The sequence below is a fragment of the Mustela nivalis genome (assembly GCF_964662115.1).
Source record: "Mustela nivalis genome assembly, chromosome: 15".
In the NCBI taxonomy this organism is placed as follows: Eukaryota; Metazoa; Chordata; class Mammalia; order Carnivora; family Mustelidae; genus Mustela; species Mustela nivalis.
Genome location: NC_139034.1, coordinates 50,728,960 through 50,801,048, shown reverse-complemented (window position 1 = coordinate 50,801,048; position 72,089 = coordinate 50,728,960).

The following is a 72,089-nucleotide window of genomic DNA, read 5'->3' as shown; positions in this document are numbered from 1 at the left end:
CACCTCAGTGGTACAGTCAGTTAAGTGTCTGCTCAATTTCAGCTCAGGTCATGATCTGTGAGATCTATCCACATCAGGCTCTGTGCTGGGTGCAGAGTCTGCTTAAGATTCTCCCTCTGCCCCTTCTATCTCTCTCTCTTTCTGTCTCTTTCTCTCAAAATGAATAAATGCATACATAAATTTAGAAATGAAGATTGTGACTAGTAAACTTATTTATAAAAATAACAGGAAAAAGATAAAATCTTTTATGTTCCAGATGTCAATATTTCCTTGTATGGGGATTTTAATAAAAGAAATATTACAACAACATCATGGAAAATAAAAATTATTCACATTTATTGGAGTCATCTGACATCCTACACACTTCACATATCTATAATTATATGAATAGTATATACATATATATGTGTGTACATATATACACACACATATGCATGCACACACACAAATATACACATTAGAGTTCAGCAACTTAATGTTCACACCTAGATTAGAGCTAATGCCAAAACTCATGGGTCCATCAACCAGATAAGTCTTGCAAATGATTCTAGTATGTAGAATTCCTTACAGAAATATGATAATAGAAAATGAATTTTCTCCCAAGAATAACTCATCCATTATTTAGAGTGAGAACATAGAAGTAAAAAATGATAGATAAATAGATGATAGATAGATAGATTCATGTGTACATACTTAGATACATAGATCGAGGATAGATAGTGAAATCCATTCTAAAAGTTATAAAAGGAAAGAAGAAAAAGGGTAAGTGAGAATTGTAGAACTATTAACATGTGTCCACAATACAGTGTGCTTAGGTAGGCAGAGTGTGTGCCTTTCTACCACAGTCAAAAATATGAATATAAAATGTGTTTTTGAAAAAAAAAGAAGTTTTCAAATTACATGTTATATAGGAGTTTCAACAAGGTAAAAACAAGATTTGCAAAATTACTAAATTAAATAAATTGTGCTTTGTAAAGCAAAAATTATAAGTAATAGTGGACAATCATATATTGGACTTAATCTGACCAAAAATACAGAAGAGAATAGTGATAAAGAAGTGAAATAAATGCAGCAAGTAATATCATCATAGTCACATCATCATAGAAATTATAATAGTAAAATTAAGAAATCTTCAACAAACAAAATATTCCTCTATTTAACTGAGCACAAGAGCCTTCTAAAGATTCAGATAAAACAAGTCTGATTTTATCTAAGGAGGTTTTTTATTTTTTTTTTAATTTAAAAAGGAAATAAGGTATTTTAAAACACTAATAGCTTACTATAAGTTACAAATGTCCACAGATATAAAATGTGACATGCATGTCATCCTTCAAGTAACATATCCATGTTACTACTCTCAAGACCCTACTCTTATTCTTCATCTCACAAAACAAACTGAGGTTTGCAGCGGCCGGGTGGAATGGGAGGATGAGTAGGTGGGGTTGTTGGGGAGGGTGGTGAGGTTATGGACATTGGGGAAGGTATGTGCTATGGTGAATAGTGTGAAGTGCATAAACCTGGTGATTCACGGACCTGTACCCATGGGGCTAATAATACATTACATGTTAATAAAAAAATAAAAAATTTTAAAAAAAAGACCCTACTCCTAAGACCAAATCTTCTAAAACTGTATGTAAATCACATGATGCACAACAAAACAAAAACAAGCAAACATATAAGTTTACCTATAATAGAACTAGAAAGAATCTTTTGAGGCTTTAATAAACTGTTACATAAAGGAATATCATCTAATTTATAAATATGTATTTTTTATAGAGGAATGATAAGGTTTTGTAACCTCTGGGTGAATGATAAGGTTTTGTAACCTCTGGGTGGATGATAAGGATGATAAGAAGTCTTCCAAGATCTTTACACTGGAAAAAGATTTTCAGATTGTTTGTATGTGCAAAGCCAAACGTACAGCATTTGGAGAATGAAGTTAACCAACATTAATGACACTGATCTAACTTTGAATTAATTCCAGGGATTGTTTAATAGCATTACGCAAGAAATACAATGCATTTTACATTTTCATATGCTGATAGATTTGGTTTGGGGTAGACTCCAACAGACATTTTGAAACAGACAAGAAAGAAAATTAAAAAGCACAATCCTCTTTGCATTACTATAGTGCAACAGAAATTTAAGCACTTAGTAAGTTACTATAAGACATTAAACACTCAAGTCAGATAATTCATCAATCAAGGTGGCTAGCCTGTGGTAACAAGTTTCAAATATGTAAAGGATCAACTCAAGACCACTCTGCTTCTTTTCCCATGTAACAGTGGTGAGCTGATAAACAAGTTCACATGGCAGGTCTTCTCTGTTGTTAGTCAGAGACCCTAGTTTCTGTCATCTTCAACATGTGACATTCAAGGTTTCCATAATCTTCTCCATTCCACAGAACTGATTTTATGGGTCAGAGGAAAACTCCCATTAGTGATTGGGAGCTGAAGACAGGTTCTTGGATACCATGCAGAGATGATGGGGGCTAGAATTTCAATCTTAACAAGGATGAAACAAGCCCCACATATATTGAGGACTAGAGGTAGATACACTCTGGGTAAAACTGGAAGTATTACTACATTTATGCACAAGTGAAAAGAAGCAAAAGAAGATCCAACTTTGTCCTCAGATTTGGGTCTACAATTTGTCTTTAGAAAAGGGAGAAAACAGAATTCATTTCATATGCAGAAGTCTAATGAGTCTGTACTGTTGAAGATTATTATGCAGTCTCCTTGAAGGTATCTACAAAGCAATATTGCCTCTGCAGTGTGGTCTCTAGGAAGTAGCTGGGAGTGAGATAACCGCAAAAATGTTTAAGAAGAATGAATGTAAAGAAAGGAAAATGCATATGAAATGTGGACCTGCAGAACAAAATTACAACATACAAAAAGAAACCCAAAGCCATGGAGAAAAACCTATAACAAAAAGATAAATTTCACAATGTTGAACTGAAAATACCAGAATACTCTAAAGATATTAGAATAATTTTTAATTATTTTTATCTTTAAAATTTTTAATTAAAATTAATTTTAATTAAAAATAATATTATTTTATTTTTTATTTTTAATTATTATTATTTAAGTATTTTTAAAGCTCAGAGTGACTATGAAAAACATAGCACCCATAAAACAAGATCAGAAAATAAGAAAAAGAAAAAAGATTGTTGAAATGGAAAACTACAGATACTGAAATGAGGATAAGAGGAAGGGTACAAATAGTATTCTGAGAACGGGGAAGGAGAGAATTAATGAATCAAAATTTAGAATTGAGATAGTCATCAAAGACATTATGAAATGAAAAATATAAAAGACAGATTGAGTAGTTATGAGTTACATATGATGAAATTTTCAGTGGAAGAGAATGGAACAGTTGAGAGAGCGTCTAAATTCAAATAAACAATTCTTCAGAATTTTCTGTAATTAACAATAATAAAAATACATTAGAATGAAAATATATTCCACTGCTGAATGAGACATACAAACATAAGGATAAAAAACTTAGGAAAATTAGATTATAAAATAAATCTCAAAGAAATGGGAAAATACTAAAAACTACCAGAATTATAAATCTATAATCTGAAGTAGGGCCTTCTACCAGAATGATAGATACAACACATACATACAATAAATACAGTAAGTCACCATAGTTAGAGGAAATAAATCCCAATATTTGCCTCATATCCAGCTAAACTAATATTATTGAGAAAGAAAACAATCAAAACCTTTTTACCAGTAGTGGTTATCATTCTAGACATTTGTTGCAAATTTAGTGAATGATGTACTCAAGCAAGAAAAAATGCAGACCCACTAAAAAGTGAGGGGCAAAAAGTAATAATGAGCAAAAACACAAATAAAATATGTCCATAAATTAGATTAAGTGTTGGGGGCGCCTGGGTGGCTCAGTGGGTTAAAACCTCTGCCTTCGGCTCAGGTCATGATCCCAGGGTCCTGGGATCGAGCCCCGTATCAGCTCTCTGCTCAGCAGGAAGCCTGCTTCCTCCTCTCTTTCTGCCTACTTCTGATCTCTGTCTGTCAAGTAAATAAATAAAATCTTTTAAAAAAAATTTAGATTAAGTGTTGAAAGCCTATAAAATAAATGGCTATTTTCGTTTATTTTGAAATAAAGTAGAAATACATTTTGCAAAACAAAAACTTAACATATTGATGGGGAATATTCAGAGATATTTTATAACATGTTAACCTCGTTAACATGGATGAGTTAGAAAAACACAAAAAAGTGAAGTATGTTTAAAATGTAAGATAAATAGTAAGAGATACACTTGGAGTATATAGTTTTCCAGCATGGTAAAAATGAAAGAAAGGATTAATTAATTTTTAATCCAGCAGGACACAGAAAAAAAGAAGAATAAAAAGTCCTTGGTAGTATTCTGCTTTCTTTGGACAAAAACTATATATATATTTTATCAAACACTTGAGAACTGTTACAATAACAATTATAGAAGAGTTATCAGAAAAATTTCTAAAATCTAAATAGTAAGTATCAAAGGCATATTTGTAAGTTAAAATGAATGTATACAACAAATAATCAGAGCAAAACAGTACACTAGCTTTAAGTTTCAAATATTATTTGAAGAATAGTCTATTTGAAATTAACTGTAATGCATGTGTAAAAAATTCTATGAGTTATTGTTGACCACAAGCTCAATAATCATTCATAAAATTTTTAAAAAAATAACTGTATGAGTAGCAATGTACAATGTAAATTAAGTAACAAAAGATTTATGACATTTATTCAGTTCTAAAAATGCTTCAGGAACTAGACCAAGCACTTCATATATTATACATTAGCTCATTTGTTTCTCACAGAAACCCTATGACACATGTGTTATTAATAATTATTGTTTGAGGGGTCTGGCTGGCTCAGTCAGTGGAGCATGAAACTCTTGATCTACGGGTTGTAAGTTCAAATCCTACATTGGGTGTAGAGATAACTTGAAAAATAAAATCTTTAGAATAAATAAATGAATAACAAATATAATTTCTACTGTACAAAAGAAAAACAGTCACAGATAGTTCAAGTGACCTAAACAAGGCACACAAACGTGAGATGAAGAAACCAAGATTCAAACCTAGATAGGCTGGTTCTGAAGTCTGCAATCTTAACCGCAATGCTCTACGGCCTTATGTATTGTTATCTTTCATTAATTATCAGGCACCATTATCTTCACTTGTAACCACTATACTATCCTTCATTGTATAATGCCATTCTGCTTTGCTAAAAATACAGTGTGCTGATGGAGGAGATTGTGGTGGATTAAAATGTCACTTTACTTTATTTTTTGTTGTTGTTGGTACTTCTACAGGAAGTGAGATCAGCTGCCTTTCCCTTTGAATCTTGGATGGTCCTGAAGCCTTCTTTTATCCATAGGATGTATCCTCTTAGGACCCTGAAACCCTCTTTTTGCAAGTAAACACTGTTTAGCCCCCTTGAAGATGAGAAATCATATAAGGAGAGACATCCCACAGACAAAGAATATCCAGTCACCTCAGCAAAAGCTCCATTAAGTGTTAAGTGAGGCCATCTGGGACAATTCAGCTCCAGATAACTGTAAAAGCATGAGTCACCATAGGCAAGACCAGCAAAAGAATTACCCAGTTGAGCCCAGCTCACCAAACTGTCTACTGATAGACTAGTGAGCAAATGAACGATGGTTGTTTAGAACTACTAAGTTTTGGAATGGTTTGTAATGCAGGAATTTTTTCCTAAAATTTTTATCAAGCCTTCTGTGATTTTGAAAATCAGATACACCTTGAATATTGAGTCTATTTTTGAACTTCACAACTGCAAAATATCTTTGACAAGATACGTCTAAAGGTTGATAATCATAATGATGTATTCAGATGCATATGCAGATAAAAAAAATAATAACTGCTCTAAACTATTAACCTAGACTCAGAAACTCCTGAAAACATGATACAGGGCTGCTGCCTCCAGAAATAAATGTGGAGTAATATCTATGTTTTACCAAGCTGGGCAATTGTACCTAGCTGTCAGGGTTCTTTATTGTGATCTGCTGACTGGTGAATTGCAGCAGCAGTGGGAGGCATGTGCCTTGACCCATACCTTGAAGATTATGTGACATGCAGAGTATAATAAATAGGAAAGAAATGGCAGGGGTAGACTTAATGAACTCAAGTGGACAGAACTATCTTCAACCTTGTCTTTTACAGCAATACACTGAAGAGTCCTGCAAGTTCTCCTTGAGATGTAGCTTCCCCTCCCAAAGGCAATGCAGGTAGTGTACTGTGTTGCCAATTCAGTGTCATTCAATGGAAGTCAGTGGTTGGTGACATAAAATTTCTTGTGAATTTTCATGGATTCTAAACCTAGTATCACTTGAATCAATGGCAGTGTCACAGGCAGATAAGAGGAAGATGTGGAATTGACACAAAGACCCCTAATCAACAGAGCAAAGGACTTACAAAGTAAGTGACAACATGGGAAGAAAGGACTTGATAAGACTATGATCCCTGGGTGGTGGCCATTCCATCTGTGGTCTGACATGGTAAAAATTTTGCCAGAGAAATTATATGACGTAAACTTGTAAAAGATGACTACAATTGAATAGGCAAAAAAAGTCAAACAGTGAAAGTGACCCCCACCCCCTCAAAAAGAAATATATATGAGACTATTAACTAGAGGATAACAGCAAAAAAATTAAGATCAGTATTGAAAAAAAAAAAAAAGTAATGGTTCATACTGATGTTCCAGTACTTTTTTGAAGACTGGAGGAAGATTAAGGTTAATCTGATAATTTGATGCTTAGAGATTATAGAGTAAAGAGATCTATTTGAAATGAATACCTACCTAAAATTAGTTGTGGTTTTGTCATTCAATTCATTAATGACCAAAATGTGGTAGATTTATGCTCTTTGAGGTGATAAAATCTACCTTGTGAGTATTCATCAAAAAAAAAAAAAAAAAAAAGAGTGATAATTGGCCTTGTCTCTTTTTCCATATTAGAATGGATCATGGTTGAACAATTAAAAGCTGATAATGGCCACTCCATTGAATTGGTTATATGGTGAGCAAAATAAAGTTGCCTCTGATGACATGTTTCTTCCCCAAACAAATGTTGGGTATAATAATTCAGGGAAGTTCCAATCTTTCTATTTAGGAGACAGAAGAGCATTATAATATAGTAAAGGATTAACTTCCTCAATTATTTTCTATAAGGTTTGAGAACGTGTCAAAGGTGAGAACAATTTTTAAAAGGGCAAAGAAAGATAAAGGCAAACTAAGCCTAAGGACAATGGTTGAAAAAATAAGGAAGGTTAAGTTAGGTAGAGTTGTTCTGCCATATATCTATATCTATATCATCTATATCTATATCTATATCTATCTATATACTTTTTAAAGGAAAGAATTGAAATAGACAAAAATAGGCACCCACAAAGCATCTACTTTATAAGTCATCTTTCTTAAGGGTCTTGTCATATTAAATCTATCCTTACCTGGATAAATTTAAAATAGGAAAAAATAAAAAAAGAATTAAATAGGAGGGCTGAAATATGGCGCAAAATTAATCTCCCTTGTGAAGTATGATTTAGTCCAGGAATTGTAACTACATTCCCCAGCATGATCTCCAAGGCTATGTTAAATGTCTAGGTTAAGTATCAGGGAACATGGAGCATTTCCTCCTTGGCTTGTTGGGTAAATGTAGCTAATATACCAGCATCCCTACTTATGACAGCGAGGAGACCTTACAGGAACTTCAGTAGGATTGGGTGGTTATGGGGATGCTTTCTTGAAAGCTATCCAATAAATGAAATTATTCATGAATAAAATAAAATTGCAGATCAAAATACTGAAAGCTAAAAGATATTTACCTAAATTAAAATTTGCAATAAATGTGACGTAAATGGCAAACATTGCTGTTATCTTTGTGAGGTCAAATTTCAGCCAAGTTTGTCCTCATTCAGGATAAACTGGACATGTAAAGTGAAACAGGCCTATTTGTCAACAAGTATTAGGCAATACAGAATTCTCAAAGGGCAACATAAAATTTCAACTTTGACTTGAAAAATGATAGAAGTGGGAATAATAATATCAACGTACCCTATAGCAATTTGAATTTGACTAATAAGAAAGGAATAAGGGTTGCAAAGACTGATGGTGGACTAACAAAGAATGAATAACGTAGTGCAGTTGATAGCAGTATCTGATATAAACTATCCAAAAGATGCAGCAGGCTAATGGAGACTGGATACTGTGATTAATTGTGCTAATGCTTCATTTTCATACTTTCAGCAGAAGAAAATAAAAATTCACATTTACCTTTATTTACATGGGTAGAAATTCAACCTATATTTACCATGTTGCAGAAAATCTAAGGTGACCAAGGAAACCCAAATGTCACACGAGAGCAGGGAGAACTTAGCTTTTTCTTTTTTTTTTTTTTAATTTTTTCAATTTATTTATTTTCAGAAAAACAGTATTCATTATTTTTTCACCCACCCAGTGCTCCATGCATTCCGTGCCCTCTATAATGCCCATCACCTGGTACCCCAACCTCCCACCCCCTCGCCACTTCAAACCCCTCAGATTGTTTTTCAGAGTCCATAGTCTCTCGTGATTCACCTCCCCTTCCAATTTACCCCAACTCCCTTCTCCTAACACCCCTTGTCCTCCATGATATTTGTTATGCTCCACAAATAAGTGAAACCATATGATAATTGACTCTCTCTGCTTGACTTATTTCACTCAGCATAATCTCTTCCAGTCCCGTCCATGTTGCTACAAAAGTTGTGTATTCATCCTTTCTGATGGAGGCATAATACTCCATAGTGTATATGGACCACATCTTCCTTATCCATTTGTCCGTTGAAGGGCATCTTGCTTCTTTCCTTAGCTTTTTCAATGCCAGTGGGCTCAGCGGGATTCCTTCCCAAAGACTGAACACCCCACAGTGGTTGGGAATGAATTTTTATGGTTAAGGGCAATGGGGGGTGGTAGCAGGGTGTTTTCAGGTGTTCCCCAAGGCCAAATGGCACTTTCATGTGGAAGTGTAATCTAAGAGTGCAAAATCACCAGGGGTAGGTGCAAAATCACCCTGGGTGGGATTGGCAGGAGGTGGGGGGTTGGGGGGATGTCTCTTTCTTTTCTTATCCAAACAGGACCTGGCCTCTGGTTATTTTTCTTCTGTCTCAGCAGGAGCAATGACTTATTATCTTACTGTAGTCAAACAGGATGGCTATTTGGTCTTTTCTTGGCCTTAGCCAGAGCAAAGGGAGCCAGGGACAGAAAGGGGCTGGACATGGGAGTCTCTGTCCGCCTCATCCACATTGTCAAAAGTTTTAAAATTCTACCATGTACAATTGTAATTTTGTGAGGAGAGATTTTCATGAAGAGGAGACTGAATCATTTGTTTTGGGTATTATAATAATAATAGCAGAATGAGGGAAGGAAGGGAAAAAATTGACAACAAAGATTACATATAAATTTTATAGAGCATGGTTGAAGAATTTCAAAATTTCACCAATTGGCTAAGTCTATAAAATCTTGGGAATCATTTTACTGGTGCCTCAAGAGATCTTTCCAAAAACAGAGATAAATGACTGTTTCTGAAAAATCTGGCTACTAATAAGACACTCCAGCATTTAGTGGCTATGTTTAATTCTGAATTGCACACTTTCTGAATTTTTGGAATCTTATTGCCTATTTAAAATGGACAAAGTGAAAGAAGAACTAAGTGACCAGGAAAAGACAATTGAAATGGACATCTGAACAGAGTTTCACATTGTGGGATATAAAAAGGGCTGTAGGACAGCAATTGTCCTGGGCCATTGGGACCATAAGAACCAAATGAATATACGATGTCAGACATTTTGCCAATGTGTCACCATGCTCATTGAACTTTGTGACAGAAGTCAGATTATGCCTCCTCAACTTCTTGTTGCAGGCTACTATGGTGAAAGACCAAAAAACTATCAAATGCTGATGTATTGCTCTTTTCACTACAAACTATTCACTTGGTATTGGGCTCTAGTAGTGACAGCACCCACAACTAAAGGCATACAAGGTAGCATAACAAGGTAATAATGAATTTGCTTTCTTAATCATCTTACATGGGTTTTGTAGTTGGAAAAAGTTAGAATAATTCAGAGAAAGTGTCAGAAGACAAAAGAGAAACTCTGAACCTATGATGAAAACAGCTGAAACTCTAGCTGGAAGTTTCCAAAGAAAGTTCATTTATCAAGTGAAAAGTGTGTGTGTGTGTGTGTGTGTGTGTGTGTGTGCTGTATAGATATATTAATGTATTTATCCATATATATATATATATACATATATACTGAATACTGTAGCTGAGGTCTCAGGAGAATCGTCACATAATATAGCTATCATTTGCATGATAACCAAAGCTAGGTCCTTCTTTCTCCCATATCCCATTGCTGAATGACCTAACCTCTCTCTCTCTTTTTTTTTTTTAAAGATCTTATTTCTTTATGAGAGAGAGCAGGGGGAGCATCGGATGGGGAGAGATACAAGTGGACTCTGCTCTGAATACAGAGCCCAATGCGGGGCTCAATCCCAGGACCCCAAGATCATGACCTGAGTTTAAACCAAGAGTTGGAGGCTTAACCAAGTAAGCTACCCGGGTGCCCCAACTATATAACTTTTCTTGATAAACAATGCTAACAGCATGGTATACCTGTGGCAACACTGAAAAGAATGGAAATTTCAGCAATTTTGCTGGAGGAGGAAAAAAGTCTTGGAAAAGTAGAAAAGTGCCCTGTGTGAATGGCCGCAATCCCTGTACCAAGGGATTGGAGATTACACCACACTTTGCTGTGAAAGAGAGGAGAAGACAGGCGGGTCAACACTCAGAGACAAAGACCCTTTGCTCTCACTGTTACTGGTCCCCCATGATAATCACAAATCCTTATCATTGTCAAGCACTTAATATGTGAGAAGGGGCCTTACTGAAACTGGGAGGAATTTTTTACAGGAAAGAGACAATATGCTAATCTGTGTGTTCTATGAGTTCTACCAAACATAGCCTAAAGCACAATGCATACATCTCTTAGATCACAGGGTGGGGGTTTGGGCTAAGAAAGCTCAGGGGAAGGCAACTCCACAGGGCATTCCAGGTGCAGAGGGGTCACCCAGGCCTTGGCATTCCAAAGGCCTACGTTCTTCTCTGAACCTTCCCTCACCCCCAGTGGCCTCTGTGTTACATTTTAGCAAGCCAGGCATTACAGGTGATTTCATGCTCTACATTAACTCTCATAGGAAAAGGCAAATCTGTACACTGGGCTAACTTCCTTGCAATAGTACATTTAGCTTTTTGTAAAAGAACTGGAAGTTTATTCTAAGGAAATATGTATTGATTTTTACAAATTCTTGGGGATTGGTGATAACCTGCCTATGTGTTTGGTTAAGTGAGTTATAGAAAGATCATTTAAAATACCCTCATGCCGAGAAACCTAATTTTGGAAGGACTTCTGGAAACCCGATGAATGAAGAAACGGTATATATTGAATGATCCCTAAAAACCTTAGAAAGTTCTGAAGGAACTGGAATGGGATATTTAAAACAATATTTGAGGCAGTAGATTGAGCATAAGAGATGAGTTTCCATGGGGGCTCCCTAGCCACGCAGTTCATCTGAATGAAGATTTTTTTCTTTGTTCTCTGTTGAGGTACCACTAATTGTCTATGACTCTTCAGAATGATAATGAGAAAAGATTGTTTGCTTTTTGTTTGTTTTTAACTTACCACGGAATGAATTCCACAGGGACAGAGTGCAGCTGATTACTATCCGGTAGATAATTTTGTAACATTACTTATAGCTCCTCGAGGATTTCTGAGGATTCTGATAGACATTGCTACATTCTCCACTTTTTTATTGTAAATATCTTTACTGAAGCAACCACCAAGAACATTATAGAAAGATAGGAACAATGTGAATCATTTCAATTTGGGGCACCTATATATATTTCCTCAGCTTAAAGGACTTACTTCACAATGATTATGATATACTGATCTGCTAAAAGCACTGTATTATTTGGAGATATCTCACTCATTATCACCTTCATAGTAGTGTTTTGATAAGAAATTGAAAGGAGCAATTAAAACATTTGCTAAGAAATGGAACATGTGAAAAGGAACAACAAGGCTATCTACATTCAGGTGGCTGGATTCAATGCTTAAATAGGGAGAATATAAAATGGAATATTTTGGGATGCAGAAATGAGAATGCATGTGTAGGAAATGATGCTGTAATACAAATCTTTGTATTTTCCACTTGGCATTGTTCTTGTTTTTCTTTTTTTCTCTTGTAATGTAGGATCCCGTGGTACCAAGGCTGTGCTTCAGTTTGTTCGCTGCTATTAAGAGAAACATTTTGGCACATGACATTAAGACCCAAATCCTATAGCACTTATTCCAAAAGAATTCTTGGTTTGGATAGGCCTTATGTTGACAACTCTGACATTGTTTGGTGTAAGGGATATCTTGATGGCTTACAAATCCAAGAATGTGAATGGATAAGAGAAAGACATTGTGCAATTATACCTTTTGCCAATTTTATGGTTGTGGATTGTGCCTGAACCCCTCAACCTAATCCAAGTAGAAAGAGTCTGGGTAAATCTGGGGATAATGAAAAGTAGGGAAATGGATGCTTAAAGTAAAGGACTTTTGAAGTGAGTGATGACACCAGGAAAATTGCTAATGCTTTGTTCCTTCAAGAGTGTCTTAAGTCAAGAAAATGACCAAAGTTAGTTGTTGTTCCCTGGGGAAGAACACCAGCAGTTTCCTCCTGAAAAAAGTCATTTCACTGAAGAAGAGGTAGGAACTTTGCCAAAAAATTATTCTTGTGTAATCCAGAGGGGAAAAAAGGTGATGCATCATCACTCATTGATGAGCTTACTGAGTCTTAGTCATTTGGAGCCTTCTTTTACTTAAAGATTTATAGACTGTATTCACTAATCAAGTTTTCATGCCGGAAGAGGTATTAATTTACATTGCACAAATCTATGTTTGTACAATATTTGATCACCTGTGCATTAAATAACTGCGCACCGGACTGACACACTGTTGAAGCAGTTGCCAGGATATGAGGAATGCTATATTACTATAGCTGGTTTTGTATACTAGAGCCTCCTGCTGTTCTGAATATACTAAATGTAAATGTAATGAACCTAAGAATGGGAATTGAAAAGAGGCTGATGATAATGAGGGGCCTAATAATAGGAAAGATGTAGATCCATATTCACTTATGTTCTCTTCTAGACTTCAAAACAAACTCTTTTTAGAAAGTTCTTATAACTTATAATAACTTACAATCCTTATACATAAGGTTTGATTAGTTTTTAAAAGTAGAATATATCTGATTATTGATTTCCTAATAACCCCAATACGGGATGGGGAGTGTAAATACATTTTCTCTAGATCATACTCATGCCTAACAGTAGCAATGGCAAGTGTAGCAGTGAAGTCAACACTGACCACAATGGTCTTGAAGGCATTCAAGAACCTTTGATTTGCAGCAAAGTGTTTTGAGCCAAGGATAAATAGCATTTTTGGAAGCATGCCACATGTTGAAAAGTACATACTGTACCATATAGAAATTTTAGAGGGATTATTTTGGCAAGAAACTAGCCATATTTGACAAGACTTGGAAAGATGATGAACAATAGGTATGTAGAACACAAATATCCTAAAACAATGGAGCGATTTTCCCTGGTGACACTTTGGGAGAAAGCATGATCTCTTGTTTAAGATGCATGTCGTATATGTTAATGAACATGGAGTGAAATATGTTGTGAAGAGAATAACTGGGTATCATGGAAGTCCAGGCTAGAGGAGCTCACTCATGGAAACAGTATTATAAGCACAAGTTGTGAAGAATGTAGGAAAGGCTTCCTGGTAACACAATTGGTAGGAACAGGGCAAAATATAGTCTATGTATGTCATCTCCATGGGAAATAGATGGATCATGGTATACAATGAGACTTAAAATATATTTGTCAAAGGTGACTATTTGTTAATGGGCTATGACTAAGAGCAGAGACTTGATAGGCCCCAACATAATTCAGTGAATGGTGACTTTTTAATAATTACTTGTCTTATTAGATGACACCACTGGCACACCACTGTGGATGCAACTGGTATTTTGTAATTTGATGTATTCCTCACCTTCTAGTGAATGAGAAAGTGAGAAAGAGCAAGCCAAACAGAAGTCAAATTCTTTTTGTAACCTAATTTAGAAGTGGCATCCCATAAATTTTGCCATATTCTATTTGTTAGAAGGAAGGCATTGCCAGCCTACAAAGAAAGAAAGAATTATAGATAATAAGGGTGTGAAATTTAAAATTTATTAATAAATAATAAATAAAATAAATAAATAATAAATAAAATTTATTTTATAAGATTTTGTTTATTTATTTGAGAGAGAGAGAGAGCATGGCCAAGGGAGAGGGACAAAGGGGAGGGAGTACAATGTTAAAATGGGGGGTTTGATCCCAGGACCCTGAGATCATGACCTGAGCCCAAGTTAGACACTTAACCAACTAAGCTACCCTGGCTCAAATTTATAGAAATTTATAGGTATTACCATGGATTGTCAATTTTTTTTGTCAAATCTATCTATTTGGTACATTTATTTCTTTAATGTAGTTTTACAAAGCAAGGTAAATATTTTTCATTAATTGATTTCATAATGGTAGGGTTAGTGCAATTTTATAATTATAAAATTTTTATATTCATTTTTATCCATCTGTCATAAACTAAATGTCTTAGTGCAGTTTACAAAGTCTGAATTAAAGCCCTGAGATTCCAGTCTACCTTTTAAATGAATGAGTCACACCGATTCATACCCATTCAAAATAAAGTATTTTTTAAAAATCTATCCTTACTGTATACAATTACAGTACTCTTATTATTTAACCTAGTTAAGGGAATGAAACAAGCATTTCTAATTCTAGGTACCTAGTTTATTTAAACAAAAAACAAAACAACAACAACAAAAAAAACCAGATTTCTTCAAATTGAAATTTTAATTATTTCTACAGTAATACACAAAATTAAGTTGTCTCAGGAATAATACAAACACATAGGAACATTTTTCTTTTAAATAATAAGGAAAATGGATTGAAAAATGTATGAAGTATCAATACGTCTTATTATTTTGAGACTCCAGAAAGATTCAAAGGATATATATATATATATATATATATATTTTTTTTTTTTTTTTTTTTTAATACTCTGAATTGACTTCTTAAAATCCAACCAACACTGATGGCTAAGTTAGAGATACTTGAATAACAGGACAAATATTCTAAGTGTTCCTGTAATGTTAAAGTAAGTAACATACATTATTTCACCTTTATTACTGTAACCGGGATATGAACATGTGAAAGTCACATTTAAAGTGTCTATACCATTATCTTCTCTATATTAATACATCCCAAGCTTAAAAAAAAAAAAAAGCTGTCTGAATTTCTAAGCCTTTTCAGTACAAAGTATACATCTGTGTGATTGGTTGTAGGGTTAAGAGGTTGCATAGATTACTAGATCAAGCCACATTTTACATCCAAATTAATGTCACAACTATAACAAATTGGGATGCTCAGCTATTGTCAAACAATGTAGGGCCAAGGTTGGCAAATTAGTTAGCATTAGCATGTAGACCTTTTGGCAGGAAAGGAAAGCTTTTTACTTGAAGCTGGGCATTCTGCAGGATTTGTCAACTCAAATTTGCCACTGGTCTCATTATCTCATTTGTCTTATTTAGGCTAAATTGGCAGTTATGTCTTCATGGCAAATGTTTGTTTTCACAAATGAGCAATGAAGCAGAATCTGGGAAACACAACACTAAAATAGCTTTACTGCAAGTTTTTAAGATATTTCTAGAGCTGGATCATTGATCTATGACCATAGAAAATTTTCTTTATCCTTTGAATTTGTTTTATACTGTAAATTTGTGGCAACTAGGGCTTTTATCACAGAAATTAGAGTTCTTCAAGTTAATTAGACAAAAGTATATTGAGTACTGAAAATGAGAAAGACTTATGACATTGGATAAATTAAAGAATATGAGATTATTTTCTATTTGGGCTTTTTTTTTAGTGTTGTAAGTTAAAATTTTTATGTGATCTTGAGTGACACAATCATACGCCTTATGCACCTATGTGGATATCTATATGCATGCACAAAACTACACACACACACAAACACAAATACATAAATATGTGTACATACCATACACGCACATGACCTCATTATAACATGATTTGTTCTGATAGATAGTATGTAAAACAAGCTTATTTTATTTAGCTTGTAAACAAAGAAGCTTAGAAAATTAAGTAATAGAAAAACTCTTATATTTTCTTTTCATGGAGACATATTAACAGAGGCATATGCACACACACAGCCTCACAATACTATGGTAAGTGTGTATAGTGTGAAAGTAATATGTTAACAATAATATGTACACAAATGATTTAATACTTTTGTTAAGACTAGATCAGCTGGATTATAATGTGCTTACAAAAATAATGTCATTTCTAGCTAAGAATAATAACAGTAAATATATCCAGGTTAGTGTAGGTAGAAAATCAAATACAGACAAAGAAAACAATAAATGCTACATCATATACATTTTTCATAGGATTAACCAGTTCTATATTCTTACTTTAAGTCACATTCTTAAAATTATAGTTTAAGATCTACTATGCAAAAGCTGCCATTCTTTTCCCCCAAATCATTATGGATCCCAAATTTGCTCAAATTTATAAGCAATTTGTTTATGGTCAATAAAAGAATTTTTTGTAAAAACAAAATAATGAAACCTTATACTAAAATGAGTAACAGAAAAAGCATATTTCCCAGATCTATTGATAAGTAAGCAAAAATAGTCATTCTCTGTTTTTAATTTAAAATGTCACTATTGGGGAGGAGTCAAGATGGCGGAGAAGTAGCAAGCTGAGACTGCTTCAGCTAGCCGGAGATCAGCTAGGTAGCTTATCTAAAGATTGCAAACACCTGAAAATCCATCGGCAGATCGAAGAGAAGAAGAACAGCAATTCTGGAAACAGAAAAACAACCACTTTCTGAAAGGTAGGACCGGCGGAGAAGTGAATCCAAAGCGACGGGAAGATAGACCCCGGGGGGAGGGGCCGGCTCCCGGCAAGCAGCGGAGCAACGGAGCACAAAATCAGGACTTTTAAAAGTCTGTTCCGCTGAGGGACATCGCTCCAGAGGCTAAACCGGGGCGAAGCCCACGCGGGGTCAGCGTGGCCTCAGGTCCCGCAGGGTCACAGAAGGATCGGGGGTGTCTGAGTGTCACAGAGCTTGCGGGTATTGGAACGGGAAAGCCGGCTGCAGAGACAGAGCCGACAGTAAACTCGCAGCTCGGGGTGACCTTGAACCGGTCGCAGGCTCGGTGAGCTTGGAGCGCGGCCGGAGGTCAGACAGACGGGAGTGACGGGGCGCTGTTCTCTGAGGGCGCCCTGAGGAGTGCGGCCCTGGGCTCTCGGCTCCTCCAGCCAGAGACCAGGAGGCCGCCATTTGTATTCCCGTCCTCCGGAACTCTAAGGAAAGCGCTCAGGGAACAAAAGCTCCTGAAAGCAAACCCGAGCGGATTACTCACCCCGGCCCGGGTAAGGGCGGTGTAATTCCGCCTGGGGCAAAGACACTTGAGAATCACTACAACAGGCCCCTCCCCCAGAAGATCAACAAGAAATACAGCCGAGACCAAGTTCACCTACCAAGGAGTGCGGTTTCAATACCAAGGAGAGCAGCAGAATTCCAGAGGAGGAGAAAGCCAAGCACGGAACTCAGGGCTTTTTTCCTGTGATTTTTTTTAGTCTTGCAGTTAATTTAATTTTTTCTTTTTCATTTTTTTTTTTTTTCTTCTCGCCTTCGGGTAAATTTTTTTTTTTTTTAACTGTTACCTTTTTCTTTTTTAACGATTTTTTACTAGTTTATCTAATATATATATTTTTTCTTTTTTACATTTTTCTCAGGTGTTTTCTTTTTTAAAAATTTTTTTCTTTTCTTTTTTTTTTTTCTTTTCTTTGTTCTTTTTTTTTCTTTCTTCCTTTTTGAACCTTTTTTTATCCCCTTTCTCCCCACTCACGATTTTGGATCTCTTCTAATTTGGTTAAAGCATATTTTCCTGGGGTTGTTGCCACCCTTTTAGTGTTTTACTTGCCCCTTCATTTACTCTTATCTGGCCAAAATGACAAGACGTAAAAATTCAACACAAAAAAAAGAACAAGAGGCAGTACCGAAGGCTAGGGACCTAATCAATACAGACATCGGTAATATGTCAGATCTAGAGTTCAGAATGACAATTCTCAAGGTTCTAGCCGGGCTCGAAAAAGGCATGGAAGATATTAGAGAAACCCTCTCGAGAGATATAAAAGCCCTTTCTGGAGAAATAAAAGAACTAAAATCTAACCAAGTTGAAATAAAAAAAGCTATTAATGAGGTGCAATCAAAAATGGAGGCTCTAACTGCTAGGATAAATGAGGCAGAAGAAAGAATCAGTGATATAGAAGACCAAATGACAGAGAATAAAGAAGCTGAGCAAAAGAGGGACAAACAGCTACTGGACCACGAGGGGAGAATTCGAGAGATAAGTGACACCATAAGACGAAACAACATTAGAATAATTGGGATTCCAGAAGAAGAAGAAAGAGAGAGGGGAGCAGAAGGTATACTGGAGAGAATTATTGGGGAGAATTTCCCCAATATGGCAAAGGGAATGAGCATCAAAATTCAGGAGGTTCAGAGAACGCCCCTCAAAATCAATAAGAATAGGCCCACACCCCGTCACCTAATAGTAAAATTTACAAGTCTCAGTGACAAAGAGAAAATCCTGAAAGCAGCCCGGGAAAAGAAGTCTGTAACATACAATGGTAAAAATATGAGATTGGCAGCTGACTTATCCACAGAGACCTGGCAGGCCAGAAAGAGCTGGCATGATATTTTTAGAGCACTAAACGAGAAAAAAATGCAGCCCAGAATACTATATCCAGCTAGGGTATCATTGAAAATAGAAGGAGAGATTAAAAGCTTCCAGGACAAACAACAACTGAAAGAATTTGCAAATACCAAACCAGCTCTACAGGAAATATAGAAAGGGGTCCTCTAAGCAAAGAGAGAGCCTACAAGTGGTAGATCAGAAAGGAACAGAGACCATATACAGTAACAGTCACCTTACAGGCAATACAATGGCACTAAATTCATATCTCTCAATAGTTACCCTGAATGTGAATGGGCTAAATGCCCCTGTCAAAAGACACAGGGTATCAGAATGGATAAAAAAACAAAACCCATCTATATGTTGCCTCCAAGAAACTCATTTTAAGCCCGAAGACACCTCCAGATTTAAAGTGAGGGGGTGGAAAAGAATTCACCATGCTAATGGACATCAGAAGAAAGCAGGAGTGGCAATCCTTATATCAGATCAATTAGATTTTAAGCCAAAGACTATAATAAGAGAAGAGGAAGGACACTATATCATACTCAAAGGGTCTGTCCAACAAGAAGATTTAACAATTTTAAATATCTATGCCCCCAACGTGGGAGCAGCCAACTATATAAACCAATTAATAACAAAATCAAAGAAACACATCAACAATAATACAATAATAGTAGGGGACTTTAACACTCCCCTCACTGAAATGGACAGGTCATCCAAGCAAAAGATCAGCAAGGAAATAAAGGCCTTAAACGACACACTGGACCAGATGGACATCACAGATATATTCAGAATATTTCATCCCAAAGCAACAGAATACACATTCTTCTCTAGTGCACATGGAACATTCTCCAGAATAGATCACATCCTCGGTCCTAAATCAGGACTCAACCGGTATCAAAAGATTGGGATCATTCCCTGCATATTTTCAGACCACAATGCTCTAAAGCTAGAACTCAACCACAAAAGGAAGTTTGGAAAGAACCCAAATACATGGAGACTAAACAGTATCCTTCTAAAGAATGAATGGGTCAACCGGGAAATTAAAGAAGAATTGACAAAAATCATGGAAACAAATGATAATGAAAATACAACGGTTCAAAATCTGTGGGACACAACAAAGGCAGTCCTGAGAGGAAAATATATAGCGGTACAAGCCTTTCTCAAGAAACAAGAAAGGTCTCAGGTACACAACCTAACCCTACACCTAAAGGAGCTGGAGAAAGAACAAGAAAGAAACCCTAAGCCCAGCAGGAGAAGAGAAATCATAAAGATCAGAGCAGAAATCAATGAAATAGAAACCAAAAAAACAATAGAACAAATCAACGAAACTAGGAGCTGGTTCTTTGAAAGAATTAATAAAATTGATAAACCCCTGGCCCGACTTATCAAAAAGAAAAGAGAAAGGACTCAAATAAATAAAATCATGAATGAAAGAGGAGAGATCACAACTAACACCAAAGAAATACAAACTATTATAAGAACATACTATGAGCAACTCTACGCCAATAAATTTGACAATCTGGAAGAAATGGATGCATTCCTAGAAACATATAAACTACCACAACTGACCCAGGAAGAAATAGAAAGCCTGAACAGACCCATAACCAGTAAGGAGATTGAAACAGTCATTAAAAATCTCCAAACAAACAAAAGCCCAGGGCCAGACGGCTTCCCGGGGGAATTCTACCAAACATTTAAAGAAGAACTAATTCCTATTCTCCTGAAACTGTTCCAAAAAATAGAAATGGAAGGAAAACTTCCCAACTCATTTTATGAGGCCAGCATCACCTTGATCCCAAAACCAGACAAGGATCCCACCAAAAAAGAGAGCTATAGACCGATATCCTTGATGAACACAGATGCGAAAATACTCAACAAAATACTAGCCAATAGGATTCAACAGTACATTAAAAAGATTATTCACCACGACCAAGTGGGATTTATTCCAGGGCTGCAAGGTTGGTTCAACATCCGCAAATCAGTCAATGTGATAGAACACATCAATAAAAGAAAGAACAAGAACCATATGATACTCTCAATAGATGCTGAAAAAGCATTTGACAAAGTACAGCATCCCTTCCTGATCAAAACTTTTCAAAGTGTAGGGATAGAGGGCACATACCTCAATATCATCAAAGCCATCTATGAAAAACCCACCGCAAATATCATTCTCAATGGAGAAAAACTGAAAGCTTTTCCACTAAGGTCAGGAACACGGCAGGGATGTCCATTATCACCACTGCTATTCAACATAGTACTAGAGGTCCTAGCCTCAGCAATCAGACAACAAAAGGAAATTAAAGGCATCCAAATCGGCAAAGAAGAAGTCAAATTATCACTCTTCGCAGATGATATGATACTATATGTGGAAAACCCAACAGACTCCACTCCAAAACTGCTAGAACTTATACAGAAATTCAGTAAAGTGTCAGGATATAAAATCAATGCACAGAAATCAGTTGCATTTCTCTACACCAACAGCAAGACAGAAGAAAGAGATATTAAGGAGTCAATCCCATTTACAATTGCATCCAAAACCATAAGATACCTAGGAATAAACCTAACCAAAGAGACACAGAATCTATACTCAGAAAACTATAAAGTACTCATGAAAGAAATTGAGGAAGACACAAAGAAATGGAAAAATGTTCCATGCTCCTGGATTGGAAGAATAAATATTGTGAAAATGTCTATGCTACCTAAAGCAATCTACACATTTAATGCAATTCCTATCAAAGTACCATCCATCTTTTTCAAAGAAATGGAACAAATAATGCTAAAATTTATATGGAACCAGAAAAGACCTCGAATAGCCAAAGGGATATTGAAAAAGAAAGCCAACGTTGGTGGCATCACAATTCCGGACTTAAGCTCTATTACAAAGCTGTCATCATCAAGACAGCATGGTACTGGCACAAAAACAGACACATAGATCAATGGAACAGAATAGAGAGCCCAGAAATAGACCCTCAACTCTATGGTCAACTCATCTTCGACAAAGCAGGAAAGAATGTCCAATGGAAAAAAGACAGCCTCTTCAATAAATGGTGCTGGGAAAATTGGACAGCCACATGCAGAAAAATGAAATTGGACCATTTCCTTACACCACACACAAAAATAGACTCAAAATGGATGAAGGACCTCAATGTACGAAAGGAATCCATCAAAATCCTTGAGGAGACCACAGGCAGCAACCTCTTCAACCTCTGCCGCAGCAACATCTTCCTAGGAACAACGCAAAAGGCAAGGGAAGCAAGGGCAAAAATGAACTATTGGGATTTCATCAAGATCAAAAGCTTTTGCACAGCAAAGGAAACAGTTAACAAAATCAAAAGACAACTGACAGAATGGGAGAAGATATTTGCAAACGACATATCAGATAAAGGACTAGTGTCCAGAATCTATAAAGAACTTAGCAAACTCAACACCCAAAGAACAAATAATCCAATCAAGAAATGGGCAGAGGACATGAACAGACATTTCTGCAAAGAAGACATCCAGATGGCCAACAGACACATGAAAAAGTGCTCCATATCACTCGGCATCAGGGAAATACAAATCAAAACCACAATGAGATATCACCTCACACCAGTCAGAATGGCTAAAATCAACAAGTCAGGAAATGACAGATGCTGGCGAGGATGTGGAGAAAGGGGAACCCTCCTACATTGTTGGTGGGAATGCAAGCTGGTGCAGCCACTCTGGAAAACAGCATGGAGGTTCCTCAGAATGTTGAAAATAGAACTGCCCTATGACCCAGCAATTGCACTATAGGGTATTTACCCTAAAGATACAAATGTAGTGATCCAAAGGGGCACATGCACCCGAATGTTTATAGCAGCAATGTCCACAATAGCCAAACTATGGAAAGAACCTAGATGTCCATCAACAGATGAATGGATCAAGATGTGGTATATATACACAATGGAATACTATGCAGCCATCAAAAGAAATGAAATCTTGCCATTTGCGACAACATGGATGGAACTAGAGCGAATCATGCTTAGCGAAATAAGTCAAGCAGAGAAAGACAACTATCATATGATCTCCCTGATATGAGGAAGTGGTGATGCAACATGGAGGCTTAAGTGGGTAGGAGAAGAATAAATGAAACAAGATGGGATTGGGAGGGAGACAAACCATAAGTGACTCTTAATCTCACAAAACAAACTGAGGGTTGCTGGGGGGAGGGGGTTTGGGAGAAGAGGGTGGGATTATGGACATTGGGGAGGGTATGTGCTTTGGTGAGTGCTGTGAAGTGTTTAAACCTGGTGATTCACAGACCTGTACCCCTGGGGATAAAAATATATGTTTATAAAAAAAAAAAAAATGTCACTATTGCGATATTGTAAGGAAATTCACAATGCACAGTTTGATTTAATATTCAAGAGATGCCTTGTTCCTTGGTCACAGAAGTTAATCCATATTGGTGTTTGATCAGGTTATGGATGTTTAAGCATCAAAATTCCATTCACTTCAATGTTAGTTGTAAGAATAGAACATCACCTATGGATTTCAGTGAAGACTTCACATTGGAAACACTAGCAAATCAAATATTGACCTTAGTGGGCATAAGTGAAAATATATCAAACCAGTTCTTCTAATACATTTACTCAGAAAATGTATTTCCAAATATACAGGAAATAGACCATTTGTAATTAGTATTACGCTTAAATTTACAATTACATTTTGCCAATTAATATGGAAATGTATCTTTATTTTAAAAATATAATTCCTGTATAGTTCACTAAAAGAATGAGTAACAATTTTTTATCTATTTATTTATTTTTTTGTCTTTGTACATTTTGGTTTCAGTGTGATCTAATCAAAGCATGTGGGTAAATATTGCCTTATATGGAGTATTTGCTTTATGGAATCCCTAACAGAGGTTAGCATCTAAGTTTAAGAAATGAATATTGAGCTTCTTCTCCTCATCCACACCATGCAGATCATTGCACTACAGAGTACTGCCATCCTACACATGCAGTCTGAAAGTGACTATAAACTCTTTTTGACTTCAAATGGCCAAAGGGAAAAACTATATCCTGGAAACTTATAATATACTACTTCAAAAAAGATAATTATCAATAATTATCAAATACATATTGGCAAACTCTCAATAAGCAGTATTACTGTAATAAGACTTAGAACATGGAAGTAAAATTTCTAAAATTTCTAAAACCTATTTTGTAAGCTCTATTTACCATTTTAAAATATAATCTACTTTTTAATGAATGAAATAAGTTAATATTTACAAAAACTGAGGCATAGTTGTGTTTACTCCAATGTGAACTGATGGCTACAAAATACATAAAATTGTTAGACAAAATAAAAATCATATTTTTAAAAGAGTGGCTACATATGTCACAGAGAAATGGGATTTCTTTGAGGTCAGAACAAATTGTAAAGACAAAGCTAGGAAAATAAGCAATTGCTGAAGCTGCTATAAATCCTGAATTTGTATGCTTCTGGGGGGTGTGTTGAGAATCAGTGAACCTGTACTTGGACAGGGTGGGGAACCGTATAGGAATTCATCACACATAAAATTAGGATTGGAGAAAGATCTATACTATAAGAAAAATAGTTAACTAAAGTAATTTTGAAGACAGAAAAGAAATAGTATTTATCTCTCGTGTTCTAGGTTCTTGGTAGAAGTAAAATAGAAATTGCTTCTCTTAAGATTGTATGGCAACTGGCTAGGTGTGGGAATTGAATTTGTACTGTTTGTTTGTTCAAAAAAATATAAAAGAAAAATTAATCTTAAGGAGACTGGATTTGTTCTTCCTCCAGGTCTCAGGCAGAGTAATAAAGAAAAAACAGAAAACAAAAAAACCCTACATCCTCTGTAGGAAATCAACCTTAAAACCAAGTCTCAGAGAAATGCCATTGAGACATAAAAAAATAAAAATTCAAATTAAAAATTATAAAATATTATAAGAAGCAAAGCTCCATAAATGATATGCATCATGGAAAAATGATTTAAAAACTATATGCTTAAAAATTATGTATTAGAATTATTGCATATTATGGTAGGCTGAGTAATGACCTCCAAATATGTTGACATCTGACTCCCTGTAATCTGTGAATATGTTACCTTATACAGTAAAAGGAACCTAAAAGATGTGATTAAGTTAAAGCTTTTAAGATGAAGACATTATGCTGGATTATCCTATAATCACAAAGGTTCTTATAAGAAAGTAGAGTTACAGCGAAGGAGGAAGTGATGTGTTGGCAGGAACAGAGACTGACCTGATGTAGCTAGAGACTGACCTGATGAACCAAAGAATCAAGGAATGCCAGCAGCCTTTAGAAGCTAGAAAAGTCTAAGAACAGATTCACCTCTAGAGTCATCAGAAAGCACCAGACCTGCCAATATCTTGATTTTAACCTTTTAAGACTTATTTAAGACTTCTAACCTCCACAACCATAACAGAATAAAATTGCATTATTTCAATTCACTAAAGTAACTACTATAATAATTATCACAAATTATTATGATAATCTGTTAAGGTAGTAATGGGAAATTAATACACATGTAAATATGATATAACATGTTGTAGCTTAAATTATTAGAATATATGGCGCCTGGGTGGCTCAGCGGGTTAAAGCCTCTGCTTTCAGCTCGGGTCATGATTCCAGGGTCCTGGGATCGAACCCCACATCGGGCTCTCTGCTTGGCAGGAAGCCTGCCTCCTCCTCTTTCTCTGCCTGCCTCTCTGCCTACGTGTGATCTCTATCAAATAAATAAATAAAATCTTTTAAAAAATTATTAGAATATAAATTGAAATTTCCCTGAATAGTGGAAACCATAAGCATGTATAAGGAGATTTTTTGTGGAGGAAAGCCCACTAAAAACCAACTAGTAGAGACTTTAAAAAATGTAATAATTCTGTATAAATGTTATATAGCAGAAGAGACACAGCTAAAGAAAGAATTAGTTGATCGGGATACCTGGGTAGCTCAGTTCATTAAGCATCTACCTTCAGCTCAGGTCGTGATCCCAGGGTCCTGGGATCAAGCCCACATTGGACTTCTGGCTCATCAGGGAGTCTGCTTCTCCCGCTTCCTACCTCTCTCTTTCTCTGACAAATAAAAATAAAAATCTTTAAAAAGAAAAAGAAAGAAAGAAAGAAGAAAGAAAGAAAGAAAGAAAGAAAGAAAGAAAGAAAGAACAATTGATTTCATTGGATAGATAAATCATCTGAAGAAAATACAGAAAATTCAATACAAAAAGTCAGAAATAGGGGCACCTGGGTGGCTCAGTTGCTTAAGCATCTTACTCTTGATTTCAGCTCAGGTTATAATCTCAGGGTCATGAGATTGAGCCTTGCGTTGGGCTCTACACTCAGCACAGAGTCCATTTGCCCTTCTCCCTGTGCTCTCATACAGTCTCAAAAAAAAAAAAAAAAAAAAGCAAAAAAGAAAAGTCAGCAATAGGGGATCCTGGGTGGCACAGTCTATTAAGCATCCCTTCTGATTTTGGCTCAGGTCATGATCTTTGGGTCCTTATAAAATATATGGATTACATTACATTGTACAATGTGACAATCAAACGCTGAGATAAAGTACTTGGATTTTTGAATTTTTGTCTTATTTGAAATGTAAATGGAATGAAATTTTTTTAAAGGAGAGGCTTGAATATGACAAAATATCAATGACAATGTCATGTACCACCTTCTATACTCAGTTATCCCATTTATATTTTCTGTCTTTTTCAAACTCATTTTTATAGAACCAGAAATTGTCGAGAATATTTTCTGTATTTTTATTCCTATATATTCCATTACATACAACTCTACCTTGCAATACATACAAAACATTCATATTTTCTACTCAAAGCCATCAATCTTTCTAGATCTAACTTACCACATTGTAGATTGTCCTTGATTGTTTAAGAACCAATGAACACATAACTTTATAGAACAGGCTTTGGGGAAAAAACAAAAACAATGCAACAAAACAAAATATCATGCATAATTCTCTTACATTAGGTACAGGTTGTACCTATTGGTCATCAGTTTACTGAAGCTGTATTAAGACCTATATGCCCTTTAAAGCAAAAAATTCCCCTTATTCAATGAATGATAAGCACACGTGTTCTCTTTAGGAAAAAAGTCTTCCTTGTTAATAAATTTTATTCTTTCTTTGAATAAAAAAAATCAATGTCTTGGATATAGTAAAATAATGTGATTGGTTATAACAAGCCCTTACATTCTTCTCTGAATAGAATAGTAAGAAGAAATAAAATATGTTGTACTCCAAAATAAATTTACATTTATACATGTAAATCTATCCTTTTGCCACAGTGCAGAACACTAGAGAAAAGGCAAATATCTTTTTGAACCATGAGTAGTCACACCGTCATGCAGAGGACTAGACTAGTACGACCTGTAGACTTGTCTAGGCAGATAGAAGTGCAACCTTTCCGTCTTTCATTTCCAATTTTTTGCAACAAGAAGGCTTGATATACAAACTTGCCCAAAAAGCAAAAGCATTTATCCCTAATTTGGGCAGCTCCTATGTCACTATCTCTTACCTAAAAGTACTTGGCCTAGTATTCCATATATACACTATTTTGTACTGGTACAATTTCATGCGTGAGAATGGCATATCTTATCCTAAAATATTTCCCAATTTTCTGAAATTTCAGTATTCTAAATTTTAAAGATATCCCCTTTGAAACAAAAAAACAAAAATACGTGTATTACAATAAAACTCAACAGTTAAAAGTACTGTCAAAGAAGAAAAATTTTGAGACTTAGTAATTTTTATGCTAATTTCATGGGGATTCATATCCACTGTGAGAAAACTGGCTTATGGCAAGTCATTTTTTTCACATGATTCCAGAGCAGTTTACCATAATATCCATTGCTTGATAGGTCTATATATGCCACATAGTAACACTAAATATTTAATTTAACATAAGGAGCATGAATCTAACTGTATAAATTATTTATTGTTCTAATTGCCAGGATTCCTCCCTTCTTCTGGGAGCAACATCCCTCTTTATTTCTCTGCCTCTCTATAGGTCACATCAAGTCCCAGCATAAATGGGCATTATTCCTCCCATTCCCCTGAACGAAGGGATTGCTGAATAAATGGGTCTCTAATCAAAACTATAAAAATCTGTTTGTGGTGATTAAGTCACAGCACCGACAGACAAATGGAGAAGCTATATGGGAGATTCCCCAATATTTTTCATCTGATGCTAGTTGGTAGGAGCTCTTTTCACGTGTCTTAGCTGTGAAGGTGTCTATGGTGGTTGATGGTACCCATTTCTCCAGGTACAAGAAGCTTGATCAACTTTAGGAAAAACAAAGTCAAAAAAAGAGAGTGACAAACAAAGGAAGAGAATGGTAAATTCTAAAATCTTGTTTCAAGTTGTTGAGATTCCTAGGGTTGCCAAGTGTTTGCAATCCTAAAGTTGGACTTGCTAACTCCTCCCTTGATTATTTGAGCTAACTCAGTATTCCTTAATATTTTTTTAAGCCAGCTCAATTCAGGCTTACTTTACTGGAAGACAATTTAGGCTTCTGACTAACGAACATGGGCAGATTTTATAATTTCTTCCCTTTGATTTCTATTTTACACCATACAAATGTTTAAATCGTAATTAGCATTGGATCCATGGGAAACCTGCCTTTTTAAATAAAGTTAACTCACATGTAGACAGAATTTGACAGTAAGGAAAATAGTTTCCAGAGAAACAAAAGAATCCTCTTTTGATTGAGCTTCATTCTAAGGGCAAGGTGGTAAGTGAAATATATTTTACTTTATTTTAATCTTTAGAGCAACCCAGTGACACATTATCATTACCACAAAAAAAGCATGGGCTCAGAGAAGCTGAAGAATTTGTGCATATTGAGTCTTTGACTGCATCGCACCAGAGCCATGTACTGAAACCACTAGAGTCACTCATTCCCTGAGTTCTCCTTTATGAAAAGAAAACCTTAAATGAACCAAAGCATCAGCTTTCTAAATACCTTTAACAAGCTTCATTAAAAATTATGGCAGCTAACATAAGGCCATTGATGTTATTCAGTGAATCCTTCTGAAAAAATAATGGATTCTTGCTTATGGAAATAAAGATGAAAAACCCAGAGTGTATTGTTCTGCTTTCATTATTTGGACCATTCTTATACTCCTATATAGGGTTTCCTACTGGCCTTTGTATCAAACCTGGAAATAAAAAATCATAAGGTAAACAATAATATATGTATACTATTTATTTGGAAAATGAGTAATTTATTACTTCAGTGTTGTCACAGTGATAGGAAAGCTTAAGCAGAGAAACAGAATAATAATAGAACTTGCTATTTCTCATTGATAATAGTAGAACTTGCTATTCTGTCTCCCTCTCTCTCTTCCCTCTCTCTCTTTCTACCCATCTATATTTCTTTCCAGCTTTCTCCCTCCATTTCATTTGGCTTTCCCCATTGTTATGATCTAACACATGCAAAATCTGTATACCTAACAACTTCCTGGTTCACATTTTAGAGCATCAGCCAAAAAAGAAAGAGAAAAAACTTTACATTAAATAAGCATACTAGGGGTGCCTGGGTGGCTCAGTGGGTTGAAGCCTCTGCCTTTGGCTCAGGTCATGATCCCAGGGTCCTGGGGTCGAGCCCCGCATTTCACTCTCTGCTCTGCGGAGAGCCTGCTTCCTCCTCTCTCTCTCTGCCTGTTTTTCTGCCTCCTTGTGATCTCTGTCTGTCAAATAAATAAATAAAATCTTTAATAAAGATAATAATCTAAGCTGTGCTATCCAGTAAAATTTATGGCAATGATGGAAATGTTCTTTTTTTTCCCCTCCCCGATTAGGTAGCCACTGGCCATGTGTGGCTTTGAGTACTTAGAATATGAGGAATGAGACTATGGAACCTAATTTTTAATTTCGTAACAACTTGTGGCTAATGCCTACTATGTTGAACTGTGCAGATTAGAAAGGAAATAAATTTGGAAGAAATTGATTCATAAATATCAAGAGAAAGATTGTTTTTTGTGATAAAAATTTAAATAATTTTTCAGTCCAATTGAATGAAAATGCTAGTTTAAAAAGCATTTATGAGTTGGCAAACTGAAAATGTTAAACAGAAAACCACTTAGAAAGTAAGTGTATGAGTGTATGCCATAGATTCTAATATAGCTATACTAATTTTTAAGACTACAAATATTTTAAGATCTTTTACTATGCAATAATTTTGTGTCTCTCTTTTTTTTAATATGGAAAGGATATAAGTTAAGTAAATAAATAAGTAGACACTGATATTTTAAAAACCCACTATATATGTGTGTATATATATATATATTTTTTTTTTTAAAGATTTTGTTTATTTATTTGACAGACAGAGACCACAAGCAGACAGAGAGGCAGGCAGAGAGAGAGGGGGAAGAAGGCTCCCTGCTTGAGCAGAGAGCCCAATGTGGGGCTTGATCCCAGGACCCTGGGATCATGACCTGAGCCAAAAACAGAGGCTTTAACCTACTGAGTCACCCAGGCACCCCACTACCAGATACATTTAAAATGTTTTGAAATGAATGGGTAACCTCCCAGGATGAAGGTATTAACTCTTCCCATTTAACATTATCCTATTTTATGCTTGATGAAAGTTATTTTGTATATGATATGTATATGTATATTATATGCTTCTGTAGTAAATTTATTATTAATTTCCTCAGAAAAAGAAAGATATATTCAGAGAGAGATTATATACAATCTTATGAAAAGCAATCTCAAAAAAGCTCATCTGAAGTGTTCAAACCTGGATGGGACAAATACAGATTTCAAAAAATAAAAGTTCAAATTCTTAACTGTTCACAACTTTTATTTTCTGATTTAAGTCTTTGTCCTGAAATCACTATTTGAATCACAAAGAAATGTTCCCTAACCGCATTACAGATTTGAGAAATGCTCCTTTAACGCGTGGCCCACGCTAAAGACAGGAATCACTAATTGAGGCTTGTTTTGTATTTATGTGTCAACTATGTTTGGAAATTGAACTGGGACTATCAAGTAATTTCACTTAGGCGATTGAAAAGCTATTGGATATTATAATGTTTAGTCACCAGTGGTTTGGTTTGAATTTAATGCGTCTGTGAGCCAGAAGTTAACATCTTTGTATCCTAGTACTAATCTCCTGAGAAAGCCAGATTTATTTATTTCCCCATTTAAGATTCAAAGGGATCATTTGTTCCTGATTAAAGACAAACATTGATCCTTAAATTAAAAAAAAAAACAAAAAACAAGTTTTCTAATGGCTGGTACTTGGTTTCCTACTGTGACTTTTAAATGTGAAAATATAGTTTAGTTGAGCAGAAAACCTCTTTACAGAACCAGGTTTTTTGTTTGTTTGTTTTTGTTTTTTTAAGATTTATTTCTTTATTTCAGAGAGAGAGCGAGAGAGAGCCAGCAGAGGCTGAAGGAGAGAAGCAGACTCCCCACTGAATACAGAGCCCAATGCAGAGCTTGATCCACAATCCATGAGATCATGACCTGAGTCAAAGTCAAGAGTTGGGCCCCTAACTGACTGAGGCACCCAGGTCCCCCTTAGAGAACCAGTTCTAAGTATCAATCTGAACCTGTTGGCCTTTTTTGAGAAAATACTTGCCTTTCCACAGCAATGAAATTGTTCCTGGTATCCCAGAGATCCAGAGATTTCCTTCCTTTTATTTCTTAGTCTTTACAGAGTTCAGAAATTGTTGAATTTTTTTCTTTTCCTTACAGTGTTAGGATGCCCAATCACTAATGTTACTTCCTTTTTTTCAACAAGAAAGGCTATGTTGCTGATGTCAGGAATCGCAGCATTTGAAAAGTAGTTTAAAGAGAAATGCTGTGCTGTACCTTGTCAACAGCCAGCTACATACAGAGCTGGCCTCTGCAAGTTACCGGGTCTTATTAAACAAAATGTGCAGCAAGATAGAGCGAACCCTGTCATGTATACCCCCACTCTATTTTTTTCATAAGGATTTTACATTACTGCAGAACATGGCAGCAGAGTTATAAATAAACCAACAGTCTGTGACTCATGCAAAAGGACAATAAAGCATCGGCACCAGACAGAGAGTCACCTTCTTGTTCTATTAAGTTATCATTCCACTTTTCAATTCAGGTTTTCTGGGGCTCTTAAATATGATTTTTCCCCCACTTGGTCACATATTTCCTTTTATCTGTATTTCCCTCTCTCAAATTTTCTATCAAAATTGCTGAATAGTAGAACTTATTTTACCATGCCACATTCTGGAAGTACATCTTTGTCCCTCACCGTTCTCTGTCATCCAGTTATTAATTCCTCTGTTAATTCAGTTCACAAATAAGTTTTGATATCCTGCCATACGGTAACAAAAATATTATGCATGAGCAACTTCTTCTAAAAAAGAAATATCCATGTAATCTACCTGTGAAAAGTGATCACCTATAGTGTGAACTATTGGCTACCCAACAGATCGGAATATGAAAACTATCTAAGCAGTTGATAAATTTAGAATGATCTGTGAGGGCTTTAAAAACCAGATTCTTGGGGGCCCCTGGGTGGCTCAGCGGGTTAAGGCCTCTGCCTTCAGCCCAGGTCGTGATCCCAGAGTCCTGGGATCGAGCCCCACATCGGGCTCTCTGCTCAATGCAGAGCCTGCTTCTCTCTCTCTCTCTCTCTCTCTCTGCCTGCCTCTCTGCCTACTTGTGTTCTCTGTCAAATGAATAAATAAAATCTTTAAAAAAAAAAAAAAAAAAAAAAAAACAGATTCTTGAAGCCTCACTTCAGAGCTACTGAATTAGACTCCCTTTTTGTTGGGGTTGGCATATATGCTTTGAATAATGAACCCAGGTGATTCTAATAATGCCATTTGAGAACCACAGCTCCAAGATTTTATGGAATTTTTATTTTTATTATGATGGGTACAGCAAACATATGGAAATAAAGTATGATCAAGTGAACAAAGGCTAAAATTGGATTACAGAAATTATTTTATAGTTGTATAACCCAGGATTCCATATGTTGAATTAGCATCATACGCTACAGTGCTTCAGGAAAAGAGAATTATATTTGTGTGTTTAAGGAAAGAGGTCTTTGATAGAATGGTCCCCTCCACCCCAAATTTATATGTTGAAATCCTAACCCCAGTAGAACTGTATTTAAAGATAAGGAAATCAAGGAGGTAATTAAGATTCAATGAGATCATAAGGGTACTGCCCTAATCTGATAGAATTGGTATCAGTACCAGAAGAAGAAGAGACACCACCAGAAATACCTCTCTTTACCTCCATGCAAACACAGGAAAGGCTATGTGAGGACACAGTAAGAAAGTAGTCATCCGCAAGCTGGGAAAGAAAGTTTCACTAGAAACTAGGATTAGTAGAAATCCTACTGGCACCTTGATTTTAGATTTAAAATATCCAGAAATGTCAGAAAATAAATTTCTCTTGTTTAAGTTACCCAGGCTGCGGTATTGTTATGGCAGCTCAAGTAGACTAGTAGAGTATCTTAAAGCTCCTTCTCCTTTCCTGGATTCAGAGGAGACAGGAAGAAACCATTTTGAGTAAAGTTGTCAACTATATTGAATATAGAAGGGCCAGAGGTAGTTACCCATTACTGCAGTAGTTGACAGGAAAAAAACAAGCTCAAACAGAGAGATACACCGTATGCCAAATGACATCTCTAAGCATATAATAAGAGTCCTGTTATAAGCTCATCATTTTAATGAACTATCAAAAGAGATCATATCAACACTAATTAATTAATTAAAAAAACATTGGTATCAGTCTCTGTATTAATTCCTAGAAAATTCCTTGAGTTTCTTTTAAAGATGCCACTATTACAGAAGAGAAATCTTCTTGTGGTCATGATATTCAACAAGGAAAAAACATATGGTTGCAAAGCACATAGCATTATAATGAGAGGCAGATGATCAATTCACGGCAATCAGTAGATTGGTCATTCACCTTCAAATAAGGAAATGAAACTTATCAATACCCAGAGGGCAACACATGTATTGTGCAATATTTTGTGACTTTTATTTCTTGTATAGTTGTTTGTTATTATTTTGAGGCAGAATAGGATAAGATTAGAGAAATAACCTGCCCTGTTTCATGGCAGAGGAAACCGAAATAGGTAATTATTATTTATAGAACACCTATAACATGGTATGCAATATATTAAATATTTTATATTCCAGGGAGTCAGTATAATCTTAAAAGTTAATGTAGGACATTAATGCAGATGACAACCCAAAAGAGGCTTAAAATTATTTGTAATGTTTTAAAAGGAAAAAAAAAAAAGGGGGAGGAGAAGGAAGGAAGGAAGGAAAAGAAAAAAGAAAAGAAGGCAAGCGGGAACTTGGGAATCCTGAGCCCGTAACCATAGTAGGAATGTGTTTATTGATCTTCCAAATTTGTTTTACCAAAATTTTATGTGAGTGTTTGGTTAAAGAGAGAAAAAGGAGTTATTTTCAGCAACACACTATAGTAACTATCCTTAAAACAAAAACAATGGTCTTGCTATAAAATACTGGAAATGATAGATGACGTATAGCTAACATTCCAAAGCAAAAAGAATTTTGTCTGTTTTTATTGAACAAAGGAGTTGAAAACTGATGTCTACACGAAAAGCTGCATGCGGATGTTTACAGCAGTTTTATTTATAATTGCATAACTTGGAAGCAAGTAAGATGTCCTTCGGTAAGTGATGGACAAATAAACTGTGGTACATTCAGACAATGGAGTATCACTTAATGCCAAAAAGAAATGAGCTATCAAAAAGAAAAAAGAAAAAAGAAATGAGCTATCAAAATAAAAAATGAGCTATCAAGCTATGAAAGACATGGAGGGAACTTAAATTCCTCTTACTAGGTGAAAGAGACCAATTTGAAAAGGCTATGTACTATTTGATTTCAATCATGTGACATTCCAGAAAAAGAAAACTGCGGAGACAATAAAAAGATCAGGGGTAGCCAGGAGTTAGGGGAGGAGGAATGAGCAGAGCACAGAGGATTTACTCTGTATAAAACTGTAAATGGTGAATTCATCTCCTTATGCATGTGTCCAAACCCGCTGACGTTACATCACCTAAAACGAACCCTAATGTAAACGATGGGCTTCAGATGATAGTGGTGTCTCAACGTAGGTTCATCAATTACATAAACACCACACAGGATGTTGATAATGCGGGAAACGATCGTGTAAGAGCAGGATGTATAGCTGAAATTTCTGTACTTTCCACTCAATTTGCTGTGAACCTAAAACTGCTCTAGAAGATGAAGTCTATTAAAAAAATCCCAAAAAGGAATAAGTGCTCTAAAACATCTATTATATTTACTTAAACAACATGCTGCATATGTGTAAACGTGCAGATGTACAATAAAATTGGAACAGTGCTACCTCTAAGGAGGGAAGGATATAAAATATGCTTCAAGTCTATTTCTTGAAGGTGAAATTTCTTAAGTTGGGTGGTGGTTTCATGTGTGTTTACTACATCATTTGCTGTACGTTTTGTATGTCTGAAATAGACATCAAGGCAATAACAAGAAACATAAAATACACTAAGCCTGTATACATGGGAATAGAAGGTCTTAAATGAAACACCATAATAAATAACTTCCATCCTCAATAAACATTATTTCCCCGAATCCTTTCCGTGGTTAACCATAACCAGGGTCCTTTTTTTCTTTCTCCTTTTCATTCTGCTTACATGGCCTGCCTGATCATAGCCTCCTTCCTCAAGTTTCCATATATTATTCCTTCCTTAATTATACAGGGGTATTTAGCTCTGTCTCTGTCCCTTCTTCAAAATGTGTGCACCCAGATCTGCTACAGAGCTCAGCAGATAACACTCTAAATAGCAGATCCCTGTTTTTACCCATATGCATGCATATACACATTCTCACACATGTGCCCAAAAACATGGTGTTAAAGAAAATTAAAAAATAGGGGCACCTGAGTGGCTGAGTCAGTTAAGTGTCTGCCTTCAGTTCAGGTCATGATCCCTGAGTCCTGGGATTGAGAGGCCACATGGGGCTCTCTGCTCTGTGGGGAGCCTGCTTCTCCCTCTGCCTGCTGCTCCCCCTCTTTGTACTCTCTCTGTCTTTGTCATTCTCTGTCAAATTAATAAATAAAATCTTAAGAAAAGAGGAAAAATATGTATATGTATATATCCTATTTATGTACACAAAAAAATGGATCTTCTGCAATGCAAAGGAATATTTTATATTATTTTTTCACCAGCATCTACCTCGTAGCTCAGTACACAGCAAGGCCTACCAGAGAAGAGGTCCCTTGACGTTGCTGGCATGGCCTGACTGGCCAGTACCTTGACAGACGGGCTGCCCCAAAGGCCTGTTATTCACATACACGTACATCGTACATCAGTTAAGTCTTTTTTTTTTTTTTCAAATCTATGTACAAATGAATTCAGGAAGAGAGAAAACATTACAAATCATGGTAAAAATATGAAAGAAGTTGTGGGGGGAGGGAGAAATGCTGCTCAGATAAACTTTGCCAATTGCCATAGAAAGCAGTCTTCTTTAGATTTTATTCAAGAGTACTAAAATAATTTATTATTGAAGCTTAAAATAAAAGAGATTTACATAAGATGCTAAAGCTGTGAATAAGGAGAGATGCAGTTCATATACAAGCAGGCTGTCGTAATTATGTTTGCTTTTTAGGATGTATGTTCCTACAAAACAATAATCATGCAGTCATTTGTGCCACTGGCTGTTTTCCTGATTTTCCTAACTCCAACTCCATCTCTGATTGCCACAAACCAAGTGAGGACCACCAACAGCTCTTACTTTCTGGCAGTTTATTGTTTTGCAGCTCTCAGAAATTGCTTTTGGTGCTTTTTGTGGTATTGTTTATTTTCATTTTTGTTTTTCTCTCAGTCTCAACTCACAGGTGCCTGGCGTGGGGTTAGGTAAATTGTTGATACTAAATAGATTCTAGTTGAATTAAGATGCATTTGTTAAACCTTCTGTTGGCTTCCTTCGCACATAGGCTAGATACTCAAGAATACCGTCTCTTTAGAGGTGAAATTCCTGCAAATCACATGTTTTTGGTAAAGTAGCGAGACTGATAGATCTCTTTGAGCACACCTGAAGCACTGAGCATTTCTAGACGTCTTCAAACTTTCTCTAGGAAGTTAGCTTAATTTAATTTAGAATTTGAACAGTGTTTGTGGATTCCCTCTCAACGTTTGTTCTACCATTCTCTATGTTTTGGTTCTGTTTTCTGTTGTAGGTCTTTCAAGAGATTAATAATCAGATTTTTATCCACAGAATGTACTTTTCCCTCAACATTTTTTACAAGCATGTTAAAAAAAAAAGTAGGAAATGCTAGCTGAATTTTAAGGCATTTTGAAGAAAAAAAACACTGAATATTCGTATCCAACAGGGATATCTTGCTAATATATGAAGAAAAAAAGTTTGGCTTCAGCACCTAGGAAGATATTTTTGGGTGATTTGGGAACATTGAGGAAAGTGAATAGCAAATGCACAAATTGACTTTTGGCTGATGTACTTATATTTTCTAAATATGACTTTCTTCGTGCTCTTTGGAAAGTGCCATTTTATGAACTGAATTTGAACTCAAAAGGTTAGCTCATTAAAGGTTAGATCACTACCCAAAAGAGTTTAAGAAAATAAAAGACCTCTGTGTTGTATATATCATAACTCAGAATAAAAGGGAAAATAGTGCAATTTAAGGAAAGATTTCAATATCCCATGTCCTTTTACCAACTGCTTTGTTTACTGGATTCTCTTTCGTGTCTGTGAACTCACTTGAAGCATATTTCGAATTAGATTTAAATCACTTCAAATATTTTTCTAATTTTAACAACTGCATGAACTACCCTGATGAGGCCAAACAATATATAACTGATGTCACTATAACCTTTTCTCTAACCACTTTTTTGAGAGACAACATAGCAAGTATAGTCTTTTCTAAGATCAGGGGAGAGACATGTTACACCTTCAAGAATTCAGAATATATGATCTGGCCTGAAAGAAAAAGATGTTAGCAAGTAACTTTACCCTGTGATTGTTTATTTATTGGTCTCATTCACTTCACATGAGGTCAATAGGTATATATTTCTGTGCCCTGTGCCCAAGTATACATGGATTGTGGATTATGTGTGGCATTTTCTAATATTATGATATGTAAATCTTTTTAAATGTTGTGCCCTCACATTTTGCCAAGTCAAATATGGGATACCAGTTGGATGGTTCTGCCCTGACATATAGCAGTGACTCAGTGACAAAATTAGAGGCAATTTCTATTTCAATAAAATGAACTTCACAGTCCAGGAGGAAATGTTACAAAAAGAAAAGAAAAAAGAAAGAAATATAGGGATAGGCAAACTAAATATTAAATTGAAACATAAAACAGGGAATTGCTTCATTGTCTTCAACAAGGTTCCTCAGGATCTCTTGACTTCTATATTCTTTTTTACTCTCTCCTTTTCATATTTTCTTTCCAACGTCTTATTTTTGTCTGTTTATTTATTTATTTATTCATTCATTCATTTATTTATTTATTTTTAGTCTCCTTTTTTTCTTTTCATTTATATAGGGAACTTTTGGGAGTAGCATCTTTTCTTTTTAAGATCTGCCCCTTATAATGGTAGATTTTAAAGTTCTACTTCTTACAAGAGACTTCCTAGATTGGAAAGAAGTTGGGCCTTGTTTATTTTCCTTTTCCTAATTATTCAGGTACCTTACAACCTATAAGCTCATCAGAAATTACAGCTATCTTTTAATTATTAGGTAGATTTTCAGCTTTTCAAGTTGTTGATGCTACTCAGCTGGTTATGCATTCTTTGTATTTCTTTATATTGTCTGAACAGGGCATTAAGATCTCTTTAAATTAGGATTTTCCATCATAGATGTTTTGAGAGGCCAAGTAGGTCAATTCATGTATAAGCAAGCTCATGTAATATAGAGCAGTAAGAAACCTAGAGAATTAGAACTTGATGTCCTTTCTAAAATCATTCAAATTTAAATTCTTAGAAAACACTATACTAGTCAAAATCAAACATAAGTTACTGTTACTAGTTATATATCCTGATATAAAAATAATTTATAGAGGAACAAATAGACCTATATACTGTCAAAAGTAGACACAAACACTAGTTTGCTTACCTCAAATAACTAAAACTTCAGGTGAAAATTATCTTTTTATGTTATGATAAAGAACTTCCCATCAATAATAAAATTAAAACAAACTATCTCATATGATTACATACATTTCAAACCCCCAAATATTTTAATACTAATTACAGACTCTCAATTGATTTGCATGATAGAAAGAACTGGCAAAAGATTATATAAGGAAAAAAATTTTAAGTAAAAAGAAATACTATCTTTATACCTATGAAAGAGTATTATTAATGTTAAACAGTAGCAAAGGGCTATGAAAAAGACAGACTCCTCACTAATTCAGCAGCTACAATCGAAGATAGAATACTATTTTGCACAAAATTAAGTGCTACAAGGGCAACTGGGTGGCACAGTCTGTTAAGCTTTGAACTTGTGGTCCAATGTATCAGGGCCACACAGAATCTCTGAGCTTCCTTTATCTCTGCAAGCAAGTTAAGTCCACAGATGAATATTGCCTCTATTTAAACAGCTTGAGAAAGCCCCCAGTGTATTTCTGATGCTCCTCCGTTCTCCTGAGAAGCCCTCCGTTAGATTATTATTTTGATGAGATCATACTACTGTTTTGGCTTGTGTTTTTCTCTACTTTTCCTTCTTATTGACAGACACTGCTGTTGATCTTCTCAATTGTGCAAATGTTGCCTAAAAGACAAACCTGACTCATAGGTGACATTATACATATGCAAAAGATGATGCTTTAGGTTTTTAATCTGTAGCACTTTATTATTATTATTTTTAATGTATCCATTTGTTTGAGAAAGAGAACAGGGAGGGGGAAGGGCAGAGGGAGAGAGAAAGTTCCAAGCCAACTTTGCACTGAGTGCAGAGCCCAATTCTGGGCTGGGTCTCACCACTGAAACACTGAACATCATCCCTATTATGTATAAGCTCTCAATGGTTACATATCCTCACACGTAAGCTCACAGCTCTGCTTACATGTGTTCATACCTCCTCACGCATACACACTCCACTCACATTTATTCACACAGACTTTCACACACATACCTGTGTTCAATCCCACACCCACTCCAAGGCTAGTAGAGAAACACTGATCTAAATCCTGTGGAAATGAAAAATAGTTGCACAAAATTCCCCTTTGAAGAAAAAATTTGTATCTTTAATTGTCCTCAGAAGCATTGCAGACTTAATATTTATTTGTTGAAAGATTTTCAAACACAGTAATATCTACTAGCATTTTTCAGTCTATACTGAGCCACTTCCTTCTATTCAGAATACAACTCCATTTTCCAAATTTGGCTAAAGTCAACTTATCTTAGGAACACAGTTATCCATCAAAATGAGGCATCTTTACAACCAGGAAAAATACAATGTTTGTGTATTGAATTTTCCATCTGAGACATTATCAATTTTAATGATAAAAACTTTTTTCTCTCTGAAAATTACTTACCTAATACACTTTCATTCACCATATGGAAAGTGTTAGATCTAAGACTTTTTCAAGAAAAGTAAAAACAAATGGAATATGGAGATGTTAATCTTTGAATTGAAGAGGGAATGAGAACATACTAACATTTATTAAAATCTAAGCACTGTGTTGGACTCTGCAATAAGTGTCATATACACTCATTTTATATATATTTATATATATTATACTCTCATTTAGGGAGGCCAGGTCTTTATTCTTGTTTCTCAAGCAAACAGCCAGCAGCCTTCAGTGCCAGCTAATTGCTCTGGCTCAAAGCTTATGTCCTTTAAATTATAATAAAATTTGTTATTAATATCCTAACTTTATTGAGAAAAAGATATTATTATAAGTATCATGGTCTATGACAAACCTGTCCTTTTTGCAGCAGGTTTTAATATAGTCCAACATTTATTTTTTCTTTTATTTCATTTTAAATCTAATTCTCTTTTTGGTGGTTAGACCATTAAAGACTACATGTCATTATTTCTAAGTTACTATATTCACTCAAACCCAGTGTAAAATAACTAAAAGTTGTATAGCCACTACTGTTTATAAATTTCTTTTACAAACATTACATTGATTCCTCTTTATGTAATAGAGATCCATAATATTCAAGAAATTGTGAAAGTTTTGAGTTTAGAATTTAGAATTGCCTGACTAGAGAAAGAGGTGGTAAATTTTGGAGGTTTAAAATGGCTAAGATGGAGCTTAAAGTATGTTACATATTTAGTAAAAGCTGAACTGGAATATTTGTCTTAGATATCTAGATACAAGGAGGGATCTTAACACTTTACTGATGATCTGTGTCCAGATTGTTCCCTTAGTCACAAACAGAGCCTGCATTACAGATTTCCCCATCAATACAATCATTCTAGAAGCCCTATCATGAAAGAGCAAACACATATATTCAGAGAAGCCACTCCAAAGAGTGAGGATCCAGAAAGCCTTCAACCCTCTATGCTATAGACCAGATACTCTTCCAGACTTCATATTTTGAAACCTAATGCCCAAATGTGATGACATTTGACGAGGTGATTACATTAGGAGAGTAGAGCCCTCATGTATGCTATCAGTGCCTTATAAAAGAGACTCCAGAGAGCTCCCTCAAATCTTCCACCACACAAGGTTGTGGTGAAAACTCGGCTGTCTATGAACGAGGAAGCAGACTCCCACCCGACACAGGAATCTGCCAGATGCTCGATCTTGGGCCTTCCATCTGCCAGAACTGTGAAAAATAAATCCCAATTTGATATTCCAAGATGGCAGCCCAAATAGACTATGTCAGAAATATAAGAACTTCTCCCCAACTCATCAGTTGACTCAAGCTGTCCCTTCAATGGCAGATATGAAGGGATGTACAGATGAAAATAGCTAAGGGTCTTATACTCTCCTTACATTGGAGCAGAAGTTTCTGACCTTCTAAAGAGACATGACAAATGGGTATGTACCCCTTTTATTTTTCACACTTCTTTTTAGTGGTCATATCTGAAAGGACTCAAAATGAATTGCCTGAGTTTCCATGAAGTTACAAGAGGAAGACAAGATTTCTCTTCTACTTGATGACTGAATATTTTAAATGGTTGTTGTGAGAATTAAATAATCTACTTTATATCAAGTAATTAGTATATAAATCTTAGCTAGGAAATGGCAATTATTTTTGAATAGCCAGTATGACCTTTGGTGGGGGAAAACACTCTTTGGACAGAAGTGGATTTTTAATTCTGGATTTTTGGTTTATTATTTAACCATGACCAAGCTAGAGGATTTTTTTTTTTTAATTTCCATTTGTAAAATTGGGAAATAACCTCCAGAGAGTTTGAGAAGATTTAAAATAAAACAGAGAAAATATATGTAAATTATTGAAATTGCAACATGACATACTCATTAAATGGTAACAATTATGTTCACCAGTAAGTGCTTAAATTTAGAAGTTTGCAGGCGGTATCAGGCATCATTTATTTTTTCATTCATCTTAAATTCTTATATATTCTTTTTTTTTTTTTTTAATTCTCATATATTCTTAAATCAACTACTGTTCCACAGGCACTGTCATGGGCATATGAGTTTTAATAGGAAAATAAACATTAAAAAATCCTAACCCTAGAGAAACTCAGATGACAGACAGATTTAATTGTTATTATTTATTATATTATTTTATATTATATTATATTATTATATATAATGCCATAAATATAAATGGAATATAAATATACAAAAGATCTCATCCATTCTTCAAATAATCAAAATTACTCTCTAGTAATTTTATATGAATAGTCAACTATTTTCCTCAAATAAATACCAGAAAGATAGCACAAACACACACATAAATATAATGTCTACTCAGTACAGAAAGAAAAACAATGAAACTAAGACCCTCCTCATTTGCTTTTGGTAGAAGTGGGTAGGTTTTTTTGCTGTTGTTTTTTTGTTTTTTTGTTGTTGTTTTTTAATGAGATGTTTTTATGGTTCTGGCTAAGACTCAAGTTCAGAGATATGTAAAAATATATAGACCCCAAACAGACCTAGAGATGTGAAGTGAGACCAAGGTAACAGATTGAATAGCAAAGATATTCATGCCTAGTGGCAATGTTCAGCAGCAGAAGGTATCTAAAGAAGTTCCAGAAATTGGGGAGAACAATAGGATGGCTATCACCGGCAGAGAAAAGTCAACATAGTAACAAAGTAAATATGAAGTCACAGATAATAGGAGGTTTTAAGCAGCAATATAGCCTCGATTCTAATTAGCTTTGTACAATGTGCAGTGATTTATTTATGTTCCACATCTTGTGATTTTCCTCCTTTTTACCAAGCTTATAATAAATAATAAGGGCTAACTAGCCTCTAGATAGTTGTGTCTCTAGAATATGAGATTCTGTCTTTAGAAAATGGATTAAACAGTATATTCTCATTATTTAGGTCTTAAAACTTTTTTTGTTAAATGTCATCTTGAGACTTACATAAATTTTATCAAGACAAGTTTCTTTTGTCATTTTTGTTGTTACTTGGTTATTACTAGTGCAACTAAGAATATTATTTAAGGCTTTTTTTCTGGAAAGTAAACTGTAGTACTTTTATTCTCCTTTATTTTTCCACTAAAAAGATGGCATTTTCTTTCTACCTCTTAACAGGCTACAAACATTATTTCGTTCTGTCTTCAAGAAAAGGGAAACTATACATTTTTACTCATTAATGATTTAAGACCACTGGGCTAATAATCTATTGAAGTCTATGAGAAACAAAACGATAATATATTTTAACAGAAAGAAAAAAAAAACAGAGAATAGTTATTTAGTGAGTGAGGCAGTGAAATAAACATGAGAGAGGAAATCTGAGTACAGTGGAGAAGAAAAGGAAGTGAACTACATTAATAGCAGTATTTCCCGACTGAGGGGTTTTGCTTTTTATACAGAAGTTGCCCAAGAAAGGAGAGGAATAGCTGCCAGGTAAGTAAATCTGGGACTCTATCTGAGAAAATGGTTAATGTGATCATTAAGCATGGAAGCCCTGGGAGACAGCATTCACTAATGCACCAGGCTTCACCTGACCTGAGAATTTCCTACCACCTCTCCCAGAATGTCTGCCAGGTGACTCTCTGTCATGTCCAAAGAAGATTGCCCTCCAACTCTATCCATTAAGTTGCTTTTTTCTCTGTCCTTTGGAAATGAAACCTGTCTATGCCATGCTTAGATTCTCCTCTGTCTTCCGTTTTATAATCAGATGTGGACTCTATCCTTCCAATACCCAAAAGAGTCAAAGCTTCAGGGAGAGGAAGGACCCTGTGGACAGTGGGATAGTCTGAGGAAGAACCAATACCGGCTTTTGGAGGTAAGATGAACACAGCAGGTTAAAGGATACCTCATTATATTAGCAATTAAAAACAGCAAACAAACAGCACTTAGAGCCTCCAGCCATTTTACTCACCTATTTTTCATTATAAACATCATCTAAGACACTCTGGATTAATCAAATTACTGCCGCCTCCAGGAACACAGCCTGAAATACCCAGTATTCATTATCAACTTAATTAAGTGCCAGGTGGAGTACAACAGAAAGTACTTGCAGATCTAGCTACCTATGAACCAAAGACTTTAAAATTTTTTGCTTCTTTGACCGAAAGGAGGCAAAAGTAGGATTTGCTGCTACCCTGTGGGAAGGCAAGGAGCTAGAAGGCTTATTTTTCATACTGGTGCAAAAACATTGAGAGGGATACCCAACACTGTGCCTACCCTTTGCAGCTGTGTATCTTAGGAAAAGACTTTTTCCCTTGGTGATCATGACAGTCAAAACAGGGGCCAAAAAAAAAAAAAATCATTCAGCAGTGCATAAGTTTGATTTGTGATTGGGTTTTTTACATTTCAGTAACAGGAAAGAGAGAAAGGGCACTGTCTTCCCTCTTTAGGACGTGTTCACAGAAATATCCCATATGGTTGTGTAAATAAAAGCTTAGTATTCAAAAAAAGTTTGTTTGGTTTTCTAAACTTGGCTGTCAAGTCAGATTCCACAGAATAGCAATGTTAACATCAACTCTAGCACTGCACATTCTCAGTTTTGAAGTTCAGTGAAACCTGATTGACAGGTAAATAGTAGCCGGTAACTATGGCCAGGTTAGTTCTAGTTTACATGAACCATTCCTAGAGCCTGGGATGAAGTCACATTTATCAGAACCATAGACACTGAGAATGCTGAAGGATGAAGATTCCCACAGAGACATCCTTTAATTTAAATCATAAATAAAGGTTCTCAACAAATGGTAGACAAGCCATTCTCTAAGAAGTAAGACTTAATGTCATTAAAATGCTAAATGGAAATACAAAGAATTATATTAACTAGAATCACATTTTAAAGTTTTGCTTAAATATTTCCAAGTTCATGTGGAAATTAAATGTAGACAGGAAAATCTTGAAAAATTAGAATAACAATTTGCCATAGTTAACTTTAAAAGTCATTTTAAGTCATTGTAATAAAAAAAAGTAGTATAGTATCAGTAGAGAGGTAGGCAAATAGGCATTTAGAACAGAATCCAGAAATAGATCCAACTAATATATAAATGAGGGAGGTTACATGACAGTTAAAGGAAGAGCTAGATTATACAGGTAAATTAAATGGGCCAGCAGATGATTCATTTGCAAGAAAATGAATCTTATCCCTACTTTGCACAGTATTCCAAAATAAAATTAATATAGATTAAGTATCTTGAGATAATAACAATGATCACTAATAGTACAATTATAGCTAATGATTATTGAGTTTACATTTTTCCAAGCAGTGGTATAAAGCATTGTTGCAATTTAACCACTACTGTTCCAACCATCTTTAGTTTACAGATAAGGGAACTAAAGTACAGAGAATCTAAATGATTGCTGATAACTATGGAGCTAGAATTTTGAACCAGAGCAGATATTTTGCACTTAACAATTATTTTATTATAAATCTAAAGAAATAAGAAAAATATGTTATAAATATTTTAACATCTTTAGTAGAGTAGGAATAGATATTTTTCTGAATATTAGGATCCAAGAAATGTTGAATTTATTTATTTCTCTAAATAAAAATTAATCTTGGAATCTCTATTCAGAGGAGTAAGAAATTCAGTCAGTGATTGGAGAGAAGACTTTTCCCAGAGCTTTAAAAGTGACAATCTCTATATTAGTTTCTATTACTATGTAACAAGTTACCACCAATTTAGCAACTTCAAACAACACAAATTTCTTTTCTCAGTTTCAGTGGGTGAAAAGTCCAAGCATAGCTAAACTGGGTCCTTTGGTCAGGGTCTCACCAGGCTGAAATCATACTGTTGGCTGGGCGGTGTTATCTGGAATGTGAGGTACTTTTCTAAGCTCATCCAGGCTGTTGCTAGAATTCAGTTGCTTGTGGCTATAGAATCAAGGTCCCTATTTTCTTGCTGTCTGTCAACTGGGGTCACCTCAGCTCCTAAAGGATCTCCTAACGTTCTTGCCTTGTGGCCCTCTGACAACCTCAGTATTGACCTGACTTCTGCAGTGCCAGCAGGAGAATCTCTCATCATCCAACAAGATTGTGTCTTAACTAATACAGAGTTTTTGCATAACATTTTCCCCAAGATACTCCATAACAAAATCTAAATGAGGTTGATTTCTGGGCACTGGCCAATTTCATCTTTTGGTGCTATAACTCAAAACTTATATACAACATAGAAAGTAAGAAAACGTAAACATTTAGACAAACATTAAGACAAAATGTAAACAATTAAACAACTTGAGGCAGCAAAGGGGTAATACCTCTTATTCTCTCTAGTTTTTGAAAGAAATACAGTCATAAACAACTAAACTCTAGATTATCTTTCCAAGTTACTAGGACATATAACTAAAAATATACAAATTAAAAGATTAAAGAACTGTAAAAGTATTAATTTGGTAAAAGATACCATGAATAGTATTGAAATATAAAGGATAGACAACTGGGAAAAATATTGCTAATGTACATGACAAAGAAATACAAAGAACAATTTTAAATTAATGTAAACAGCTCTTATAAATTAATAAGTAAAATAACTCAACTGAAATATAGTAAGGGTTTTGAATAAATAACTTACAGAATAGAAAATATAAAAAGAGAATAAACATATTGTAAGATGTCTAACATTACCAGAAGTTAGAAAGATGCTACTAAACCAGTAATGAAATACCATTTGTCACAGTTGCACTGAAAGGAATAGAAGAATAAATATCCTTACCAATTGTTGGTGGTACTGTAAGTTATAGAAATTTTAGAAAACAATCTGACAATATTTATTAAAATTTAAAATGTATGTACTTTTGGAACCAGTATTTTTCTTCTGTAAAATTTCTCCACAGTTATGAAAGCATCAATAATTGAGAGATATAAGAATGACTGCAATTAATATAAAAAATTCAATGTTGATACCTTAGTATAGATCTTCCTCAACTTCACAGTTGCGTTATGTTTTGATAAACTCATCATAAGTTGAAAATATCATAATTTGAAAAAGCATTCAATGCACTTAATCTACTGAACATCACAACTTGACCTAGCTTAACATTAAACGTGCTAAGACCACTTACATTAGCCTACAGTTGGGCAAAAATCATCTCATGTAATATAAGTAGCTCATGTAATTTATCAAATGCTGTACTCAAAGTGAAAAATAGAATGGTTGTCTGAGTGCAGAATGATACTAAGTATATCAGTTGTTTATCCTGGTGATCACATGACTGACTGCGGCCACGCCTCAGCATGAGAGACTACTTTATCACACACTGCTAGCCCTGGACATGATCAAATTCAAAACTTGAAGTGCAGTTTCTACTGAATGTATATCACTTTCACACAACAACAAAGTCAAAAAAAGTTATATCATTGTAGGGCAGGAACTGTCTATATAGAAAAACGATTGCATATGCTCTGAATTCATTTAATAGAAAACCTTAAACTATTAAAAGATGACAAATTAAATGACTAATATATATTAATATGGAAGGATGTCTATGGCATATTTTTCTTTGGGAACAATTAAGTTAAAATATTTTAAATATAATCTCATATTTTTGAAAATGAAGCAAATCAAACAAAAGACAAATTTTAATATGTATATATTTGAATGAAGGTACCATTTTACAAAGATATAGTATATACTAAAAACAACAATTTTTTGTTCTACTTATGTGTATCAAATCAATATAAGTGCTTTTAACTTTTTTGCAGAAATATATTACTACCATCTAAATGTCATTTATCAGTAGGTGGATCTGACCTTGATGGAGGAAAATGTTTTGCACTGTTATCTCTCCTCATCTTTAACATACTTAATCTTGGGACTTGGATTCCCATAGAATTTCACTTTTTCCTTTGGCACAACAAAGCTTTCTGACCACACTGCTATTAGCTTTAACATCATCCAAGATTATTTCTACATTTCCAACTTTATATGTTACTTTTAATTGTTTATTGTTTTTGATTAAGTAACTATTAACTATTTCTTACGATATTGGTTTTTGAAAAAGATATACTAAATATACTGGAGACAAGAAATGAGACCACTCTATGTCAAATAATTATTTCATGTCACAAAACTTGCTACTTGCTTTCAATGTCCATAAACTTGAAATGTATTCCTAAAAATTCTTATCTCTAGAGCAGCAAGCAGACACATATAATAGGAAGACTAATAAAAATAGGGACAAAAACCAGAGTAAATGAATTTAATTCAAAACAGAGTTAAGAGGGAGATCCAGAAGCAACATGAAGGGACTCAAATTTCCTTTATTCTTCCATATGTTGAATTGTTCATTTTCCTTTAGCAGACTGTTTCTGTTCTGTTTTCTTTCTTTTTTTTTTTTTTAAAGAAAGAACGAACAAGACCTATGAGCTGTCTACTAATGGAGATTTATTGAGTTTTTTTTTGGTACTTGTATATGATCATTAAATACATTTGCATGATGTTTTAAAACAAAGACATAAGATATATCTTTTTTTTTTAAATTTTTTATTTTTTATAAACATATATTTTTATCCCCAGGGGTACAGGTCTGTGAATCACCAGGTTTACACACTTCACAGCACTCACCAAATAACATACCCTCCCCAATATCCATAATCCCACCCCCTTCTCCCAAACCCCCTCCCCCCAGCAACCCTCAGTTTGTTTTGTGAGATTAAGAGTCACTTATGGTTTGTCTCCCTCCCAATCCCATCTTGTTTCATTTATTCTTCTTCTACCCACTTAAGCCTCCATGTTGCATCACCACTTCCTCATATCAGGGAGATCATATGATAGTTGTCTTTCTCTGCTTGACTTATTTCGCTAAGCATGATACGCACTAGTTCCATACATGTTTTCGCAAATGGCAAGATTTCATTTCTTTTGATGGCTGCATAGTATTCCATTGTGTATATATACCACATCTTGATCCATTCATCTGTTGATGGACATCTAGGTTCTTTCCATAGTTTGGCTATTGTGGACATTGCTGCTATAAACATTCGGGTGCATGTGCCCCTTTGGATCACTACATTTGTATCTTTAGGGTAAATACCCTATAGTGCAATTGCTGGGTCATAGGGCAGTTCTATTTTCAACATTCTGAGGAACCTCAATGCTGTTTTCCAGAGTGGCTGCACCAGCTTGCATTCCCACCAACAGTGTAGGAGGGTTCCCCTTTCTCCGCATCCTCGCCAGCATCTGTCATTTCCTGACTTGTTGATTTTAGCCATTCTGACTGGTGTGAGGTGATATCTCATTGTGGTTTTGATTTGTATTTCCCTGATGCCGAGTGATATGGAGCACTTTTTCATGTGTCTGTTGGCCATCTGGATGTCTTCTTTGCAGAAATGTCTGTTCATGTCCTCTGCCCATTTCTTGATTGGATTATTTGTTCTTTGGGTGTTGAGTTTGCTAAATTCTTTATAGATTCTGGACACTAGTCCTTTATCTGATATGTCGTTTGCAAATATCTTCTCCCATTCTGTCAGTTGTCTTTTGATTTTGTTAACTGTTTCCTTTGCTGTGCAAAAGCTTTTGATCTTGATGAAATCCCAATAGTTCATTTTTGCCCTTGCTTCCCTTGCCTTTTGCGTTGTTCCTAGGAAGATGTTGCTGCGGCAGAGGTTGAAGAGGTTGCTGCCTGTGGTCTCCTCAAGGATTTTGATGGATTCCTTTCGTACATTGAGGTCCTTCATCCATTTTGAGTCTATTTTTGTGTGTGGTGTAAGGAAATGGTCCAATTTCATTTTTCTGCATGTGGCTGTCCAATTTTCCCAGCGCCATTTATTGAAGAGGCTGTCTTTTTTCCATTGGACATTCTTTCCTGCTTTGTCGAAGATGAGTTGACCATAGATTTGAGGGTCTATTTCTGGGCTCTCTATTCTGTTCCATTGATCTATGTGTCTGTTTTTGTGCCAGTACCATGCTGTCTTGATGATGACAGCTTTGTAATAGAGCTTGAAGTCCGGAATTGTGATGCCACCAACGTTGGCTTTCTTTTTCAATATCCCTTTGGCTATTCGAGGTCTTTTCTGGTTCCATATAAATTTTAGAATTATTTGTTCCATTTCTTTGAAAAAGATGGATGGTACTTTGATAGGAATTGCATTAAATGTGTAGATTGCTTTAGGTAGCATAGACATTTTCACAATATTTATTCTTCCAATCCAGGAGCATGGAACATTTTTCCATTTCTTTGTGTCTTCCTCAATTTTTTTCATGAGTACTTTATAGTTTTCTGAGTATAGATTCTGTGTCTCTTTGGTTAGGTTTATTCCTAGGTATCTTATGGTTTTGGATGCAATTGTAAATGGGATTGACTCCTTAATATCTCTTTCTTCTGTCTTGCTGTTGGTGTGTTTTCTTAAGTAGGCCTGAAGTAAGATGTGATTGTGATGCCATTATGGTTCTGAAGCCAGTGTATAGCATTGTGCCTTACAGAAACAAGTAAGTGATATTACATATTTCAGTCTTTCTCAGTCGGCTAAAAAATATCTAGTTTATTTTCCTTGACACATCTTATTCTCATTCATAAGATTTTTTTTATTGGTGTTCTTTAGCTTTCAACACCATATTACCATGAATGTAAATTTGACAGATCATTTTTTTTCATTTTTTTTCATAATGCCTTAGTCCATTTGGACAGCCATAACAAAATGCCACTCACTGGTTGGCTTACATAAAAGAAATTTATCTTATCACAGTTCTGGAGCCTGGGGAATCTAAGGAAAAGGTTCAACAGCTTTGGTTTCTCATGAGGACTCTCTTCTAGCTTTAGACAGTCACCGTCTTGCTATTTCCTCACATGGCCTTTCCTCAGATCTCTTTCTCTCTCTTCCTCTTCTTCTTCTTCTTTTTTATTTTTAAAAAGATATTATTTATTTATTTGAGAGGGAGGAAGAAAGAGAGCATGATTTGGGGGTGAGAGGGGAAGTGGGAGAGGGAGAAGCAGACTCCCTGCTAAGCAAGGAGCCCAACACAGGGCTTAATCCTAGGACCCTGGGATCATGACCTGAGCCAAAGGCAGATGCTTAATGACTGAGCCACCCAGGAGCTCCTCTCTTCCTCTCCTTATAAGCCACCATTCCTATTGAATTAGGACCCCACCATTTGACTTCATTTAATCTTAATCACTTCCTAAAAGTCTGATCTCCAAATACTGGAGATTAAAACTTCAATGTATGAATTTGGGGACACAATCCAGTCCATAGGACATACCGGTGTTTATTATTTCATTTAGTTATTTCAAAGCAATTTCTATGTATTTATTACAAACAGGGAGAGTAGAGGATGGAGAGGTATACACAATTATACTATACACAGGATATTTTAGATACGTAATTATACTATAACGCAGGCACTCTGTGCAAGTTTACTTATTCACTCATGAATTTACTTTTTCAGTAAACATTTTAGAAGCCTATTCTAGCCACCATGAAACATAAAAGCCCAGAATATTAAGTAAATAATTTTAATTCCTTAAATCTGGGGAAAATTTGAGATATTTCTGTTGTTATATCAAATAACTAGTCACTAATATTTTTTATCATCTGCTCTATGCCCAACATTCTCAGATATGTTTTGGAAAGTGAAAAGGCAGCATATAATATAGGCCTAGTCATTAAAGGACTAATATGTTCATAAATCTCTAATATTATCGGGAATAATTACTATCTCAATTATCTAAAGGCCACCACAAACCTGTATAATAATTGATCACAAGATTTCCATGGCAATGGACAATTATTTTTACTCACAAATCTACACTTTTTTTTTAATAAAGATTTTTATTTATTTATTTGACAGAGAGAGATCACAAGTAGGCAGAGAGGCAGGCAGAGAGAGAGGAAGGGAAACAGGCTCCCTGCTGAGCAGAGAGCCCAACACGGGGCTCAATCCCAGGACCCAGGGATCATGACCTAAGCCGAAGGCAGAGGCTTAACCCACTGAGCCACCCAGGCGCCCAACAAATCTACACTTTATTAACTGGGCAGATCTCCTGACTGAGTTGAGCTCAATAGCAGCCATCCATGCATCTGTGTCAAATCTGCCATCATGTCTAGCCTGTACTTGCCTCCTGACTTTGAGTACAATTCACTACACTGGAGCCAGAGCAAACTTAAACACACACATGCACATAGAATTCAAGTGTTGTCTACTGCTCTTTAATACATACCATTGTTAACATGGACTACATTTTCTCTGATTAGTCAACAAACATTCCTGTGATAAAGAATTATCAACTTTGATACAACTGTTATGTTCAGAAAAATAAGCTCATTTAAATCTATGTCATTACTAAAATCTACAGTTTTTCTTCAAAAAGCTATTCATTGTGCAACTGTAGTTTAACATTAAAAAGAAATTTTGATGTAAACCAGTAAAAGCTCTAGATTGAACTTCCTTCAGACTATGCTATGCTCTTTTTTTTTTTAAGTTGACTATCTATCCAGGCTCCCTTCTTCGACATAGGTTATTTGTGTATTATAGTCTCTATTGATGAATTTACTGTTTTTATTATTTAATATTATTTCTTTATCTTATTTGACAAATTTACATCTTAATTAGTATGCCCATAGAGAAAATCTCGTAAGTCCCCCTTCTTTAATTTTCATACATAGTGTTTTAGTATTTGGCACAGAATCCATATCTATAGATTTTTTTTCCCCTTCAGCAGCTTATCTTTACCCGTCTTTGCTTCCTATGGTTTTATAAAATACAGAAGGTTGCTTTCATTATACACTTACAAAACTCTCCAGAACTATTTACATTTATATAATTTGAAATTTCACTTCGTAACTTGAATCCTAGGTCCTAGAATTTAATCTTTAGTCAATGGCTTGTTGTTATCCCTTTAGTGAACATTAAACATGGCAACAGAGGAGGCATAAGGGGGCTACAGCCAGTTCCACATAAAATTGCATATTGAATGTTTGACTGCAGAGGGCTAATCTCTGTGGAAGTTCTTCCTTAGCATTTTAAAGCAGTGTGTTTTATCCAGCTTGAGAAAGGAAGAATTTAAAATTGGTTTTTAAGGTTTATGTGTTCAGCATGTCAAAACACTTTTTCTAGAGTTAAATTCTTTTTATAATAAAGTCAAGCTTTTATTAGTAAAAACATAATAACTTTATGGGGATTATTTTAAATGTATTTTATGATGTGATTTTGTGATTAATTATCAGTGACTCTATGAATTAACTGCCTGTGATTTTGAGGCATAGTATTTGAACACACATTTATTCTAAACAATCTTGTAGTTACACATGATTAACCCCTTGTTACAGTCAGTCTTGTTTAAATTAGCTAAGTCAATGAAAGGAAAGGAACTTGAATTTTGAGATCTTAAAAATTGAACCCCCACAAATAATAATCTGTATAGACATGTAAAGAATAGCTCTTTAAACTGACAATTTATTTGTAGTTCTCTTATACACTTCTGCCCAAACTCAGTATTTGAAAAAAGATAGAGAAGATTTAAATAATCACCCAACTGCCAAAAAAGTCCTCCAACAGTTTTATAGGGCTTTTATCAGTTAAAATGAAAAAATATATATATATAACAATTTCTATCTATAACAAAGATAAACCATGTCTTAAATATATATATATATAGTCATTATTAAAATTTAAGTTCAAAGGAAAGCTAAACCTTCAAATGGTAATCTATTTCATCATTTGCCTTCTTTATATAAAACTAAACCAGAAATCAAAATAAGGTAAAATAAATAAAGTCTAAGTTTTTCCCATTTTCCACTAGAGGAAATTACCTTGTTAGATATTTCTACACACTTCTTTATGTAATCAGCCTGAGGAACTACTAATAATAAAGGGGATAATGGAAATGACAGTCAGACAATGAAAATAATACTAGAATCTTGTGAACCTTTTTTTGGTCCCACTCAATGTCAGTAAAACATGATAATATGTCCTGTGATCTTTATAATGTCAATAAGTTGTTACAAGCTTGTTACAAGCTGTCTTTACCCATAACATGACTGACATATATATATATATATATATATGACATATATATACTGACATATATATATATATCACACACACACATATATATCAGCTCAGCAAATCTGAAATATTTTGCCAACATTTTACAAGGATTGTATTTTTATAGTATATTACCAAAAAGACAGATAAAAGTTTAATTTCCCAGTTTACAAATATGTCATTTGATCCTGAACTTCTGATATTTAAGGTCAATATATATACTTGGGCTGTCTTTCTCTGAAAATCTGTTACAGTGTTCTTTACATGTCTTTAAATTCTTCATTAATTCTATACAATTCAGGAATTGGTTACTTTGTCATAATTTTTGCAATTATTACTTCAGAAAACACTGACCAATTACTGTCCACAACACCTTTGTGCTAGGAACTGTGGCTTTATAAAAATGAGAGCTTCTATGCTCAAAGAGCTTACAATCTATAAGGGTGATATGATCACACTATTTTTAAGATAAGGTAGTGATAAATCAAGTCCTGGAATATATATGTGGATATGGATATTATATATGTAAATACAGATACAAAAATTCAAACCTGAGTATCTCGGGTGTTTGCAAAAACCATTAACACTGAGATTCCAAAGAGAGATATTTATATTTGTTTCACAAAATAAGTGGCCTTTAGCAACAGATATACTTATTTGAAAAGTTAAATGAAGAGTTTAGACAAACTTTATTAAATATTTTCCATATCATTAATTTCTTATAGTTTGCCAAGCAATTTCTACTATTTTAACTGCAGAAATCTTTCTTCCTTTGACTGCTAAGAAGACTGGATGGAAGTAAATGATAATGATGACATTGATGACAGTGGTAATGATAACAATAATAAAGGTTAGAATTTACTGAGTTCTTTCCCTGTACTGGAGACAGATTATTTTTAACCTGCATATCACTCAACAAAGTTACGAGGCTAGTTTTATGACTAATAGCATCAAACTTTTTCAAATGGAGCTTTAGAGATTTTAAACCTTGTCAAGGTTTAAATGTCTACCTACAAGATCAGGTTATGAATCATGATTTATCAAAATTTAGAGCCCAAAACTTTAATAACAATTTTTTTGTATTATAAGAATATTGATAAGTCCTCAAATAATATACCTTAATTTCAAACAAAACAAAACAAAAAGCAACAACAACAACAACAACAACTACAAATTTAGCCCAAAAGCATGTACATTTTTTTCTTTTAGTTTGTCATTGCTTACTATTAAGCTACTAAACCTATATAAGGTCTGATTACCTTAAGTCATCAAGTTGGATTGAGGGCACTTATCCACTCATTTGTGGCAATGAATCTGCTACACATTCAGCACAGGGAATAAAATCAACATGCTATTACAGGTTGTTACTTGCTTCTATTGGGAAATCATCTTCAATTTCATATCATTTTCAGTTATATAATTTAAAAGATGCAAAACAAAGATCCCAAAGGTTAAAATGTGTTCCTAGGTGACAAGCGACATCAACTCAAATATAACTTCAGTTTCCTAATGTATATTTCACAGTATGTCTATAACACAATCGTTGATACATTTTTGAAACACAATTAATTGCAAAATATAATTGTAATTTGTAAATAGTGTGTTTCAATAGTTTTTTTATGTAATGAGTCAGAAAGTGTTTCTTTATTGTTTGAGAATTCTCAGCATATCTTAATTATAATAATAAAAAAATCAATGACAATGAAATAAAAAATACATGTCCTTTTTGAAATCTTACTATGTGTCGGGCACCCAATTAAACACTTTACATACATTATCACATGTGATTTTACCCCAGTGTTATGAGGAAACACATGCTATTATTATCATCTCTAGTTCATAGATGATTAATAATCAAAATATATGTCATAAAACTGAAATTTTATTATATAAATATGAGACAATATTAACTATTTATATCATTGCTCCCCATCATAATACCATGTTATACTAGGCATTTATTATTTAGAAATTTTGCATTTTCCTCATTCATAACTATTAGAAATTTTTTCCAAGTTTTTTTACTGACTAGAAAAAAATTGTATTTATTGTGCCAATATTTTTTTCTTTTCTCTTCTGATTATAAAAAAGGCTTAATCTTGTGCCTGGCTGTCTCAGTCAGTAAAGCATGTAACTCTTAATCTCAGGGTCATGAGTTCAAGCTTCATGTTGGGTATGGAGCTTCCTTAAGGGAGGGGAAAAAAAGCCTTACTTTTTAAAATAAACTTTCTTTTAAACAAAGATATATGTTTTTTGTTTGTTTGTTGGGTTTTCTCGGTCAAATAGTAGCCTTTCCCTGGTTCTTCAATTACTATCTTCACAAACCTCTTATTATTACCTTAGTGTATCTGTACCACTGGAAACACATTGTACAGTTGCAAAAAGCCAATTTATTGAGACCCTTGGTGTCAAAAGATATCTTACAGGTTTTTTAAAAAAAATTATCCTTATGGAAATTAGTTATTTTTATATCATTTCCAAATTATTACAACAAAATTGTTCTAATTTTATTATATTCAACTTAGGAATAATGATATTAGAAGAGGGCCATAATTCAACCTCATGTGATAAATGTCTTTGATAATTTAAAGACATATTTTAATGGATGCTAAGTGATATTTTGATATTTTGCTTCCTTAAGTGTGAGCTCTAGCAGTCTCAAACCAGGTTAAGCTCTCCTAAAATGGCTCCATTACAAATAATCATCTAAAGTGGGCTTGGAATTGCTCTTTCAACATGAAAATATTGCCTCTTGAGCTTTTTCTGCTTTGTCTTGGAAATTTTCCTTTCCTGTCTCCTAAATGCTTTGTTTGAGCCAAGATTTGAGGCATATATGCAATTGAATTTTAACGGGTTGGGAGAATACCATTTCTAACACTATCCTTCAACATAATGACAAAATAACCCAATGAGTATTGTTTGTAGTCAGAAGTCTTGGCGACAGATAGCAAGTATTAATGTAGTGACAGTTACTGCCTCAAGTTTCTCCTATGTATGTTTGAAGAACCTTTGCTATATTTTTACTTCAAATTATAGTTCTTAAAATTATAAAAAAGCACTACTTATTGTAGTTTGAAACACAAAAAGATAGAATCTTTTATATCTATTAAGGTTTTCTTGATGCCATCAAGAATTTTTTACAAGTATTCTAGAATTTTCTAGGCTCACAGAAAATATTTCAATCCTGGCTGATTGCTATAATAAACTACAATAATCTTAAACAATACAGGGTTCTAAGCCTTAGTAGCTCTGAGGTAAAGTCCAAAATAATGCTTTCCAAAATGTTTCATAGAGGAGATGGGGGACCTGGTTGGCTCAGTCAGTTAAGTGTCTGACTCTTTATTTCAACTCAGGTAATTATGTCAGGGTTGTGAGATTGAGCCTCATGTCAGGCTCCATTCTCAGTGGGTAGTATGAGACTCTCTCTCTCTGTCCCCACCTCCCACTCTTGATCTCTCACTCAAATAAATAAATATTTTTTAAAAAAAAAATAGAGCTACCTTATGACCCTGCAATTGCACTACTGAGTATTTACCTCAAAGATACAGATGTAGTGTAAAGAAGGGCCATCTGTACCCCAATGTTCATAGCAGCAATGGCTACAATTGCCAAACTGTGGAATGAGCCAAGATGCCCTTCAACAGACAAATGGATAAAGAAGATACGGTCCATATATACAATGGAATATTACTCGGGCATCAGAAAGGATGAATACCAAACTTTTGTATCAACATGGACGGGACTGAAGGAGATTATGCTGACTGAAATAAGTCAAGCAGAGAAAGTCAATTATCATATGCTTTCACTTACTTGAGGAGCATAAGGAATAATATGGAGGACATTAGGAGAAAGACAGGAAGAGTGAATAGGGGGAAATTGGAGGGAGAGATAAACCATGAGAGACTGTGGATTCTGAGAAACAAACTGAGGGTTTTGGAGGGGAGAGGGGGTAGGGAGATGGGTGACCCTGCTGGTAAGTGTTAAGGAGGGCATGTATTGCATGGAGCACTGAATGTGGTACATAAACAATGAATTTTGGAACACTGAAAAAATAAAATTAAATTTTAAGAAAGACTTCATAGAAGAGAATTCCATTTATGACAATAACAGAATAGCCTACAACATATGTACCCCTTTCAATAAAAAATTAAAATCTCTGGACAATTTTTATTATTCTTAATAGCACAACTTTTTGAATACTCTGGGGTCACCATGAGCAGAAGGAAACTGGCAGTCTAACTTGGAAACAGGCAACAAATTTGGTGCAATTTGTAACTATGTTATTTTTTGCCTAAAGGGACTCTCTAGTGGGCCTGCTCAGGAAAGTTGAAAAGCAATCAGTAAACTGTAATCTTACTGACTTGAGGAGCCAGATGATGATGTTTATAGTGAGAAGTGGCTAGAAAGTGAAAGGGAAAATTCCAGAAAGAAAATGTTACTGAGGAGGAGATACAAAATTTGCAAATGAACTCTGCTCACATTCTAATATAAGTTATATGTATATTTTGAGGAGGTTCCAATGTACTCAGCAGAAAGCAATGGTTGGAAGACTAAAACAATAGAGCAGAGATTTTTAGCTTTTGACTACCATAGGAGGAACAGAGTTCAGAATTTCAATTCGGCCAAGGGATCTGCATGACATTCTTCAGAGGAAGATAACAGAATACAGATCTGTACTGGATTATCCCTAATATCCAAGATATAACTTCCCCACAAAGAACTCTCTGGGTCTAAATGAACTTATTGATAATTATATTAGATGTTAAAAGAAAGAACTACTAAAGTCAATCTTACACAAAATATTTTCAAAAATAAGGAATTAAGAAATATTCTCTGGTTGCTTTATGAGGTCAGCACAATCTGAAAATGAAAACAAGGCAAAGATAACATAAAAAAAGACATTTTTTAGACTTCTATTCCCGATTAACATAGATGAAAATATTAATAACAAAAGGTTTCATTACAAGAGAGTCAGAGAATTGCAGAAGATCTGACCTAATCTCTTTATAAACATACTAAGGACAAACCTCCTGCAGACACATTATGTTATTTGGTTGTGGAAGAGTTCTTGCCTATGGAATTTTTTTTAATAAGATGTACCTGGGGTAGGATTTCTTCTGGTATATGCTGGGGGGAAAAATCAGATATCTGTATTGGTTGAATATTCTGAAATAAAATAATTTTATTTTTTCCTAGATATTTTACAATTATCATCCAGGTTTAGAAACCACTGTATTCTTAGAAGATTAATCCATGTCATGTCCTTTTGGCCCAGAAGGGCAGCAAAAGGATTTCAGTTACTCTTAGGCAATGACAACAGAGTCTAACCATCAAATCAGAAAACAGTTTTTTACATCAAAGCCTTCTTCATACCAGCAGCTACCATTCTCTATACTTTCTAAGCAGAAAGTCCCCACTAACAGGAAATTTATTTTCTCCTTAGCTTCCTCCCAAATGCTAATTGAGCCATTTTTCACTTACTGATGAATGTACTAAACGTCTGGTATTTTTATTATTATAATGTTTAAGTTGTCTCTAACAAAATTGAACACAATTCCTTATAAGATATAAAATTAGTTTAGTGTTGAATATTTAGTCAATATTCCATTAATTCTGTTATAATATTCCTACAATCTTACTCAGTGCTTTCATGACAAGTCATTTTATTGAAAACAAAGGAATATTGAAAATTAATTTTTATTCTCTTACTTTAAGAAAAAGAAAATTGCAGCACCAGGAGTTATCATCACAATAAAGTTAATGTTTTTAAGCTCTCATTATTTGTCAGTCCTTATGGCAAGGGCTTACATACATAGTCTCAGTTAATCTGCAAAACCACAGTATAAGTATACCTTCTATTTTTTCTTTTCTCAGCACAGCAGAAATGATGCAGTCTTCAGGTGATCCCAACATACCCTGATATCTGTTTGCGAACCATTAGTTTAGATACAATGCTTCAAATGTGCATGTGATTAATACTTCTCAGATGAAAATAGAGATCCATCTTCTTGTGTAAACACCACATGTGACTTACATAGACATCAGAGATATAGAATTATCCATTTAAATTGTATATCAAAGAAGTAAATCAAAGAATTTGAGCTGTTCCACATCCATCTGATAGAGCCAATTATTTTGGATCACACAGTCATTTTCATTAATTACATTATGATGGGTTATACTTTGCTACTGAGAGGTAACATGATACTGAATGTGAAAGCAAAATCAGTCTGCTTGGGAGGTCATTGAGATAAATAGTGTTAATTACTTTGGACAAACTGATCCTGTAGCACATTGGTCGCTCATATTTACAAGTCAATCAAAACAAAAGCAGAATTAATAGTCTGATCAAGGAAGTGCTAGTAAGACTCAGATACCACATGGAAAGAACGCTCTGAGAAGAATTATTCTATTGAACAATAATTTTGAAAGAAATCCACCAAACTACCAAGCCACAGTGATTTCAGCAGGGATGAAATAGGTGGAAGGAGTCAGGAAACAAAATCCTATTTGATATAGGAGTTGCTGTTTATAAACCACTTCTGAAATCTAAAGATACTAATTGAGGATTGATGGCTCTGATTCAACTAACAGCCCCTAATAATAAAATTTCTCAATATCTAGGATCTAGTCACATGGAAAGGCAAAAAAAAAAAAAGACTCTCATTTCACTCGCTCTATAGATTGATGTTAATCTTTCATTTCCTTGGGAAGCTTTCAAAATTATCTATGAAAGCCACATATCAAGATAAAATAAAGATGTGTAGATACATAAAGGACTTTTGTAAACTGAGTCAACGTTAGTCAAGCACATGGATTGGTGAACTAATGTCAGTAGAGAAATCTAGCCTACTGCCTGTTTTTATACATAAACTTTTATTGGAACACAACCACACTCATTCTTTATGTATTGTTTATGGATGTCTATGGATCCAAACAAACCTGGGCCATTGTAGCAGAGACCATGGGGACTGCAAACCCACAATTTCTTGTTATGTGGTAACTTACAAAAAAGTTTTCTGACTCTTGTATCCCTCAGAGTGACACGTCAACATTTCAAAACTGCATAATGTCAGAGAGAAGACTTCTCCACTGTTCTTATCTTATTATGTAATGACCTCCTCTCTAAAAGATCTCTTGACCTTCACATTACTTTTTTCTCATGGTAAAAGAATAAGTTACCTGGTTGGTAAGTCATGTTCATTGGCCTATGTTGCTACACTGGATGGAGCTAATCTACTAAGAGGCTATAAATCTTGGGTTTTCATTCTTTCTCTTTTCTTTACATTTTTTGCAGATCCTCATTTTCCTGATGGACTGTGCTATAAACTTGACTGGGGGATTAGGAAGTATATTAAACAAGTATGTTTCTCATTCCCAAGATAAATCCTTAACCAACTTTATCAGTTATAAATGTAATATGCTGGAGTTCCATGTTATCATTTATTGATTTCAGAACTGTGATTAGGAAGAGGTGTATGATTTATTTGGCATTTATGATTCTAAGAGCTCCAATGTGTTGATGTCACTTTCAAATTGTTTACATCCTTCTGGAGAGACAGAGAAGTTAACACATAGAATCCTATCTCAGAAATATATAATGCCAAAAATACATACTATAGAACAAAAAGAACACGGGAAGAGATCCCTTTGAAGCCAATATGCATTACTAAATAAATAGGAGACTAAAATATTAACAGGCATGTGGAAGTTTAAAAAATCCAAGTAATAAGCTTGATTCAGTTGATGTCATATATAATTTAGCCATGTTTACAGAAGATAAGCCATCAGTTTAATGACTCCACTATTACATAAAAGAAACAGCACTGTATTATATTCTGTGTCATGTTGGTAAAATAAGCACTAGTGGAACACTAGCAAGGATAATTTCAGCTCATTAGATATATATATATATTTTTTTAATTTAAGGAAACTATCTGGACTTCATTGCCATTAAAAAGTATAAAGCATATTGAGAAGTTAAGAAATACACACTTTTTCCAGTAATGAAGAAAACAATTCTTAACAAATCCCTGTGGAATATGGAATGTTTTTCTGTTTATTAGACCAATAAGAAAAATCTCAATAAATTCTACACAAAAATATTACATTAGACCACTTCCTCTCACAACAAAGCATTGTAACTAAAAGTCAACATGAAAAGATAATCTTTCTGCCCTTGCTCTAACTCAATCTCCTTGAAAAATACCTCAAAACCCCTGGGAAAAGAAATAACAGATTTGAAATTGCAAGCTATTGCGGAAAATGAAGAGAACTGCAAACTCTAAAGAAACATCATAATACACCCCAAGAAAAATTTTGCTAGAATCAAATCAGTTCATTAAAAGTTAGAACTAATTTAAAGTATGAAATAATTGACTAAAGCAAACAAATAAGCTTAAAGAAAGTAAATGATAATATGATAATATGATTTAATGATAATATGATATTAAATGATAATATGATTTATGATAATAAAATGTGAATTAATAACATTTTTAAAGCCTTCAATCTTTTAAATTCTTGTTATTAAAGGAAAAGTTGATACTTTTCAAATGTCAGACTATGCCAAATTTGAAAAACCATTCAAGAAAAAATATTAGAAAGGACAAATTAAGTTGCTTTATGACTTAGAAACTGGAAAGAATTTTGATATGAAACGTTATCTTATAACATCAATATATACAGAGAGCAAGAAGGAAACTGGTTGGATTTAATATTTAATGTATATAATGATTTTTGTCTCTTTCTTTTTGGAAACCCCCAAACTGACAGGGTCATTGTGCTCTCTGCACTGCTGATGATTAGTTGCAGCTTTTTCTTCTACTTTGTGATAACAGACACAAGGGCAAAATTCCAATACTGAGCAATCAGATTTGTTTTCCTGGAAAATTGATTCTTAAAGCTGATAGATACAAAGAAGGTGTTTAGCACTGACTTGCTTTCAGAGAAGCCTACAAAAAGGCTCCAGGAGCTCCTGTGGTTAAGGTCTTGGGGCTCTATCTAAAAGTATGTTTGTTCACTTCTTTTAAGTTTTCAGTCATCCAATAACCTTCCAATAAAATCATTTTTTTTCCCTTTTTCACTCAGGTGAGCCAAGGTAAGTTGTTGCTAGCAAACAAAAGAACCTGCTGCCAGAGATCTGTGAGATGAGAAATATCAGATTTCAGGGTCACGTTGTTGCTTCTGATATTTCTAAACAACTCAAAATAATAGAATGACTATTTCAACTCTCAAAAGTTTACCTCAAGTAAAGAATAAAATGTAAGGCTTTCATGTGCTTCTCCTGAAGGAATTACTTACTGGTTGTAGTCATGGGGCTCAGACTGGCAAAAAACCATTTCAGAAAATAAAACTTCAACAAAATGCCCTCTCAGCTAAATTCACAAACATTTTACTTCTCTCTGATGAATGTTAGAACATTATTCTGGAAAGGATGAAAAAATTGAATGATGCTATGTCAGAGGATGTATAAGTTCAGTAACTTTCTCAACCCCTTTTCCATACTAATGTATTCTGAAATTACCACTGCAACCCCTTCTATACTGGAAAACATAAACAATTTGCCCCATTCTTCAATCTTTTTCTCACTGCACCTTAATTATAATTTAATTCAATATGGCACTCAGGATGAAGTGAAATATCCAGAAGGAAGAAAAAGGTCACATTCAAAGAAGACTAATAAACCTTTCCTAATTTACATGTTTTAAAAAAAATAGGAAATTTTACAAGTGCAATTTTCTAGGTCCTTAATCAAAGAAGATGCAATTTTTTAAAAAGATTTTATTTATTTATCTGACAGACAGAGATCACAAGTAGGCAGAGAGGCAGGCAGAGAGAGAGGGGAAAGCAGGCACCCTGCTGAGCAGAGAGCCCAATGCAGGATTCAATCCCAGGATCCTGACACCATGACCTGGCAGAAGCAGAGGCTTAATCCACTGAGCCACCCAGGCACCCCAGAAGATGCAATTTTTAAAATTACTTTATTTCTATAGTTATACATGTTTACCCATGTGTATATTATCACTCTGCCTCATCTCTTCTCCCTCTAACTGCAAAAAAATTCTTTGCTTCCAGAGCTCAAGTGGTTAGATGGACTCATCTGGGTAGGCCAGGCTTCTCTCTCCCTATTTAAAGTTTTTTCCCTAATTATAACTGTAAAGTCACTTTTTCCTTTTGTATTTAAACATACTTATAGGTTACAGGAATCAGGTGTGTACACCTTTGTAGGTCATTCTGTTTACTATAGTTTTTTATGGGAAGGTTGAGAAAAGCAGTGATAAAGATTACTAGCCAACCGTTCTCAGGTTTGCATGCAATATTAGATGTTTATATTGCAACTTGTATTTGGTATCATATAATGCTACTAATAATGTTGATCCACCATTAAAAAGTATTACTTATGTTACAAGGATGAAATGTGTTAGAATGTTAGAATGTGTTAGAATGTACAGTTTAAAAACAATAAGAGAATCAGCAAGACTTCAAGTTGTTTCAAACAATACAAACTAGCAAAACAAAATTATATACAGGAGTCAGCAAAGAACACGTTTTTAAAATAAATCTGTCATTCTTATGGATATAAGAGCAATTTACTTTGAACTGCTTTTTAAAATTAGTTGAGGAAAATCAGGAAAACAAAAACTTTAAGATGTTACATTGAAGTTTGAACTAAAATATTTAAATAATTTTTAAAAGAATGAAGTTAGTATTTCAATAATAATAGAATCGTCATTACAGGACCAAAGCAATCTGATCTTGAAAAATACTAAGCACACTCTTAGATGATCCTTTGAGACATTTTTAAAAGAGAGGAAGTAAAAATATTAGAAAATACTGGGGTGCCTGGGAGGCTCAGTCAGCTAAGCATCTGACTCTTGATCTGGGCTCAGGTTTTGATCTCAAAGTCATGAGTTCAACCCTGTCATTGGGTTCCATGCTGGGAATGAAGCCTACTTAATAAAAAAGAAAGAAAGAAATATTAGAAAATATTATTTTTAATTTGTTTTATATATATGACATATATGGGTGTATACACACACATACACAATGAATATTATTCATAAAAAAATGAAATCTTGCAAAAAAAAATGAAATCTTGCCATTTGTGACAACATGGATGGGCTCTGTAGGCATTATGCTCAATGAAATAAATCAGAGAAGGAAGGGAAAATACCATATGATCTCTTTTATATGTGGAAACAAACAAACAAAAAAAAAAACAAGCTCATAGCTATAGAGAACAGATGATTGGTGGTTGCCAGAGGGGAAGTATAGAATACGAGAAAGTCACTAGGTCTTAGTGAGCACATGTCCTAAGCTAGAACCATTGTCATTAAGCTTCTGGGAAAAGGAGGGCAAAAGTGACCCCAATATCAGCCATCAGACTAGTGAGTGAAGAGAACTAACCACATAGAGAAGAATACATTACTTTCTTAAAAATTGGCTATGGTATTAACACATAAGTCCTGAACACAGTTTGAGATGTAAGAAATAAGGGGGAAAATGGTCTGTGGAGAACAAAAATAGATGCTATAGAATCCATGTATTTTATTAATTTAAATAGAAAATCCCTTGGGCCTTTACTCTAATTAATAGGTAATGTGAATCTTATCCAAAGTCTAACACATGTTCTGCTGGCCTTGGAAGGTTATAAATAATATAATACAGAGGGATGGCTTGCAAGTCTGCAGAGATAGGGATTTATATATAATTTTTATTTTTCCTATGTAGTCTTTTCACCTGGCCCAACTTCAGGCTCACAGGCTCTGAAAATTCTTTCTCTTTCTCTAGACAAATAGATAGATAGATAGATAGATAGATAGATATACAAAAATAGATATGGAATACATATATATTATATTTATGAAATAAATTAATAGGGGGAGTATAAGAATCTTTGAAACTTGTTTTGATTAGAAATGGTGATGGTAGAGATGTAATCCAATGGGGATTTCTGTTCTTAATTGTAATCAGAGGAACGCTTAGCTTTATGAGTTCACTTTTTTCAGAAGTAAAATGTGTGTGATTATCACAATAGTCCTCAGCCTATGCTCAGTAGCCAGGACTTAGAGAATGGTATGGCATACAGAAAACTGACATTCAATGGATCCCTACGAGTTACAATGGAAGAGAACTAAACTTCTTGATTTATAAAACCAAAGCCATTGTTACTTCAGTAAGGTTATTGGTGGGAAAAGGACACAGTGACATGGGTATGGATGGTATACACCTTGCTGCTTATTAATCCTCCCTGCATCTAAGAAAGAGGTTCAATGTTGAGGACTTTGGAGGCATGTTATAAGATATTTCCTTATGGAAACAATTTTCTTAATAAGTTACATATTCAGTCTTTAAGAACGGTCTAATACAAGAAAGGTCTTCCACCATCCCATGCTTCAGAAATGTCTCAAATAGGAGAATTATAAAACAGAAAACAGAGACTTTTGACCAATTTCATGTGTATTTCAGCAAGAATATCTTCCACTATTAAAAATGTCTCTGAAATTGTTTTGGGACTTCATTAGAAACTAAATATCTAACGATTTCAGAATTAAAACCATACTACTTGAGGTATTCACCACAAAGTAATGCTAATTAGTTTAACCAGCATTTTCCTACTGTCAGGTGAATCTTATAACATTAAGCCAAAAGCTATAAAAAGGACATGGCTTGTTTAAGTTTTGAAGGTATGAATGTTTCATTTGTGCAAATTTACTATCTAATATGTATACCCCTGCAAAGTGGTATGCTTCATGGTGAACTTATGTCGATGGCTCAAATCCATGATTAAAGATGATGAAATTGAGAGGTCTTTTTAATTATGGCTGGATACTAAGTCTAAATTTGATTTTCTTTCCCTCACAGTTATGGCTTCTTAGATTGATTGGATGTCATTCTAGGATATAGTACATGCCCTGAATTGATGACCTGTATTTAGTACTTCATTTACCACAGTCAGTGCATGGACTGACATTCTTAGTTTCAGACAATACAACTCTGCAGCTGTTTTAAGGATGAAGAGATTATTACAGGTTAACTAACAGGCAGTTTACAAAATCATTTCAAGAGCTGGAGAACCAGATCCTTCTACGAATGACTTCCAGAAACAAACTGATCTCTCAAGCAGAAAGTCAGTGTATACCTGGTGCCACCAGACCCCAGATATCATTATCACCCTCGACAACAAAATTGATTTTATATGTCTCAAATGTTCCTCATATAATTAACTTCCATATGATGGTATTCTAGAAGTAAGATAGGCTTTGAGATGTAGTTTTATTATTATTATTTTATTTCTATGTATGAAGAGTAGAATTTATACTATGGTAAGTTATCAAAATATAGGAAGCTAATTTTCAGATTTTGTTTTCTAAATATCATTTTCCATTAAAAAGGAATCAGGGCTCCTTGAAGAAATAGCTTCTTCTAGGGGCAGGGTAAGGAATATACAAGAATCAGGAACATCCTATAATGCTAGAAAGTTAAGGAAGTACAAGGAGAGGGGAAGAAGAAGAAGGAAGGGGAACACACAGGGATTACCTGAAAACACTCTCAATGGATAAGAAGAAAATATTAGAGCAACAATTTAAATGCTGTAGTATTGGATTATAATTAAAATTATGAAATAAATGCACACAAATCCAACATGGCACTGATTGAATAACTAGGGAAAAAAGAAAATATTTCTTAGAGAAAAATTCTAAATACTATATGTAGTCACTTCCCCCTTCTAGGAGGTGGAGCATAATTCTCTTCTTGATTATGGGTTGAACCTAATGACTTACTTTCAAATGATATAGTATGTGAAGGAGTAAATAGTGAAGTTGAAGAAAGCTGGCAAACACTACTTTAATCAGCTGATCAAGGTTAGCATCACCAGTAATGAGTCAGATTAATAGCATGAGGTTTCATGAGAAAAACAGACAAACCCAACTAAGAGATATTCTAAATACCTGACCAATATTTTTCAAAGCTGTCAAAACCAGGAGAAACAAAGACTGAGAAACTGTAACAGAACAGAAAAAACTTGGAAACATAATTACTAAATGTAATATGATATTGTGGGTTGATTTATGGAACAGTAAAAGGACCTTAATGGCAATCTTTGTAAAGTTATAGTTTAGTTGATAGTAATGCTAATGGTAATGTTCCAGTTCACACAAATATTCCATGATTATGTAATACATGAATATTGGGAGAATCTGTAAGTTATAAGGACCTCTTTACTACTTTCAACTTTTCTTTAAAACTAAGAAAATTTCAAAACAAATCATTTATTTAAAAACATAGAGAAGGTCTTCCAAAGATTTTATGCTGCCATAGCATTTCTTTAATATGAAAAATACAAAGAATAAAGAACACAGTTTGAAAGGAAAAATCTCAGACACCAAAAGAAACAGATCAATGGTGAGACATATTAATGTTCAAACAGTAGAGAGAAGATCTACAAATTCTGTTGTTGATTCTAGACCTTACTGTACTTCAAGTCAAATGTTTATTTTTAGATTACATGAGGGCAAGCCTACCCTATGTCCTTTGTATATTTCTGATATCAAATTTCATTACTAGCCCTTGCAAAGACTAAAAACCAAAACATTTGCAGTTAAATAAGCTGTATATATCCACCAGCCAAAGGCTAACAATTGTACAAAATTAAGAGAGTTAGGTCTAGTACATGCTAAAACCAGAAAATATCCCACAATAGGGGCATTCTGGAACATCTCAAAAAAGTAGCCTTATAGAAGGGGTACTAATAAAGTTTGGAGGACAGAATTTAGTCATGAAGTGATCTTGTTAGAGATTATAAGAAATCATAAATTAGGCGACTGGGTGGCTCTCAGTCAGTTAAGCATCTGCCTTCGGCTCAGGTCATGATCCCAGGGTCCTGGGATTGAGTCCCACTTCTCCCTCTCCCTTTGCCTGCTGCTCCCCCTGCTTGTGCTCTCTGTGTGTGTTTAATAAATAAAATATTTTCTTTTTAAAAAAAGAAAGAAATTATAAATTAGAGTTTTGAGAACAGTGGTTTTGTCTTTAGAACACATGAGTACATGAAGTTACTATAACATTTTCCTGGAGTACATGTATCTAATGACCTGGAAAGAGTTTAAGAGTTAAGCTTAGTCTGTTAGGAACATCCTGGTTTGCTTTAAAAGAGTTCATCTGTTTCATAAGTATAATGTAGTCCATTTAGAAAAGTTTGTGGTTTCTCTTACATGTCTCAATTCCTTCTGACACTCCAGCTGTCAGAAGGGCTATTTTTTACTTTATCAAAGCCAACCAACACAGCAGAAGATTAAGTAATGAAGTAAAATGTAATTTTTGATGCTTTGAAACAAATCTGTTCTGTATGCCAGGTGCTGTTCTATTCAGTCCCAATGTTTTTTTTAATCTGTGAAAGTCCTTGTAATTGTATGTTGCCATGATTTAGGACAGAATTAGCCCAGAGCAGTGTGTATAGCAGTAAAAGTCTATTTTGCTAAATTACTTGCCTAGTCCATAGACATATAAAACTATCTTTTAAAGAATCCTAGAAATTCTTCAAATATTTTCTTATAATAAGCTATAACATTTTCAAATATGACTAAATAAATAATGTATAATGTATATCAATCCTTTATTTGTCTTATAATTTAAGTTTTATGTCATCTTTTTATATTTTTTTATTAGAGAATTCACATTAGCAACTTTTAGTTATATACTTAGAATATTAAGTCCAGCAGCTTTTATTTAATAAGCTCACGATTCCAAGCTCAAAAAGGGCATGTTTTATGCTTATTCTAGCACAGTGACTGACACTTAATGCTCAATTAATATTGTTAAATGTTTGATTGCATGACAAGTGAGTAGAAATGATCACATGAAAAGAAATTTAAGGTGTATTCTCACACGATAAAGCATAGGGTCCAGAAGACAGAAGTAATAAATGAATTTACTTAATGCTTATTTTGTAATGATCTTACAAGTATTGTGATTCTTATTTTTTCAAGGTTTTATTTGTTAATTTGACAGAGAAATAGAGAGACAGCGAGAGAGGGAAGACAAGCAGGGGAGTGAGAGAGGGAGAAGCAGTCTTCCTGCTGAGCAGGGAGCCGGATGCAGGCCTCGATGCTAGGACCCTGGGATCATCACCTGAGCCAAAGACAGACCCTTAACAAGTGAGCCACCCAGGTGCCCAGTATTGTGTTTTTTTAAAAATATGCTAGTGAATATTGAAATTATTGTTGTCATAATCCATAACAAGTCACACACAAAAAGAAAATACCTTGTTGTATTCAATTAATTTTTCATTCTGCTAAAGAGAAGATTTTAATTAAGACTTAGAATAATTGCAAAAAATGTGTGTGAAAATATCTGAATAACTAATCCCCCTTTCCTATCAATTTCATTGTACCTGTAGAAAAAACGTATTGACTGCTCATAGTAGAAATAATTATTAAGAAGCCAATATCTTCTGTGAAGGAAAATATGAGTTTTTCAATGAACTTTTGATTTCCTGAATTCCAGAGAATACAAATGTATCATTTCTACTGGTTCATTAGCTTGGTTTACCCATGTAAATTGGTTCTCTCAAGAAGAAGTCATAACTGAGGTATATATCCTTTTATCATTCTTTGAATAATTATCTTATATCTTATAATTAAATAACTATTAACATACGACCAAATATTATCCTTAAATTATATTACAGTAAGCAAGTTCCATTCTTACTATTAAGAATTAAATATTTCCAATAGTTATCTCTTTGAAATAAAAAAAATTTAGATAATTTTACATTTGCCTTACAGATCATTGTAACTTCCCCTTGTCAATAGTCTCAGGATGTTTGCAACACCATCCTAGAAACCTAACTTTGTTCCATCTGGAACATAACCTATTTTTCACCCACACATACAAAACTCATTAAGCAAAACTCTTAAACATTGGAACACTCTAACTTCCTGATTATTTTCTTAAGCTCACCACCAAATCCACATATATTTAATAGCAGCTGACTTTCTCAGTTCAAATTAATTTAAAAATAAAATTATATTAAAATACTGTATTTTTCAAAATCATTTATGTCTTTGACCACTAAGAGAAAGCCTGTTGTTCTGACCAGAAAGCCATTGATAAATTTCCAGGGTTACTGAGTTTAAGTCCTTGAGATATTACAATTGCCCTCTTTAATGACTTTCCCCCAGTACACATTAATTTAACTTCTGGAGCCATATTTTTTGTGTCCTCATGATACAGTTCTTGTTAGTGAGTTTTTATTGCCTACATACTTAACTAGAGATAAGACCCAAGAGATCACTAGGTCCCTATCACAGAGTAGAGCTCATCCTCTAACCCTGGCTAACACAGTGGGACTCAAAGGGGCTCAAGCCCTGCTCTGTTTTTTAACTTTAAGCCACAGAATTTTTATTCTCTAGACCTCACATCTGCCAATTAGTGGAAAACACTTACATACTTTGTATTAATTAATTAATGTTAATGATTATTTTAGTCTGTATAAAAATGCCATGTCTATGATGACGCTATCTGCAGGGCCTTATGAAATAAGATGGTTATAATATAATGCAGTGTCTTCTATAGCAACATCAT